At 36.6% G+C, this 72,089-nt stretch overlaps 3 protein-coding genes across 5 annotated transcripts; 2 read left to right on the forward strand and 1 right to left on the reverse strand.

The window, feature by feature from the left end:
• Positions 1 to 274: 274 nt before the first annotated feature.
• LOC147077528 (uncharacterized) lies at positions 275 to 4,323 on the forward strand. Its single transcript, XM_085940861.1, has 3 exons — positions 275 to 400; positions 1,529 to 1,693; positions 2,782 to 4,323. The coding sequence occupies exons 1-3, from the start codon at positions 335 to 337 to the stop codon at positions 3,742 to 3,744; spliced, it is 1,194 nt and encodes a 397-aa protein (XP_085796987.1). The 5' UTR covers positions 275 to 334; the 3' UTR covers positions 3,745 to 4,323.
• On the reverse strand, positions 4,241 to 41,622 carry LOC147077529 (uncharacterized). Of its 3 annotated transcripts, none has more exons than XM_085940857.1 (4): positions 41,471 to 41,622; positions 38,311 to 38,412; positions 27,454 to 27,585; positions 4,241 to 5,013 (listed from the first exon to the last, which is right to left on the reverse strand). In XM_085940857.1, the coding sequence occupies exons 1-4, from the start codon at positions 41,534 to 41,536 to the stop codon at positions 4,960 to 4,962; spliced, it is 354 nt and encodes a 117-aa protein (XP_085796983.1). In that variant the 5' UTR covers positions 41,537 to 41,622; the 3' UTR covers positions 4,241 to 4,959. The 3 variants fall into 3 exon arrangements, with proteins under 3 accessions (XP_085796983.1, XP_085796980.1, XP_085796981.1); XM_085940854.1 differs by lacking the exon at positions 4,241 to 5,013 and adding an exon at positions 22,473 to 25,425; XM_085940855.1 differs by lacking the exons at positions 4,241 to 5,013; positions 27,454 to 27,585 and adding exons at positions 32,972 to 34,380; positions 36,605 to 36,751.
• Positions 41,623 to 56,026: 14,404 nt separating this feature from the next.
• On the forward strand, positions 56,027 to 67,171 carry LOC147077530 (uncharacterized). Its single transcript, XM_085940851.1, has 4 exons — positions 56,027 to 56,250; positions 61,183 to 61,335; positions 62,225 to 62,377; positions 63,735 to 67,171. Exons 1-4 carry the CDS (start codon positions 56,101 to 56,103, stop codon positions 65,730 to 65,732), a joined length of 2,454 nt encoding a protein of 817 aa, XP_085796977.1. The 5' UTR covers positions 56,027 to 56,100; the 3' UTR covers positions 65,733 to 67,171.
• Positions 67,172 to 72,089: the final 4,918 nt, after the last annotated feature.

Genomic DNA, 72,089 nt, shown 5'->3' on the forward strand with positions numbered 1-72,089 from the left:
ATTCGATTATTTGAATATAAAAATGTTGCTAGTTAAAATAATATATTTAATTTAAATTGATAATTTTACCTCTGTTAAAAATTACATTATTATTAAATACCTAAAATACAAGAATTTAAATAAGTATTGTATTAATTTCAACGTTGAGGCGAAAAATAGCATTTTTTACATACCTATTTACATCATAAAGGATCGGCAAAAATTTTGTACATTATCTTGTTACTTGCAACATTTTTTTATAACCTAAAAAATCTAATATTGATTTATTGTTTTGTTGTCAAACAATTCACACAAACATTCTATTGTTTTATTTGTAAATGCCGTAAAGTTTAAAATGGACATTAAAATTGAACTTAGAGAAGATAAATCTGATAGGGACATAATTCCTTTACATACAAATGTAAGTATTTACCGGTAAACCCAGTATATTAATTGAAAACCATTATTAAATTTGACATTTGAAATTTGAGGTTGTCATATGCCTATTTATACGATAAATAAATCTGCATATTTACACAGAATAATGCCATCATCATCTACAGCCAGGGTCGATCCACTGCTGGTTGAAGGCTTACCTACCTTAGCTCTTCGCTGCGACGTACATTCATTGAACTTTACGGGGTACTGTTCGGTTACCAGGAATACAGCGGAAAACACATTTTGAAAATAGCCGATAAACTGGATTATTTGTTAGGTTAACCTAACCTAACCCAAACTAACAAATAATCCAGTTTATCGGCTATTTTCAAAATGTGTTTTCCGCTGTATTCCTGATAACCGAACAGTACCCTTTACGGCTATCGCTATCTATTCACAGACGAGTTCAGATGCGCCATACAACTCAAGCACCTTTTCTACCATACATTCACGGTTGGGGTTGGAAAATAGGGATATGGGTAACATCTGCTTCGCTTAGGGGAGGAAAATGAATAACTCAATCACGCAATTAAATTAATTAATTTATGCCAGTTCAAAAAACACGTTTATTGGAGCACCAATCTACAATAGTCAGAAATAATCTCTTGGACGAGAAGGTGATCGCTGTCGTGGATGGTGCTACAGCTGCCGGAAAGTCTCATTTGGTTAAGATAACTCTGGACCACAGTTGTTGGATGTGATTAGAGAGAGAGAGAGCTGTTCCTGAGAGCAGCAGAGATTTCTTCAAATTTGAATCAGTTATTCGCGACCTTGTTTTGCTTCTAATCAATTTCATGGATGAAAATGCTTGTTCACATCTGTATGTCGATCCAAAGCGACATATTCTATAACTTTTTGCAAATTTTCTTAGCTCTGGAAAATGTTCACAGGGTAATGAACGCCAGAAATTACTTAATGCAAAGATGCAATGCGCCACGGTTTGGCCACCACTGACTAGGGCATCTCTGTGGGCGTTTAGTGTCCCTCGGGTGCCGCTGTATGACACCATTTGTCCAACGGTTGTCCACTCGCCGAGCAACATGTTCAGCCCATTGCCATTCGATAAAAATGTTAAATCAAATAATTACTTATGTTTTGTTTATGTTTTCAGGCAGAACCTGTTTTACACCCAGAGACAATAAAAGAAGAGACCGCAACGGAGTGGCTTGAATACAAAGCGAGTTTCTACGATAGCCACTCACAAGTTATTACGCCTGTAGATGGAGTTTCTAAAGAAAGTCCGACAGATGTTATTAACAATCAAAAATATGCCATGGTAAATGAACTATTAATTGTATGATTCTCCTTCCTTCTTATCCATTGACTCACAGATGGCTAGTGAAATTATATCTTGGCTATATTATATTACATCATAACGATGATACGGGGAACTATGAACCCCCCGCACTTTCAGGTATAATTCTACTCCCCCCAATGGCGAAGGGTGGAGGTAGGCTGTGAAGATGCAATGTGCACACTACACTTCAGTCATACTTATTTGCAGCGCTCGAAATGGACTGGAACGTTCCGGAGCGCAGCTTCTGCTCATAAAATCCCGGAGATTATCACTCCGTCTGGTGGAATAATTAAATATTGCATTATGGTTTGTGGATCTTTAAAAGTAGATACTAAAATACGAAACTTAGTAAAATGGAACTATAGAAAAAAATATATAATGTAAATATAACGTGACGTAGGTACCTCGTCTCGATTTTCGTCAGCGTCACCGACAATATTATGCCGCATACCACAAGTTTAAAGACAGTTACTTCATTTGACGGTCTGAGCTTGGCATTTCTATATAATAGCTACATACTTAAATATGTAAATAATTTCGGAAAATAATTGTCGAGCGTTCCGGTTCGTAACATCTTCCATTTCGAGCACTTCTTATTTGTTTGCATTGAACTAACAATACAAATTGCAGATGGTGGTAGTTAGTTTTTAAAAATCAATTTATGTCTTGCCTAAACCAATACATAATAGATAAAAAATATTCTTTTATCAAAATATTTTCCCTTTGACAGTGCGTTGACTATTTCCATGATACAAATTTCTGTTTATTTTGTTGACCACTTGACCAATATTGATAAAACTTGCATGGTTTGTAGAGTACATAACTGGTACCAATTAAGTAGAGTTTCATCTTAATATCACCAATGGTTCTTAAGTTTCATGATGGAACCTTTCGAAAACAACGGATTTAAGTGGTCGGATTGCAGCGGTGTTGTAGTAAAAGCTGGGGTAGGTAGGGTAGAGGAGCGGACACCGTATCCAACTGTTGTCGATTCCTTGGGAATTTGACGCGGATGAAGTCGCATACTGTCGTTAGTTGTTGGTAAATGTTATTTTTTTATTTTACAGGCTGCCAATATAGAAGATAATGAAGAATTCGATGTCTCGTCGCAGAGATATAGCCAATATAATAATGTTTCAAATAATGAACACACAACGGAAAGCGACCAAGACGTATTGCAAGTAGTCAATGAAAAAATAGGTAATCGGAAACTGACAGCGACCTGTAAAAAATGCGAAGGCATTTGCCAATGTGAAAAAAAACATAAATGTCTTTTATGTTCTTCCGAATTCAAGCAGAGAAGCGACCTGAAAAAGCACGCAATCGTACACAGCGGTGAAAAGCCTTACAAATGCGTCATTTGCTCGTACAGATTCGGCCGATTCAACGATTTAAAACGTCACAAAATGACGCACAGTGATCATAAACCTTTTAAATGCCACCTATGTCATTACTCCTGTAAGACATTGAGAGACTTAACGCGGCACGGTATCAATCATAGCGATGTGAAACCTTTTAAATGCCAGGTTTGCTCTTATGAATGCACGCAAAAGAGTATTTTGGTCAAACACGAAACGTTGCATTCTCAGGTGAAACAACTTAAGTGTGACGAATGCAGCTTCGAATGCAGGCAGATGAACAGTTTGAGGGTTCATAAAATGATACATGCCAATGTTAAACCTTTTATGTGCGATATTTGCGATTTTCGCTGCAGGCACAAAGGCTATTTGAAACAACACCGGATGATACATTTACAGGAGAAACCGTTTAAGTGCGAGTCATGTCTTTTTGAGTGTCGACAGAAGAGCGATTTGAAAAAACACGAGATGATTCATAACGGTGAAAAACCTTTTAACTGTAGTATATGTTCTTTTCGGTTTCGAAGGCTAAATGATCTCAGAAGACATGTTCGGACACACAGTGATGAAAAACCTTTAAAGTGTGAGTTGTGTTCATATTCATGTAAACAGTCCAGGGACCTCAAAAGGCATCAGATTCATCACGCCGTTAAGCCTTGTTTGGCGGAGTAGATTAATTTCGAAACATTCTATGAATAAATAATATAGAAACTGGCCAAATGGAAAGACAATAAAAATATCTGACTTTTGGTTTGAAAAGATACGATTATTCAAGTGGAGGTCTGAAACCCTGATTCCATTTATTCCCGTCATTGTTGGAAGTATTTCTGGAACACCTCTTTGGTAATTAAGCACAGTTTGTGACTCAAATCGTATCTCTTTCAGCGGTATCCTTAGCTTGGATACCAGTCACAAATTATCAGGAGCACATCGAGACAGTAGTGAGCCTGATGAACTATAGGAGTGCTATGTTTGGCCAAGAAAGTCTGAATGAGTTGGTGCATTGCCTAGTTTCAACATAGCGTCATGGAAGGTGGCCGTGCACAAACCGCGGCTGCATATACATGGTGGGTGGAGATGGGGTAATTCAAATCATGCCCATTCATCTGATCTCTCGAGCTGCACGAAAAAGACTTTCATGATGGTTCTGCGTGATTAAATTCACATGGTCATTGACGACTATAATTTTTTATTCAATATTAAATACATAAACACATGATTCAAGAATTATTTTAAATATATAATTTTGAAACACGTCATTTGTATATTTTTTGAGTCTGCAATGTTCTGTCTCAGTACCGTCAGCATTTAATTTTACAGCCAAGGGGTTCTGTCTCAGTACCGTCAGCATTTAATTTTACAGCCAAGGGTCCCAGACTTTCCGCATTGCGTAGAATGTTTTGAATGCAGAATTCTCCTGATTAGCCACGAGTAAACCATTGAGTGTCGACAGCTTCAAATGCTCGGGGATGCACATTACGGGAGACGGCATTTCGGCTGACAGCTCACTATCCAAATGGGCTTGATTGGAGCTACGTTCAACTCGATGCGGAATGTCTGTGACTCAATTATAAGCTCTCTCGCTTGTATTCTGACGGTGCTGCTTTACCGAGCTTAAAAAACATACTGAGGATGCTATATTTTTATGGGTTATTTAATTATAATAAAACAAACCATGGACCTTCGTATCACATTGAAAGTGAAGAAGTGACAATGAATTTGGCTCAGCAAAAGCAACTGGTAAGTGCCAGCGCTTAATCTCCAGGATGGAGGAAGTTCTTGAAGGAGGCTAAACCCGTTGACGGTTGTATTGCCATAATTGATAATAATTTGACAAGTTTCGGTAGTATTTTAGTCTGGTCGCACATTGAAAATCGCAGTCATAAATCAAACATGGACGCAATATTGCAACTCTCTTCCTTGTGCACAGGCGAGGCGACGCTGAAACAAATAAAAAAGCAGCTCATGCACATGCTACGATGCATCATTTTGCTGTTACATGTTGAGTGAAATCTCTAACAGATGTTTTTTTCTACCAAAAATGACGCGGTAGTACAGTAAAAATAAAACAATGATTCAGTTGTGCGATGGTGTTCGTGCGGATGTTTACCCCTACTAGTGCTACTAATTCCTGGCAGCCGATGTACTCGTAGCGCTGACGACGGTATACGTATTCGTACGAATACAATCCACGAACCGAATCATTGTTTTGTTTTTACTGTACATTAAGTTACATGTGTTTTGTGAATGACAATAAAATCACATTGACAAATTGACGTGTCGCAGGGAGTTTCCATGTGCGGCCCGGGCTTAATTTCACATTTCATATTTCTGGCGCCTGAGACAAGTTAAGGGCCTAATGACGGTAGTGTTTAATGATTGAAGTGAAATACGGTCGAACTCGGTTATTACGATCACGGACATAGCGAGATCTTGGATGTAATGAGTAAAGATTTCGTTGACATTTTAGTTTATGATTTTCTCCTCACTTTTATAACGAGCTACTTATCGGATATACCGAGCAAAAATATCGTCAAAAATTTTCTGAAAACTGTTAATGTGTCGATCGTTCAAAAACATTTTCGACCCTAAGCAATGAAATCCGACCGTAGACCGATGCCGCCGGGATCGGATTACGCTTATGATGCTAGTTAAGTGTTTAAGTACCTAATTGGTGTTTTCGCCGACAACATTTAAAAAGTATCCACGCATATGGTTGAAATTTCATGTAAAAAATCCAAGCTTAAGTCAGTAGGTACCTACCAGCGTTCATTACAATAAACAACTTCTTTTGTAGTTTATGAATGCCATGCTTGTCTTGGCTATGCAGATGATCTGGTGATCCTGGGCGATGATCAGGCACATATAGTTGATATTTTCACTGCATTGGAGGTCACGGCAAAGAAAATTAATCTTCAGGTTAACGCAGAGAAGACCAAGTACCTAAGAGTGTCGAGAAAAAACGGAAACTCAGGAAATATTGTAATTGGCAATTCCATATTTGAAAAAGTAGCACAATTTAGGTACTTAGGAATTGGGATCTCTGAAAAAAAAATGATCTTGACACAGAGCTTGCCTGCCGACTGAAGAGTGGAAATAGAGCGTTCTTTGCATTGAAGAGCATATTTGGGTCCAAACTGCTGTCCAGAAAAACGAAATTTCGGATATACGACGTGATCGTAAAACCTATAGTTCTCTACGGATGCGAAACCTGGAGCATTACGGAGAAACAAGAAAAGGCTATCCAAGTATTTGAAAACAAAATTCTCCGAAGAATACTTGGACCAATTAAAAAGGACCAAGGGTGGCGCATTCGTAAGAATGCCGAACTTTACGAGTCTTTCAAGCCGAAGATCAGAAATATTCTGAGGGCAAGAAGGCTGAGATGGGCCGGTCACGTTGTAAGGTGCGAAGAAAGCAGAGCTCTCTACAGGGTCTACAAGGGAGTACCAGTGGGTATCCGGCCTCTAGTCCGACCTCGGAAGAGATGGTCGGACGCTGTCAGCAGGGATGCAGCGAAGCTGGGTGTGACCGACTGGAAAAGAGAAGCTCTGGACAGAGAAACCTGGAGGATGGTTGTGCAGTCGGCCATGGATCTAAATGGTCCTTAGCGCCAGTTTAATCATCAATCATTTAATCATGCTTGTTTCGGGGAAAAATTATAATTTATGATATAACGAGTAACGCTTACAACGAGCGAATTCAGTCGGTCTCATCTTCCTCGTAATAACCAAGTTCGACTGTAATCAAACACCCAGGTTTTGAAAAAATCACATTATAAGTCATGGATGTCTCAAAGAGTATACCGTATATTTGATTTTATATGGTAACAGTACAATAATTTAATATGCGCGAGTATAATAAATTCGAGGTAATTTATACTCGAACTACGGCATAGTCAGACTATATTGTACCTAGCCACCGCCATCTTTAAATTTCAAATTTATTTATTTCACATATCGAGGGTATACTGACAGAAAGCATTAACTCATTAAAACAAGTTCTGAGATAATCGCAAAAAGGACTTTAATTTTTTTATTCAAAGCGTTCTCCCACATAGATTTTTTTATGATTTAAAAACATTTTTTCTACATTATAAAGACTAACCTTTATGGCAAACACAATATACAACATGTTAGAAGTCCTGTATTTTGTATACGCAGAACGCATTAGGTCATTATCATGCTTTCTATCAGAATAAAAAAAATAGCAATATGATTTAATAATATTTCTATTTTCTCACCATTATATCCTATGCCTTTGTGCGTTTTACCAGGACGTAGAGCGTAAAATTGTATACATTTTGGCATTTAAAACAGAAAAACAGCAAAAACTGAAATAATTTGTTTTGTCAGTATACCCTCGATATAATGAACAAATTATAAATTCAAAACGTTCACGACATGACATAAAATAAGTGTTAATAATTTAAAAAAATTTAAATACCGAGAAGACAGTTCAGAAGACAGTTCGAAACGCTGAGCGAGTAGGACGTACATTGTGTTGTACCGCGCCTCGTTAGTGAACCATTATCATTACCAATTTTAATAGTGCCAATATAACTGTTAACAACTAATGACAATTGAATAAATTCAAAGCTAAAATTTATATCGCAGTGCAAACATCAAGCAAAACTACTTACGTGATAGTGTAATTAAGCAATCAGTGTTAATCTGCAATTAAGAGTTAGTGCTGTTGTGAATGTTGGTTCATTAAATGTCAATAATTTAATACTTAATGAGCAGTAGCAGTCGAACAACAGGGGTTATCAACTTCACTGAGAAAGGTCTCACACTCGAATACGCATAAAAAAAAAAAAAAAATGAGTGACACCGAACTGAAGAAGCGGCGTTCTCCACGACGCCGACTCATAAATAGCGACACCCGGGATGACTCTTCTTCATCGAGGGAAGACTCACCATTCACCCCCAGTACGCTTCTTAAGAGAACACCAACTTATTCAGAACCAAACAATACCAAGATATGCTCAAAAATAAATTCCACTGAACTGCTGAATCAAGCAAATGGGCTGTTTATTTCCATCAAGGAAGCACTGGCTGCTCTGTCGGCTAAAAACCTAAAGGAACAAAAAACAATAATCCTTGACAAGATGGATACACTGATGCATTTGTTTGCCGCAACAGTTGCCGAATCAGCAGAAAATTCAGCATCTGCTAGAATTCTAGCACAACAAATTTCCACCAATGAAGGAACTGTTCGACAAGCAATGGAACTCATAAAAATGAAAGCCTTTAAAAGTTCCACTTCATCATATGCAGGTGCTGTAAAACAAACAATTCCACCACCTATATCCCGTCTAGGCGCTGCAGTACGTCCGACCAAGCCTGCAGTACTGGTTTTCCCGACAAATGACAAAATAAAAGATTCCGCATCAACAAAGGCCATCATACAAGAAGCGATAAATCCCAAAGAGTTAGGAGTGAAAATTACCGGCGTACGATTGGTAAAGAATCGTGGGGTCGTAATAAATACTGCCACAGAGTCCGACTCAGAACGCGTAGCAGCCGCACCAGGCTTCACATCAAACAAACTGGAAGCAAAAATCCCACCCAAAAGACTGCCACGTATAATCATTTATGATGTACCCCGGGAAGTTGAGGACGTAGACTTCCTACAAGGCATTCATCAATCAATCCGCGAAATACAATTACCTGCCGAAGTGTTCACAAAAACAACCATCCGCAGTCATCTTGCAGGACCTCGAGAAGGCCCTACATGTCACCGAGTATTTTATGTCCAACCAGCAGTAAGGCACCATTTAATAGAACAAGGTCGGTGCTATTTTGAATGGTCGTCACACAGAGTGCGTGACTTTACTGGTATAACATTGTGCACACAATGTTGCATGTATGGACATCCGAGCAAATTTTGTAAAGAGCCTCAAGTCTGTTCCCACTGTGCATCACAGGGTCACATATCTACCGAGTGTCCACAGTCTAATAAAACACCAATATGTGCAACTTGTACACGCTACGGGAAGCCCGCTAATCACAAAACAGGGGAAAAACTATGCCCTGCACAAGAAGCATATTTAAAAAAGTCTCTCAACTCAATTGATTATGGCTGCTAAAATAAAATTAGTACACGCCAATATCGGTCATAGCCAGATAGCAACAGTCGACCAATGGACATCAGACCAAAAGAAAAATCAAACTTCTAAGAATAAGGCAGTCAAAAAAATTATTTTTCTTCAACAAAATCTTCAGCGATGCCGCTCAGCAATGGATCACATAATAGCTCAGGCCAAATACTATGATATATTACTTCTTCAAGAGCCTTACGTCGGAAATACGGGCAGAGTAACATCTCCCCATAATCTAACAATATATCAGGCCGACGGAACATCGGAAAACCCCTGCAAAGCCGTAATAATCATCTCCAATCCTAACCTCCGCCTTCTTTGGAGAAGCGACATATCTGACCAGTGCAATGCATTTGCAACCTTGAAATCTGGAACCTTGCAGCTAACGATTGGATCAATTTATATACCACCACCATCCTCAACATTGGTAACACTCCAAAAAATTGAAAAATTAGGAAAAGATAAAGGCGAATATATAATAGGAGGAGATTTCAATGCAAAAAGCAGCTGGTGGGGGAGCCCGAAAAATGACAAAAGAGGCGATGAGATCATCAGTTGCCTAGCCAGCATTGGGTGGCACGTATGTAATGAAGGATCAGTTCCAACTTACAGCACCTGGCGGAACGGGAAACATTTAAAATCTCATATCGATATCACTATCTCTTCACCAAACACAACACACAAAATTGCTAACTGGACAGTAGAAGACCAACACAACCCCATCTCAGACCACAACCCAATCACCTTTACTTGGAACAATACAATTAGCGTACTCTCACCCATGACCGACTCAACACGCATTTTTATAACAAATGAAAAAACCGACTGGAGAAAAATAAATGAATTGACAAGGGAAAACATGGCCGAGCTTAACATAGATAAACAGTTCCTCGAAAACATACATACCACTCCTGAACTCGACACTGCAGTGGAAACGGTCACCTCGGCAATCTCTATCGCATGCCATAAAATACTCCCACAAAAAACGCAACATGATATCAGGAAAAATCCAATCTGGTGGAACGCTGAATTAACAAAAATGAAAAGAATAACTCTCAGATCAAAACGGAAATTACAGAACTCAAGTGACATCATGCGACCACAAAAACTCACTGACTATATCGACAAAAGAGAAGCATACAAAACAGCCATTGAGGAAGCAAAAATTAAAAGCGCTAAATTATTTTATGAATCTCAGACGCCAATGACAGCATGGTCTTCGCTATACAAAATAACAAAAAAAACTAATGCCAGCAATATTCAATCGACACTTACTACAGAGGGAGTAAAGCACTCATCCGCAAAAGACTCTGCAAAAGCCCTAATGGAAAAATTCTTTCCATACGATGATCCAACAACAGATACTCCGATTCAACACTACATCAGACACACATCAGACAACCATATTCCGGGCGGAGAGGATGATATCCAATTCACACTTACTGAGATCCTATCCGCCTTACAGAATATGACTCCAAAAAAGGCACCTGGACACGACAACCTCACATTAGATATCTGCCAAAATTTCGCAAAAAACTTCCCTGAAGAAATTCTACTACTATACAATAAATGTCTGACACTCGTTCACTTCCCGAAATCCTGGAAAATAGCGATCATTAAGGCCGTTCCTAAGCCTGGGAAAGATGCTATGGACACAAAATCGTACAGGCCTATCGGCCTCCTTCCCGTTTTCGGAAAAGTGCTAGAAAAACTAGCAATTCAGAGAGTGCACTGGCATCTTACAAAAAACAACAAATTGAGCACTAAACAGTTTGGCTTTACCCCTTAAACATCAACAGAACACGCACTAAACAAAGCCGTACACATAATCTCAACGCATCTCGAATTGAAAGAATCACTCATAGCAATTTCCCTAGACATTCAAGGTGCATTTGATAACGCATGGTGGCCACACATAAAAAACGCCCTTGCAATCAAGTCAACACCGCCTAACTTGTACAAACTGTTCTGCAGTTATCTACAAGATAGGGAAGTAAAACTAAAGTATGCAGACGAAGAAATAAAACAAGACCAAACCCAAGGTTGCATCCAAGGCTCAACTTGTGGCCCAACACTATGGAATATCGCCTTAGACAGTCTATTAACAATACTCTTACCCCACAATACACACATACAAGCCTTTGCTGACGATGTGTTAATATTGATAGCAGCAAAAGACACCGACGAACTGGAATTAAAAACCAATAGCGTGCTTCAAAAAGTAAACTCATGGGGTGAAGACGTAAAACTAACCTTTTCAGATATTAAGACAAATATAATGTTTATCAACAAAAGGAAAATACGAACACCAGAAATCCAGTGGAAAGGAAAACCGAAAGAGTTGGTCGATTCCTTTAAAATTCTTGGCATAATACTAGACAGGCACATCAATTGGGCGAAACACGTCGACTACATATGTAAGAAAGCAGCTCAAATGGGAAAATTCTTTTTAAAAACAGCAAGAGCCACTTGGGGGGCGTCTCCTGAAGTTTTAAAAATTATATATCATGGAGCTGTGGAGCCAACCTTAACTTACGCGGCATCGGTCTGGAATAAAGCAACTTACAGAAAGTCGATCCAAAAAAGACTGAATTCCGCGCAAAGACCTTTCGCAATATCAATTTGCAAGGGATATCGCACAATATCGCTAACGTCAGCACAAGCCCTGGCAGGAATAGCTCCAATAGATATAAAAATACAAGAACTTACAGGAATATACCAAGTTAAAACAAGCCACATACTTCCCCGACACTTACCTACAGACAGAACATACGAAAACAAAATACACTACACACAACTTCCACATCCTGGCAACAGACATCTAGAAAATATAGAACACATAGGAACAGTTGACGAAGACACTAAAACAAAATACCACATCACAGGATTGGAGATCTACACAGATGGCAGTCTAATCGATAACAAAGTAGGGGCAGCTTTTGTAGCCTACGAAAATGGAACATTAATAACACCCCGAAAATTTAAGCTCGAAAGCTACTGCACTGTTTTCCAAGCAGAAATATTTGCTATCAGAGAATCTCTCGAGTGGACACTCAAAAGATTAAAGTTCCACAGACACGACTATGTAAACATATTCTCAGATAGCCAATCCAGTCTGGTAGCTCTCCAAAACCCATCATCGACACACCCACTTGTAAGAGACATTTTAACACTGTCAACACAGCTTCGAATGATAGGAACAAACCCCAGATTCTTCTGGATAAGAAGTCACACAGGGATAGCCGAAAACGAGGAAGCTGATAAATACGCTAAACAAGCCACAACAGACAAAAGACCTTTAACCTATACACACTTCCCTCTGAGTTACGCAAAACAAAAACTAAATGAAGATACCATAGAGCTATGGAACCACAGATACACAACATCCGCCACAGGATCAATAACGCAGAAATTTATTCCAAACATAAACTGTGCCATCACTCTTTCCAGGAACTTAAAAATATCACACGAACTCACACAGATACTAACAGGCCACGGATCGGTGCGAGCTTATCTAAAAAGATTTAAATTGAGGGATGACGACTGTTGTCCATGTGACGGCAACACATCTCAAACTGTGTGGCATGTCATCAACGACTGCCCTATACTAGAAAGGGAGCGATGGACTCTCAGGACTCGATGTAGACAACATAATCACGAAATTGACCTCCAAAAGCCTCACGAAGCACTAAGCAATAGAACAACACAAGAACACTACACAAAATATTTAATCCTGGCCATAAAGAAAATTAAAGATATAAATGGAGGCACCTAATTAGCCCCACATCAATGCAACTAACCCACCCAACCACCTTGTACGAAAAAGCAAGGGTATGGTTATTATTAAAAAAAAAAAAAAAAAAAAAATACCGAGAAGTGTGACTTAATAATACAATAGGTACTTAATAAAATAACAAATAAAATAAGAAATAAAATAAAATAACAAAGTAAAAGTAGATGGAAGCACACAGAGTGAATTTTGATAGACCCTATCTTAAAAAATAAAACAACGTCCACCTAAATTCACCTCACATAAGTGGAATATATCAATATCCGAAGCGATTTCATTAAACATGGTTATTGCCCTCCCAATTGGCATTACTAATGGCAGTTTAGTTCTGCACTGTGGGCGAACAAACAACGGATGCCCTTGATTCCTATCGTAATTATCAGAGACACACAAGCCAACACCACCAAGAAAGGCAGAGTTCACATTTACGCCGCGTATAAGTCTGAAAAAATATGTAGCTAAATAAAGATCCCTTCTAAATTTTAAGCTACAGTATGTTAGCATCCCTAAGAGAAAATCAGTCGGATAGAGCCACGGGTAATATCCATACAGCCGAAAGTAAAGGAGTTTCAAAAATTTCTTTTGGACTCTCCACCATAAGGCCGTACTTCAACTGATACAGGGCCCAAACGATAGACCCACTCTCAAGTCTGCTTCTAACAAATGAGTTATAGAGAATTTTTAGTACCGTAATATCCGAAAAGACCCGAGAAGTACGCGAGACAAAACCCAACATCTTTAGCGCCTTTTTACAAATTTAGATTAATAAAGCCTGAGCATAACTTTTTGCGCAAGCAATGAGTGGTCCACTGCCATACTATTTATTGATAGCGTACTTGCAAGCAGAGTTTGATATTCTATAATGACTGAAGAGTATAATTAATAAGTTATTAGTTATTGTCGTTTAGAATTGACTGTCGCATTGACAAACGTCCTAGTGTATTATGATATTATTATACACAGAAGAAGTTTACTTACTTTGATCGTCACTTCCAATTATTAATAACAAATAACCACTAAATCAGATGAACTCCAAGGTCTCCAAGATACGTTAAAATAATCTGAAACTAAGAATACTCCGACAAGTGAACACGACAGACGCGTCAGTATGAGCACTCTATAGACAATGACAGGTCATCCATAGACAACGGGAGGGGCGAAAAGTAGGACCAGTCGTGTAATGTATCGGCTTCCTTCTTCAGTGGGCAATGACCTAGCTCAATCGAAGAGCTCACTTGACTCTGATAGGGCTTACGGCTAACCGCATTTATCCGTTTTCAGAGTGCAAGCAAGACTACTGTAGTGAAATTGGATGAATTAGATCTCTTGACGAAACCAAGCTCGACTCAATTCTATTGATAACTGAAGGCCAAACGTCGCCTTACATATTCAAATAGGCAACCCCTTCTCTAATGTCTATGTGATAACATCTGCGCACTATGGACGGTGCGGTATGCGATGTCCAATGAGTGAAAGAATTCGAAGGCCCCACGCTATAACATAAATTTAGTATATTGTGACCTCATCTGGATCGAACCCGGAGCTCCCGGATGAAAAGCCAACGCCTTACGCACGACATCACTAGAGTTGAAGAAAACCAGTACTCACCCACGGGTAATCGTGTCTATTGTGTATGATGATGGAGAAAAAAAAACAAATAGTAGATAGCTATTTCATTATATTTAAATGTCAACAAAAATCAGACTAAATACATTGTAATAATATATTATACAACATTAAAATTGAGAAAAAATAATATAATTTTCTATTCTTACAAAACAAAGATTTGATTTCAGTAAATAATATTTATTGTATACGTACGAGGAAAAGAACAAGAACAGAAAAGAACGCTATCACAGGTGTTTGAAATTCTTATCTTACCGCGGTATGCATATAACGTCAAATTACCTTCAAGGTAAAAACTGCCAATTTGCATACATGCACGCAAATGTAATCCGTTGTTTAGCGACGTCATATAATGGTGAACTTATAAAATTTGATTCCCCGATCATTAATTTAAATTGTAAATATGTGTGAAAGTTTGCGAACGGTACCATATAAATTGAATAATTGTTACGAATTTAAAAAAAATTATCAGTTGTATTATCAAATTTATTTTATAATTCTAATCACGGAAGGATAAAGTATTCCCAGTGATACACCCCTGTTACAGGCGGGCTTCTCCCGGTGTAAAATAATCATTTAGTAGTCATAAGTCGAAACGTAACCCTGACCTCTAGAAACGGCTTCATAAAACATCTAATCTGATTCCTTGCTCAACTACGTAATTTTATTTTTTTTATTCATGAGTAAAGGCCTTCGTCCGGTGCGTGAAAATCACTTACTGGGCGGAGGTGTAATTAAGATGGATTTTAAAGTATAAATGATGATGGATGAAAGAGATAATTTTAAGACTAAATATAAGTATTCATATATAATAAATTTTGCCGCGCTTGCCAGCAACGTTAAAATCTCGACGCGCCTGCGCCGGGGTGGTCCTCGTGATTCGTCAAATCAAAAGCATCACGCGATAAAATTCGGCCAATCACGAGAGTCCTTTTTGCTGGACGGCGTGGGTACGGGGAATTTGAAAAAGAAAGTTAGTAAGCGCCGTTTGTAAACCGTGTACGGATCTGCGTAACTAATTGTACAAACAAGATATGCAAAGGACTACAAAGTGACGTTGTCCAACCAAATATTAAAATATATAACGCTAAGACCGCACGAGAAAGACTTAGTGTTTCATTTAATTTTACCAACATATATAAATCCTTTTTTTTTTTTGTGAATCCGGGGTTCGATGGACACCTGAGCTAGCCGCTGGAACCCCGGGCATCTCACCAGTAAACATTTCCATAATATGACAACACTTTTTGCCGAAACGCATCTTGACGTTTCGTGTTCATATCGTAACATTGTTACTGATTTCTCGTTATCTGGAAAGTCGAATCAAAAAATGAATAAACGTATGGATTTTTCATATCTCTTTGGCAGTCGAGATCTTCCATCTATTTTTATCCGCAAAACTGCGGCATCCACGAAATCAACAATGCTCTGAACACTCATGGCAAAAAACATTAGCGAATCCATTTCAGCAATAATTGACAGGACTGACAAGCGGCCATTTTGAATTATGAATGATGTCACATAATCAGTTGATTAAGCTAATAAGCCGATCATCCATTGATTACATTCAACGGGGTTTTGAAAATATATGCATACAGCGGTTAGTAATGATATTAATATAAAAATAATGGGGTGTGGGTTACCTTCTGGGTGAGGCTGTAGCAAGGAATAATCTTGAGTTTTGAGAAATATGGGATAACACGCGTTCAATATTGGTAATATTTAAAGACTCTTTATGGCCTGACTTATACAGTAAGAAACCATATCTGACTTAACAGTTTTGGTCCATCATGACTGGCTTGCACAATTTCCATTGTATTAATCTGTTCTGTGGATATAACTAGCTTAATTGGTAAAACACATTTCTCCAGTGGTTACAGGTTCAAGTACCGTCGGGTTTGAACGAATGAACTATATTAGAAACAAAACAATGTTTCGATATTATTTGAACACAGAAAACCCAATTTACACATCAAAATATTGGCCAGCATGTGTTAAAATTACTGCAGAAAGTTACACCACGTTGACAATGTTTAATAGCACCTGTACACGGGCACGGAATTTGTGTAAATTAAACAGTCGCTATAATACTGTTAACATGCGAAAGTGTGTGACTTAATCGAATGATTTTTCAAGCATAAGTGAAACATGTTATTGTCATTGTATGTTGCTATTTGACAGGTTGTGAAAATTGTTAAACGTCAAAATGCTATGCGCGGTGTAGTTCGTCTTTTTTCCGGCAGGTTCAACATTCATTCTACTGCACACGCGCATACGGCATGCAAGTTGCAACTATCGCGTGAAAATTCAGAACCCGCAATTTTTTTTTGATCCATGTGTGCAGTCTTGCAACTCGCATGATAATACATGGTTACATTTGCATTTTATTGTCATAGAGAAGACAATATTTACTGCAACCAGTAAATCCATGCACGCTGTATGATCACAGAACAGATTAACCCATTCGCTGCGGACCTTTTAATTAATATTTAATTACCACATTTAAATAACATGCTAATTATATCTAATGGCTACCTGATGGGCAACGCACCAGTTGTGTTGGACGAAATAGAATTCCGATAGGCTATAACCCAATACATTACGTTTTGATACCGGGTTTTGAATGTGTGTCCTACTAAAATGTACACATTATAGTATCTGTTGCAACCTTCAAATACACCAATATTTAATGAGTATCAGTGCATAAACCAAGAGCAGTTATCAGAAAGAAGGCATGACGTATTCTCATTTATCCCATATTCTTCCACACTCAAGATCGGTTGCCTGTTACTCCACGCCCGTTAGGTATTTCAGTTCCCATTATTTCTGCGTTCCCTGTGTATGATCATGCGCCTAATATTATTTACAACCAGTGGCTCACGTTCACAAAATCAACGTTTTACTGCATGATAATTCAGCGACCGTAGTATAATATACACAAATGTAATTTTTACAGATTTTTGGTGATACATGATAGCCTCTATATAGGTAGGTGCTACACACCTGTAGCGAAGGGTGGAGGTAGGCTGTTAAGATCTGTCATAAATAGTGCACATTACACTTTATTTGTTTTTATTGAACTGAATAATTGAACTTTAATGAATGAAAAAGTGTGCACAATTTTGTTGTATCGCCCAAAATATACCGAAACTATTATGGTTTGGTTTAGGCAGGGTTTAATTGATTTAAAAAAATACCATCTGTAAATAAAATTGTAGCCTTAGGCCCGTTCCAGACGGGACACCGGTGTCGCGGTCGTATATAATAAGGAGGCTTTTGTATTATGTTTATGAACGCCCCATAGCTAATGAGTCAACGCGTGTCCGGTAGACTTTTCCGTCGGCCGCTACATTCACAAGCCGCCGATACACTTGTTTTTATTACCGCAGCCAGTTTTATGTTCTAATTTATAATCCGAAATTATGCGTTGACTCATTAGCTCTGGGGCGTTCATAAACATAATACAAAGGCATATTAATTCGAATACAAAGGCCTCCTATATTATATCGAACGCGACACCGGTGTCCCGTCTGAAACGGGCCTAAGGCTACAATTTTATTTATAAATGGTATTTTTTAAGATCAATTAAACCCTGCCTAAACCAAACCATAATAGTTTCAGTATATTTTGGGCAATACAACAAAATTGTGCACACTTTTTCATTCATACATATTGTTGGTTCATTTTTTTAAATTCATTAAGCCCTGCATGAACCAAACTATAAAACATATTATTCTATCTACAAAATATTTTAAGTTATGTATGATTTAATTGCATAATTTTAGATATTTTATAGATAGACGAGTATTTTTTGACTATTATCTATTATGTCTTGGTTTTCGCAGGGTAAATAATTGTGGTCTTATTTCAATGAAAACAAAAATACGTACGACTGAGAAAGTTTCGTGTGCACCATTTATGGCAGATCTTAACAGCCTACCTCCACCCTTCGCCACTGCTATACACGTATACCAAGTTATATGTATATAACCATTATATTTTAACATATATTCTAAAATTTATTGACTAATATATTATGTATTATATTTTTCTAATATGCACAGATATTTTTTACATAATATATAAAACACTAAATTATAGGAATAGTAGGTATATTTGGAATAAAAAAAAATATGGAATAGTTCATAATACAAAAATTACAATACATAATTGCTTTTACAGAGTTATATTATTTAGTCTGGGGACTGCATTTTGTACAAACATCATAGTGAAACAATGGTCCAGTGGCGAGGAGCGGAGGTAGGCTGTTAAGCTCCGACATAAATAGTGCACACTAAACTTAGTCATACATAATATTTATTGCCACAATTTTATTAGCACATATTCGTGTTTGTCCAAGATTTGTACTGGACGATTGAAGATTTTTAACTAACTTCTCGACTAGATAGACATTTGAAACTTTTAGAATATATCAGAACACGACGACAATGCATTCTTTCAATACTTTTAGCCATTTTTAAGCAGAATTGAATTCATTTTCAGTTAATTCTGTTTTGTATGGAAAGTTATTATTGTTGGTTGCTAAGGGGGTCCTAGCAACTAAATTATTAATATATACGTGCGTTACTATGGAAATCAATAAATGAAATGTCAAAATGACATTTCAGTATTCTATATTTATTCAGTATTTCTATCAAGTACAAAAAAAAGTATTTATTAAGGGCGGACATGATCAGCGTAGGTCAAAATGGAGCTTTTGTTCTATTTTCAAAGCATGATCCTGGACATACCTTAAACGTTGTAGATAATCTATTTATATAATTTTGAAGCCTTATTATCCGTTATATTTATTTTAAACATTTGATGACAGCATAAAGTATTTTTATTACATAAAATAGTATTCTTTTAAACCTCTCGATCTAATGTTTTAGAATATAGTCATTTTCCAGTACATCCATGTTAAGATTTTTTAGGTTTATTAATTTTTAAACGCATTTATAAAACCATCAGTACAATTTATGTCGACATTATTATAGTGAAATATTTACGATAAAAAATTATATTGATAATCTCTGTGATCCCAAATTTGACAAGAATTGGGCATTTTATTATTCAAAAAATGGACAAGATTAACACATTTGAAGATAATTCTAAAGATACTCATTATAAGCTATGTCTTTGACCATTCAAATGTGATAAACATCCTACGAATAATGATTGCTTTATAATAATTATTGACCTAAGAATAAGGTAGTGTTTTTTTGAAATACGCCATTTCTTTTGGCATTTCCCAGTAGTTAACCTACAACATACGGCCGTAGCCATAAATTGAAAAACTATAATTGAAAAATGATAAACGTAAAATGATATTAACGCGCGTGTTTGAACATGTACTGTTTAAAAAAATAAATTCGGTTAGGTTAGGTTAGACCCACGCTGAGCACGTCCACCCTTAATACCTACATATAATTGTCAAGTTTATATGATTCAACAGAAAATTTAAAAACGTGGTTAAAAAGTTCTTTTTATCTTGTAAATATTTTTATTGAAGAATACAAATTACAGATGGTGCTGGTAAGTTTTCAAAATTTAATTAAACCTTACCGAACCGAACCGTAATGGTTTGGGTATGCTATGGGCGATCGTCGAAATTACAGACATACTTATTCGTTTCCGTTGAATTAAAAATACAGATTATAAAACGGTGTTGGTTAGTTTTTAAAAATTATTAAGCCCTGCCTGAACCAAGCCGTAACCTATAAAAATATTCTGCTATCTATAAAATATCTAAAATTACGTATGATTTAATGGCAATTTAATGACTAGTATAGATTATGGCTTGGTTTACACAGGGTTAAATTTTATTTTATAAACTAACCAATATTTGCAAATTTTACATTTTTCTCAGCTCGTATTCTTGTTTGTCCGGTGGTTGTTTATCCACTACAAATCTTGCAATCGATTTTTAACTAACTTATCAGAACACGATGCCAATGCATTTTTTTTAATACTTTTAGCCATCTTTAAGTAGAATTGAATTCATTTTCAGTTAATTCTGTTTTGTATGAAAAGTTATTTCGACACCATTATTGGTTGCTAAGCGGATGGTCCTAGCAACTAAATTATTTATATATAAGTGCGTTACTATGGAAATCAAAATGACATTTCAGTATTATTTCTATCAAGTACATATTTTTTTGATCTGTCAAGTCAAGTTTACATGATTCAACAGAAAATTTAAAAACATTGTACGAGGGTGGGTCAATAAGTCCTTAGAAAAGCCAACAGGTGGCGCGACTAGTACTGTAAGCGGTTTGTTTTCATGCAGCGGCACTACCGATTCAGTATGCTGCGAAGTTTCAATCAGATTGGTCGGGTTGTTGTTTTTTATTTTCGTACATTTAAAAAAAAAATTTGCTTGTTTACAAAAATGGAGAAAATTGAGTTTAGAGCTGTTATTAAACATTTTAATATAAAAGGGTTAACAGCAAAGGAAATAAAAAATGAGTTGGATTTAGTTCACGGCACATCTGCTCCTTCACTTGCAACTATTTATAACTGGTTAAATGAATTTAAACGTGGTCGTACATCAACAAAGGATGAACCACGCTCAGGACGTCCTGTAGAGGTGACTACACCAGAAATGATCAATAAAATCCACGATATGGTGTTAAGTGACCGAAGATTAAAGTTGAGTGAGATAATTGAGGTTACAGGGATCTCAAAAGGTAGCGTCATTTCTATTTTACATGACAAATTGGGCATGAAAAAAGTTTCTGCAAGATGGGTGCCGCGTTTGCTCACAGTCGACAATAAACGCAATAGGGTGGTGGCCTCTAAAGCCCTGTTGTCGCTCATGCAACGCAATCCGGATGAATTTTTTCGTCGCTTTGTGACTGTAGATGAAACATGGATACACCACTATACTCCCGAGACGAAAGAACAGTCAAAGCAGTGGATTGCGAAAGGCGAACCATGTCCAAAGAAGGCGAAAACCGTAAAATCAGCTGGTAAGGTTATGGCTACTGTATTTTGGGATGCACGTGGAATTATTTTCGTTGACTATTTGGAAAAAGGAAAAACAATAACAGGGGATTATTATGCATCTTTATTGGACCAGCTAAAAAACAAATTTGAAGAAAAACGGCCTCATTTAAACAGGAAAAAAATCCTCTTTCATCAGGACAATGCCCGTGTTCACACATGTTTACGATCAATGGCTAAAATTGAAGAATTGAAGTTCGAATTGGTCGACCACCCACCGTATTCGCCAGATTTAGCCCCCAGTGACTTTTTCCTTTGTGGACAACGTTTTTTTTCAAATGAAGAAGTCATCGATCGGACAAATGCTTATTTTGAGGACCTTCCGAAAACTTATTTTTCTGACGGTTTAAAAAAAATTGAGAAACGTCTAACCAAGTGTATTGAGCTCCAAGGAGATTATGTTGAGAAATAAAAAAAAAAAATACAAAAATAAAAACTGTTTTAATGCTTTTTTCTAAGGAATTATTGACCCACCCTCGTATATAAAAAGTTCTTTTTATCTTGTAATTATTTAATATTAGTTACACTTAATTACAGTTAATTCACTGCTGACCTACTAATTACTAATTAATTACCACATTAAAATATCATGTTAATTATATCAAATGGCCAACTAATGCAAAGGCGACAGTCGCGTTGTCAGCACTAAATGAGTTAATGAAAACATATGACTGACAAAGTTTAGTGTGCACTATTTATGGTGGATCTTAACAAACTATCTCCACCCTACGTCTATCAATAAAATATATAATTTATGCAATTAAATCATACATAACTTTGGATATTTTACATATAGAATAATATTTTTTATCTCTTATAGTTTAGTTTGGTTTGGCAGGGCTTAATGAATTTAAAAAAAATGAACCAACAATATTTGTAATATGTATTTTTAATCTAACGAAAACAAATAAGTATGAATGTATATGCCCAATCGTATAATTATCCAGTTGCGAAGGGTGGAAGTGGGCTATTGAGATCCAACATAAATAGTACACACTAAGCTTTGATAGGCATACATATTAAACGAATATTTTTTCACTATTATCATATCACTATGGCTTGGATCAGGCAGGGTTTAATTGATTTATAAAAACTAACCAACACAATTTATAAATTGTAGCTTAGTTCAATAAAAACAAATACTTATGACTAACAAAGTTTAATGTGCGCTATTTATGGCGGATCTTAACAGCCTACCTCCACCCTTCGCCACTGATCTATAGCAAGTGGCCTTGTTACTTCAATCCATACCACTGCACACCGTTTAGTAAACGGTTAATCTGAGCCTTCGTAAGGTTCAATGAAAAGCAGCATTGTCAGAATACAAGCCCCGAATAGGCGGCCTGTTGGTTTTAACCAAGTACGGCCGTGAGTCCCAGACATTATGCATTGAATCGAATATTTCTCCAGCCATTTCCATTCGGATAGCGAGCAATCTCCACCTGTGATGTGCACTTCGAAATTTAAAGCTCTCGACGCTTGATGTTCTGCCCGTCACTAATTAGAAAGAACTCTGGATTGAGACAGGTAGCGAGTCACCAATATTAGCAAGCACTTCAGTCCATGACAATTAATTAATTACATCATAATTAGGTCGGGTGCAGGTGGCTAAATTGGTAAAGCACGTTGGCCAGAAACCGATGGATGCAGCTTTAAGTTTGTCCGGCATTATATTATTTTTAAGATCATTTTAAAGATTCTTTTCCACCAGTGAAGATACGAGGCAGCGAATGTATGTTTTCTTCAAAACGCAACATCAGAGATTCATTACATCCTGGATACGCATTCATTTTGAATTCAACAACCTTAATCTCTTTTTCGTCGGCACCTCATAACTGATGATAGTGACCCGGATGATTTGCTGTTCCAACAGCCATCTCCACGACTCTATCCTTCTCGACATTCAGCGGCATGCATAGCCTTTGTCAAGAGTGAAATTTATAGCGTACTTGATTGGTCTGTCCATCTGGAGGGAGCTCTTTCTCGTCCCCTTTGACCTTATCACTAATTTTACCAGGATGCCATCTTCTCTGTGGGCTATATAACCGAAGATCGCTGAGCCTCGCCGTCCACAAGACTCTCAGGATTCGCCTTCAGTACCACATTAAAAGGGTCTAAACTCTTCCTTTCTCATATATACAGATCGGAAAGACAGTTAATTTTACTAGACGCATTTTGGCGGTAGTTTTGCTCTTCCAAATTGGTTGTGGTTTCGATATAGCATTGTTTAACACAGCTATTCTCTTTTGATGTAAGGGTGGTTTGGATGTTCAAGGGTGTGTTACACGCACGAACTATGTATTACCGGAGTCACCGCCTGTCCACACCAATTCCACTCCAACTTCCACGAGCTGAGCCCAGATCGAATGACTTACGTCGAAACTGATCAGTTAGAATATATACTACGCAAACACATCCTAACCTAACCATAATGCACAGCCATATGCTTCTTCATATCCCGAAGCTGTCGACATTCAAAACTACAATTGTCACATTTACGAGGTTTTTCTCCCGTGTGCAGCATCTTGTGTTTCCGAAGATAACCGATTTGCCGACACTCAAAATCGCAGACGTCGCATTTGTATGGTTTTTCATTTGAATGCGTCATCTCGTGTAACTTTAGATTCGCTCTCTGTCGACAGACAAAGTCACAAGACTGACACTTCAACGGCTTTTCAGCGGTATGCGTTAATTTATGCTTACGCATGTTACCACGTTCGCGGCATTCGAAAGAACAGAGACCGCACTTGAAGGATTTTTCTCCGCTGTGCACCGATTTATGTTCATTTAAATAGCTGACTTTTTTAAACTCGGCAGGGCACTCGAGACATTTGAAAGGTTTATCTTCGCTGTGTATGACTTTGTGACGTTTTAAATCGCCGGTACGCCGGAATTCGAGAGAACATATGTCGCACATGAAAGGTTTTTCGCCGCTGTGAACCATTTGATGCGTTTTCAATTCGCTATTTCTTCGACACTCCAAACCGCAATCGTCACATTTGAATCTCTTCACCACAAAGTGCACTGTCGATCTGTGAGTCTTTAAATAACCTTTCTGCTTACATTCATACGGACATAAATCGCAACGGAACGGTCTATCATCACTATGAGTAGTGTGATGCGATTTTAAATATGCCATCCGTTTAAATTCCAGCGGGCAAAGCTTACATTTGAAAGGTTTTGCGTCACTGTGTATAATCGAATGCCGCTTTAAATCGCCGGGCAATCGAAACTCTGCCCCGCAAGCTTCGCATTTGTACGGTTTATGATTCGTGTGTGTCATTTTGTGTCGTGTCAAATCGCCGACCCGTCTAAAACCAGCCGGACAAATTACACACTTAAAAGGTCGCTCCCCCGTATGTATCATTCTATGTTTCGCGAGGTCACTACGTTGTTTACTCTCGTACGAGCAAAGGTCGCAAGCGAAAGGTCGGTCTGACTTAGTTACAGCGCATTTACACTTATTTACACATTTTTTACATTTGTTTTCATCGTCTGTCGATGTCGGTTCGTCTCCGACTATATCAGCCGGATCAATATTGTATTCAAACTCGGATATATCCTCGGCTGAATTGTTCTCTTGCCTCATTTCTTCATCAAAAGAAGACGTGTTAGGGTACATAATGTTATTATCATCGCCTACTATATCCGCTGGGTCTATATTGATTTCGAATTCGGAATCATCTTCTTTCTGTGTGTCATTTTCTTGAAAAGACGACGTATACGGATGGACAAGATGGCTGCCGTCGCTGTAGGGGCCGCTCTGTTTGAATTCGTTTTCATTTTGTGACTTTGCGGTAGCCATTGTGACATTCCTCACTGCAGCTTTCTGTAACGCATACAAAAACTTATTTTAAAATTAATTACACCTTATAAAAAAACGCATACATTCATTGTACGAGGGTAGCCGTTTATATTTCGGGAACGACAAATAAAAACGAATTTTTTATCAATGAAAACAGTTTTATTGTTTTTCAAAATATTCTCCACGATAATTGATACACTTTCCAATGCGTTTGAACCTAGGGGCGGCAGGTTATATGAAAGTATGATGAGGCGGGCTGGTAATTAAGTTGCGGCAAAATTTCCACATTAACGTTATATTATATGGGTACGTTACAATGACCAAAGTAAATCCTCCGCGATATTCCGTCGTGGGTCCCAGGTTCGAATTCTGGGTCTGACAAGTACACACATTGTTTTTCAATTTGTGTATGAGTCAGAGGATGGACCTAATAGGTTAATCAAGTGGCTGACATCCATTTCTCGTAAAAACAAAAATTTGACAATACAAACCTTTACTCTGTGGAGGCCCATATGATCCTATTGGAATCGGACAAGGTCGAAAAAAAATAAAATTCTCGTAAGTTATCGGCTATTGTTGGCCTGCTTCATTCAGTTGTATGAGAAAGCCGATTCCTTACCCCTCTTTTTATTTAATACCTCTATGGTTTGAACCAATCTGAAAAGCATTTTTGCCACCTTGCACGGTTTTTGAATGCATCAACCGCCTCTTTTGGCGTAGAAAATCGTTGACCACTCAATTTAATATAATATAAAATATAAAATAATCATTTGGTGCCAAATCGGGGCTGTACGGCGGATGACCCATCAATTTGATGTTTTGTGAGTGCTCAAATAGGCGCTTGTTTGAACCGATGTGTGAGAGCTCGCATTGTCTTGATGAAGTATGATTTATGCGGAAACCAACGCGAGCATATCTTCTTCACGTCTAAATGTCCATGCAAGATCGTGATTTCTTATCAGATTTAGGCGACGAATGTTTATTTCGAGTCCCATAAAATATTAAGGGGCCCGTAAACGAGCATCAAAAATTGCAGATTGCCGACATAATTGTCAAAAAAATGATGCAATTATTGCCCAGTTGCTGGGCAATGTATGACCCGTCATCAGTGTCGGGCAAGTGAGGCTGATGTATTCTGTGCGTACACGTGACAACAACGGCCGGCAATGAAGTTTCTGCACCATATAAAAAATAATCACATACCTAAACAAATTCATCCAAAATTAAAGAAGGATTTGATCGGGTCCTACTTTTAAACAAACGTGAAACAATAAGTAATATAAACCAGGAATTAGTTATTGATAATTATGTATTTAAAAACTTTAAAAGAATATCAAAATTTGACGTTTAGTGAAATCTGACGTTTGCGCAGCTTTGTAGTTGGCCTTTTCATATTAGGATCAATATAGTTTGGATTCGATGTTCCATAGCTCCGGACGTAAATAAACCACATTAATAAGCTGCAGTACCCTGTCGTTTGTCCATTTATTCATTGTACGTAGTGTGAATTGACGATTAGTAATAACACCATTATAATATTAATAACGACACGGCGAAACATTATACCAATGTATTGTCGTCGAATCGGCTGTCACAAATGTTTTTATTGTTGCTAGGGGTGAGGTCAAACAGAGACGCACATATGGAGCAGAGCGAGAATGAAATAGATTTAATTAGCAATTATTGCCGTATATTCGATTGAGTTCGATATTCGATATATCGAACAACCATGCTGCCAGAAAGCAAAGGCAATAGATGGAAAATTTCGGCAATGTAGACAACTATTTTCGTATTTTGGGGAACTTTTAACAGCAACACAATTGCCGTATCAAATTGCCATCAAAAGTTGCTGTTTACGAGCCCCTTTAGGTTCGGTCATAATCATTTTAGAACTTGACTACGATTTTTTACGACTCTATTTGTGTATGTTTGACTGACATTAATTACGATTTATTGATGCTTGAAATCACAACGCGTTCTGTTGTATTTAGCCGGGATTCGTAACGCTTTGAAAGGGTTAAGAGCGTATTTTACCAATGAGTCGCATCTCACCTGTGGATCGCATCCAGAACCTGACGATTCTCCATAAACAACTGTCGCATAGTGGGAGAGGTTTTCGAAGGTGTTCATTTCGTAAGAATAATCGTCCTCCGTTTTCATTTCAGCTTTTGGCTTCACATTGTTCTAGAAAAAGAGGAAAAATAAATGATGACTTTGTACAATACACAAAAGAAAATCTGAAAAATATTGGTAAGGTCTTTTCTGGAGCCCGAAGTACACCTTGGCCATCTCATGCAGACTCTTCCACTCATCTTCTCGAGTAGTACGTCTTTCATCAAGTCATTAAGTCGTGGTATTACGACACTCTGTTTTCGGTCTGGTCCAACTTTGTCAATGTTTATTCATCCATACATATCACATCGCAAACGTTGGCTTTTCATAAATTTGACAATGAAGGTGTCATCAAGAGTCAATAGGAGTGGCGAAGGGTGGAGGTAGGGTGAAGATCCGACATAAATAATGCACACTAAGCTATGTCAGTCATACTTATTTGTTTTAATTAAACTAAGAATACAAATTGCAGATGGTGCTGGTTAGTTTTTAAAGTTCAGTTAAACACTGGACTTGATCCCGTAACCATTGGATTCTTATAAATTACACTACGGGCGTACTACATAATTACGATGAAATTAAGCAGTAGTTCTTATATGAAATGCTTATCAAATTGCGTTAACGTTGGCTATCGGTTTTTGTGTTTTAAAATATCAAGGTATCAGCAAGTGCAATTACAGTACACTTTCAGTAATCCGCCGCTCGATTATCCGACAACTACTATAATCCGCCGTTATTTTTACTAGTTGAAAGCACAAAATCAAGCTCTATAATTCGCCGGTATTCGATTGTCAAATTCAGTAGTCCGCCGCGTACAAGTATACAACGCAGATGAGACGGCTTTATTTTGGAAACTTCTCCTTCGTAAAATGTACGTTCATCGCGAAGAAAGTAATGTACCAGGGAGGAAAGTGCCCAAGGACCGCATCACAATTATGACGTACTCCAATGCAACAGGGACACACAAAATGAAGCCTTTGATCATAGGGAAAGCCAGAAATCCTAAGCCATTCAAGTTAATAAATATGTATAATTTAGTAAATAAGTACTTGATTTTGATTATAAACATTGTTTCTAAATATAAACCCATAAAATTATTAATGCAACAAAAGCACAAATTGAAGACTTTACGTTTATGTTATATTGATGACACCATAAATAAAACGATAATTTGCTAGTACGAATTTCTCAAAAAAACAATTTTTACGAAATACCTGTTTTAATTTTTACCATATTTTTTATGTATGCACTATAATCCGCCGCTTTCACTAATTGGACACTTGTCTGGTTTTTGGGGTGGTGGATTACTGAGAGAGTATTGTACAAAGAATAAATATTATACTTGCTGTAGCTTGTACAGGCGCAAGTATAAGTTTAAGTCAAAATAACAAGAAATGAAAAGTCTGGGTTAAAGACTATAGACGGTGTTTTGGTCACCTACCCTTAATTCGTGAATTACGTCAAAACTAGAGATGAGAAAACTGGTCGATTTTGAAGACTAAGTATACTTACTACCAGTATAAAAAAATACTTAGTATATAAACTTGTTCCAAAATACTTACTAGTATTTGGAATACTATATAGATCGTTTGGCGTGTGTATGCGACAAAAGTTTCATACTCAACTGAAACTAAAACCATTTCCATATTATTTGTATTTTGAAATGCGTATCGGCTCAGGGAACTCAGACTATGTATCGGCTTCAATATAATCGCTAAAAATACGCTGAGCTCCGCTTCTCGAAAAGTCTCATTTATTATAAAATTTTTAAATTTATGATTTGTTTTTTTGTTAGGTTACAATATTATTGTTAACAAAAATGAATAAAAGTGATTTTTTTTAAATTTTAAACATGTTGTGAGCGGTATATATCAAGCCTAAGCCTGTGCGTCATCTCACCACTGTGCTGCGACACAAAATTTATGACCTATTATTATTCATACATTCGAATGCAATAGACTAATAAATTAAAATATACCTATATTCAAGTGCTATTTCGTTCGTGCGCATTTAATGTCAATAGTGTTGAAAGTCTACCAACTGGCGAATGCACAGAACAGCGACTCGCGATGATATCATCACAAGTTTTTTGAAATAAGTTTATTGGGCCACAAATACTTAGTATGGGTAGTTCCATCCAAAACTTGAGTACACAAACTGGTGACAGTATTTCCAACTCACCTCTAGTCAAAACTATGCCAATGATCTAGGGCTCTCCGCATTATATGCTCTCCATATATATTGAATAACTGGGGAGATAAAACACATCCCTGACAAACTCCCTTCTCGGTTCGGAAACTCTCAGAAAACGCACTATTTACTCTTACCTTTGTGTGCCTATTGTTATATAAGTTTTTGATGAGACAGGTAAGGTGTGATGGAACTCCCATTTCCAGAAGTACCTTCCATTAAAATTAAAAAAGAAATAATATTATACGAGGAGAGTTCCATATGTTCGTGAAATGGGTCAGAAAAAAAAGAATATTTGTATGTTTTATATTTTTATTTTTCAATAAAATCTCCTCGGACATGAATCCACTTCTTAGATCTATCAATCAATTTTTCTAAACCTTGATAATAATAATTTTCCGATTTGCCTTCAAAATACTCGTTTACGGCTACCTGTAGAGACTCATCGGGGTATCTAACGGGGTAGTGCATGCATACCGCACGACACTGTATCCTGATAGTGTCGCATAACCTCTCCTACTCAATTCCTATCTCCACCTCCACGTGGTGAACCCTGGAACCCTGAGCAACTACACCTAAGATCAGGTAGTCAACCCTGGTGAAAGGTGTGGTCAGGACTAACGAAGAAGGAAGAAATGGCCCTCCGAAAAGGGGGTTGAGCGTGGGGTTAACCCCATCTTGTAAAAACCCAACTGTTACGAATCCTCGAGGAGGCCAGGGCTCGACTTGAGCTGTAGCGCCATCGAAGAAGAAGAAGTAGGGACTCATCATCATCAAAATGTTTTCCACGTAAGTCTTTCTTCAAATTTGAAAACAGGTAATAATCACTAGGTGCCAGATCAGGACTGCAAGTCGAATGACGCAATTCCTGGAAGCCGCATTTTTTCATAGCAGCCATTGCAATTTGAGCTTTATGAACAGGTGCGTTGTAATGAAGTAAGAACATGCCTTTTGTTTTTTTACCCCTCCTTTTTACTTTAATTGATTCTTTTAAGGCTATACTTCAGCTGGGGCACGGTCTAAAAACGATCGTGACTATGCGAAACGTGCAGAACAAAACATAATTTGTCATAAAAATTCAACATGCGTCCATTTAATGTTATGTTTATTGTTCTATTAGTAATAATAATAATATATTCATTGACATGTTTTCTTTTTCAAGTAAATGGGTAATGTTTTTCAGTCATCTTTACACGATTTAAGAATTAATTACCCCGACGCCATCACAAAACAAATTGATGTGTTCACAGCTCGACTATCGCTCTCCGATTGGCAGCGAGTCCGAAATTTCGTCGCACCTTTAGTTGAAAATTATTTGCCGTTTCACTGAAGTATGCTCTTAAGTGACTTAGAATAATAGCGTAGTACTAACGCGTAATGTTGGTGCCTTTTTATTTATAATCTATTATTAGGATTCCTTGTGAATCCCAAAACACTGTTGGTATCACCTTTCCAGCCGATGGTATGACTTTAAACTTCTTGGGGGCTAAACCACCCTTTTTATGTCACTGCATAGACTCAGGGTTATAATGATGAACCCACGTTTCATCTCCTGTAACAATTTGGTTGATTAGTTCTTCTTGATTGACGCCAGTTTTAAAAACTGCTCAGAACATTCCACACAACAACTTTTTTGATGAGGCAAAAGCATTCGCGGCACCCATCATACGCTTACCATTGACATCCCAAGATTTTCGTGTATAATTCTGGAAATTGTTGTTTTGGATAGATTAAACCTTTCTGCGACTTTGATTAGTTTTAACTGACCGTTTTCCAAAAGGGCATCTTCGATTTTAATACATTTCTTGTACAGTGACGTCATTTGGCCTTTCGCAACAGTCATCATCTTCTAATGACTCTCCGACCATGTCCGATCCTAAGCCTCCACGGAGTAGAGGTTTGTATTAACAGATTTTGTTTTTACGAGAAATGGATGTCAGCCACTTGCTCAACCTATTAGGTCCATCCCGACTCACACACAAATTGGAAAACAATATGTGTACTTGTCAGACCCAGGATTCCAACCTGGGACCCACGGCGTGATAGTCCAATGGATAAGCCGCGCAGCCACGGTGGGCGTCAATGACACTCCACCTTGCTTAAATACCTTAAGACCATTTGTAAATCATGGTGCTACTACAATAAAGAGTGCCATAAACCAATTTCTTTTCATTTTGAATGGTTTCCACACTTATCCCGTTTTGTGGCGAATTTAATTACTGCATGGAGCTCAATATTTGATGTTATTTACCACGTTTTTCTTAGCTCGTATTCTTGTTTGTCCGGTGATTGTTTATCCAGTACAAATCTTGCAATTGATTTTAACTTCTACTTCCCGACTAGCTAGACATTTGAAACTTTTCGAATGTATCAGAACACGATGCCAATGCATTCTTTTAAAACTTTTAGCCTTCTTTAAGTAGAATTGAATTCATTTTCAGTTAATTCTGTTTTGCATGAAAAGTTATTTCGGAATAAATCCGTAATCCAACCCACTATTATTGGTTGCTAGGGGTCCTAACAATTAAATTATTAATATATACATGTGTTACTATGGAAATCAAAATGACATTTCAGTATTCTATATTTGTTTGTTGCAAAATAGCAAAAAAATGATTTGTTGACAATTTATTATCTTATTTGTCCTATATAAAATATATATATTATTAATACATAGAATTGGTTTATATGATTCAACAGAAAATTTAAAAACGTGGTATATAAAAAGTTCTTTTTATCTTGTAATTGTTTCCGCGAATTTATGGAACTCCCCTCGTACCAATTTTGGTATGAAAATATGATTTTTCACCGAATCTACTGATATAGGTACCACTGTTTTACGGTGATTAGAAATTTGAGAGACCGCGCGACTAGCATGTCACGTCTCTTCACGACCGTTTTGAAACTGAGAGATTCCAGTCTCGCTGTCAGCGAGCCACCATTTAAATACATTAGCTAGATACTGGTTGGAATTTTAGTTTCAGTTGCTCCGTGGGAAGAGGGCATAACTCACATGTTTCAGGGCTGTACATATTAAATTGCTGTTTATTGAATTTTTACATAGTTTTACTAGAGAACAAATGCCAAACGATTGTGTTGACAAATTGGAAAAATAAAAAATATTTCCTATTTTTCAATATTTCTAGCTACTTGGTAACCTCAATATATAGATTAACGATTTTGCAGACTCTAATTTGAAAAAATTGTATCAGAAATTTGGTAGGGACATCTATGACCAGGAAACGAAATTAATGAAAATCGAAAAAATAAAAAAAACAAAATTTTAATATTTTCCCCCATACATTTCATATTTTAAAATTCGGATTTTTTTCGATTTTCGGTCCCATGGAATTTGTATTAACAAGGTTTAACTGGGCGTCTTACGTGGGCAAAGTCAATGCAAATGCAACGCGGCGCGGCACGAAAACATCAAACAGTCAAGGCCACCTGTAGTGGCCTACGTGCAGATAATACCTGGTGAGCGTTGCGAAGCAGGGCGGGGCTTCAGCGACGGGATCAGTTGGCTTGATATTTTTGCGCGAAGTGGACGCGGCGAAAGTGACGTTTATCACACATTCATCATGTCAGATGTAGAAATTTTAATCAGTTCCATTCAAGAACGTCCTGCATTGTGGGACAAAAGAAACAAAAGATATCATATTTGTCTGTTATCTCACCGTGAATGGGAGACAGTTGCGGAAATAAGTGGTTCTACAAGTAATTACTTTTATTATTTAATTTACATTTCGTTGTATAGGATGTTGTCAAAATTTTCCCTCGCTGCGCGGCTGTCATGAAGCTTTATATCTATAGATACATAATTAATGCATATTATATCGAAAACATTTAAAACATAATAATTTAATTGTATTTAATATAATGAGTTTTCAAATAAAAAGCCCTTGCGTCCGTTCAGGACAATGGCATTAATATGGACGAAGCATCTGGAAAAAAAATGACACTCACTTTTTTGTCGGGTCTGCCGAATGGCATAATCTGTTCAAACGCCATTACAATAAAGGTGATATTGCTATAAATTCCCGATGCTTTTTGTTGGTCGAACGGGTTCGCTCAAATGAACATTGACACTAGAAACACTGTTCTAATGCCATTACAATAAAGGTGATATTGCTATAAATTCCCGATGCGTGATATCGCATAATGGAAATTGCGTGACATCTACCTATACATGTGCAAACATCGCTATGCGCGAATTTACTTGCTAGCTACTGTATTGAGTGCGTTGTCCATTAATAATGTCATTGGTTCAGGATGAATGTGCGATGCCGACCGGCCGACTGGTGACAGGTACTGGCAACGTTGCCGCTTTGCATCGTATTGCTTTATATCGCTTCAAACCACGTCGCGATTGCGTTCGCATTGACTTCGCCCACGTAAGACGCCGCATTACTGTATCTCAGTTTCATCGTTCAGTTTTTTTAATAGACCCATTCTTAAAACTATATTTATAAGTGATTCCGCATAAATGGCTTGCACAGAATCCATTCTTTGTAGTTTCTTAGCAACGGTTATTCCAGTAGCATCATATTCGCCGATTTGTCTGGTGTTTTCCGTTAATGTTGCAGCGCAAACATTAAAGAACGTAGCCTGGTAATTATTCGCCTTCCTTTTTCTAGTTTGTATGGTTGGGTTAGGAGTGGTCTCATTGGCGTCAACCTGGAATAAATATAATTATTCACGTTACAAAAATATTTTATTTTCAGTTTCCAAGTATAAAAGAAGAATGGACCAAGAAACAATGTTCCCTGTAAGGTGTATGCGCGCACACCTACCGAAATGTGTCCGCACACATGTTTTCATCCCCCGCACAGTCCTCACACAAAAATATTGAAAAAGAAAGTTTCCTTTGCTAGATTTTAGTAATAACTACAGGTGTGTTCAGTGTATGTAACAAACAATTATTCAAGTGAACAATACGATTGCTTGCATTGTTACATGTATAGTACAATACAATTATACTTATTAATTATAGAAAACGTATCCCCTAAAAATGTCAAAAAGGAGTGGATGTGATATTTCAAATGCGATCATTAAGAAGAAATCCAGCGATCAATTTAAATTGGAATGGCTTTATGAAATCGACGAAAGAGATTTGTCGTAATCAGTACGTCACCTCGTAGCACAGTGGATAATGCGCGGACGGGGCGTAAACCCAAGAGATGCAGGTTCGATTCTGCCGGGTGTCTTACTTTTTTCAAAAAAGATTTTTTCAATTGGTTATAATATATTTTCTCAGAAGTGTTTTTCAAAATTATATAAGTATGTTCAATAATTAGAATGGTGCATTCTTAAATCTTGTGAATTATTCGTTGAATAAAAGAAATAGTTAATTAAAAGTTACACAAAATCGAGGTAAATTATAAAATATATTTTAATTCAGATGTTAGAGTAGAATGACAAGATCTCATGGTAGCATCTGGAAGAGCTTGAAGTTTAATTTTGTGACCATAATCTTAATACAGTACACTCTCAGTAATCCGTCGCTCGATTATCCGACAACTACTATAATCCGCCGTTATTTTTACTAGTTGAAAGCACAAAATGAAGCTCTATGATTCGCCGGTATTCGATTGTCACATTCAGTAGTCCGCCGCGTACAAGTATACAACGCAGATGAGACGGGTTTATTTTGGAAACTTCTCCTTCGTAAAACGTACGTTCATCGCGAAGAAAGTAATGTACCAGGGAGGAAAGTGCCCAAGGACCGCATCACAATTATGCCGTGCGCCAATGCAACCGAGACACAAAATGAAGCTTTTGGTCATAGGGAAAGCCAGGAATCCTAAGCCATTCAAGAGTATCAGCCTTACTGAACAACTGGTTGTGTCAAGTGATTTACTGTTTAATATGTAGTTGATACTTGATTTTAATTATAAATAAAACTGTCATTACGCTAGTACAATTTTCACATTGTAATATTTCTCAAACCTGTTTTAATTTTTACCATATTTTGTATGTATGTATTACGCCGAATGTGCGAAATTGATTATTACATGAAATGGGAAAAATTTTGCCTAAATCATGAAAAATGCAAGCCCGTTGCCTTATTCATGAATTAGGCAAAATATCTGCCAAGTGCGTGAATTCGGCAGTAATTTTTCTGCCTAGTTCATGCATTGGGCAAATTAGATAGTAGCGTTACGGTGGTGTTTTTTGCAACTAAACCAAATGTGTCAAATGCTCATGCATTGGTCAAAATAGATGGTCGCGCTCCGGTGGTGGTTTTTGCAACTAATCAAACTAACCAAATGTGTCAAATGTCATTGATTATATAAAAATATACCAATCAATAACTATAACTACAATGACGTTCATATCCATTTACTATGCCCAAAAAAAATCTAGAACTATAATATAACGGAAGAAATTAAAAGGTATTTTCGCGATTTGATTCGTGCTTGGGTATCAATCGTGCAATGGTCGATTGTTTGTTTGTGATAGTATGATTTGATAGTTTGTTGACACTTGTAAGCTAACCTCAAAATGGACATTCAGTTGAATTCAGAATTAAAAAACCTAACCTAACCTAATAATAATAATATTATATTATGTTCAATTATAACTAATAAAACCGTCCGTATTAAATTTACTTTTTCTACTGTCATGTTGACAGTTTAAGAATTCCATAGCATGGCGAATTTACGCACTAGGCAGATAATTTACCTAATTCATGAATAAGGCAACGGGCTTGGACTATTACATGAATTAGGCTAAATTTTGCCCATTTCATGTAATAGTCAATTTCGCACATTCGGCGTAACATATGCACTATAATCCGTCGGGACACTTGTCTGGTTTTTGGGGTGGTTGATTACTGAGAGAGTACTGTATAACTTTACATATTAATACTATTATAGTAATAAAATTAATTATAACTCACTTTTGCTGTGTTTATTTCTTGGCTCTCAGTCGGAAAATCCTGGATTACAGATTTATCCTCAATATCCTCGATCTCCTCACTCACGTCAATATTTTCATTTATCACTGGATCCATATTTGACATGCTTGCCGTTGGATGCTCTTGATCCTTCGTGAAAAGCAACAGATCGTAATACCACAATGATGGCTCAAATAGTTTCATCTCTTTCGCTACCGTTACGTCGACTTTCCTCTACTTTTTCCGAAAAGAACCCCTAAAGCTTTGAATTTGTGAAGTTATACTTCTTTTGACTCGTTTGGGAAATCAGATCAGAGTGTATTTTTGGCGTGTGACATGTAACATATAATTTATTTTATCACACAAAAAAACGCACTCGATTGGATTCGAACCACCGATTGTTCGGTTATCAGCCGAACGCACTACCGTTACGCCCAATATGGTACTGCAATCGTGACGATTATACAGTATAATATTATAGTTTAGAATTGCTCCGTTGCCTAGGCAGCGAATTTATTATTGTCAGCCATTTGCAATTCTTTACGTAGACAAACGATTAAACGTCAGTTAGTAATATAAGTTAAAGTGTATAAAAATAAACCGAAGGCGTTCCAATAAGCGGTCCTTTTTCTTGAGTGTGTAATTTAACAAGATAATTAAGAACTAGTCAAAGAATCTAGTTTATCACAAGTTTTGTTACGCCAAAGAAGTATAACTTCTAACGCGCGTACATAAGTACACACACCGTTTTTTTTCACTACAAAGTCTCTATTAGTCTCGGGAAATCGTCTCTCCTTGCAGAAATTAATTATTTTTGCATACGCCACATTGCGTAAATATCTATTTTTATAATATTGCCGCCGATTTGATTATCCACAAACATGGGAATGTTTTATACAATAAGTATGTCCATAAGAATTTGAATTTCCATGCGCCTGTCAATTACCTAAGTGGTCGCAGTCATGATTTATTCTGGATTGCAACCGTTTCCTCGTGTCAAGCCTATCAGGCACCATTAGCGAGGGGTGCAAGATTAGTAAATGCGCTCCCTAAAGACATAGACATTTTCAATGATGTACTTTGCATTTTATTTTTGAAACTGTATTTTTCTGTATAAAATTGTATATTTTCCGTTCTCAAAAATTATATTTTTCTGTATTAAATTATGTATTTTAAATTATGTAAATTAAGTATGTTTTAATTTTTGTTTTTTTTTTTGTTATTATTATTGTTATTATATATATATTTCTTTTTCTATATTCTCTTCTCTCTTGTGAGGGTAATGTTTGACTTATAAAGTAAATCTCATGTTGTGTACGTCTCGAATTTAGATTTGTTATGTCCACAATGTTTTGTATTCTTAAATAAATAAATAAATAAATAAATAAATAAGGTCCGTAATAAATTGGCAAGACAAATTGCGAACGTCCATTGTGACGGAACATGGTAAAAAACGATTTGACGTATGGCACGTGTGAAAGATTGGACGCAATTAACCTCACTCTTTCCGCTCTTCGCTACACGACTTTAGACACACGGTCATTCCCGCGCGACATCGGGCACACTACGCTTTCACGCATGAAAGACTGTGCGTCTGCAGGCCGCTATTGGCGGGAATCCAGTGCATACATTCACACCGTAGTTTTACAAAAAAACATTTTTTCAATTATGAATATTCCATATTATTATGGTTAAGTTTAATAGATTACCATCTGTGAAGTATCGCCGTCGGTTGTCTCCACATTTGGCTGATCGTCGATATCCAAGGGGTCCACTTCTACTTTTATTCTGATATGAGCATCATCGGAAACCTGAAAAGTTAAGTTTAATAGAAACAATCAGATGAATGACATGAAAGAAAACCTTCTCTGGAAGACGGAGCAATAAAACATGAAAGTGAAGCATTTCGCTTTGCAGATTCATTTGTAGCAAACTTCACCTCGCACGTATTGCATTTTGCTGTATCATAAGGTCGCACCACTTGTCTCGGTCCATTGCCACATCTCACAGCTTCCACCATGTGAGACATAAACGTGAATAATATTATGGTTTATGTCGCTGACTATCACGTGACGTGTAAGACTGATGCTCCCATTCCGTAGCACATTTTGAACCTTTAAACTAACATTGTCAGTTGGCAAAATCTGCCGAAATCACCAGAACAATGAGGTCACCTCACGTTAAACTGCACTGCATCGACACCTGCATGACTCAATGAACGTTTTTATCATCTTCTACAAGTACACTTTTCGACTGTCATGTGAAAATCACGTTTTTTTGTTTTTAGCGGTTGGCACTATGTATTTTCTATAAGAATGTTGTCTATTATCTATGGTCTGCAGGTTGGGTTCTGTTCAAAATATTATCTATGGATGTCATGTCGCAAGTAATTTTAACGTACGCACACGAAGAACCTGTTAAAATTAATTGAAATTAGCATGAATAATTAATAATAATTCAAATTATTAATACATTATAGTGCTTAGGCACTCTTCATCAGTGTCATTCTTCAGTGAATCTACAAAGATGGTGATCATTCAAAATATTCTGCAAAATGACAAAACCATAGACTAATTTTATTGCCGCGACGCGTGACAGTAGGCGATATGCATCTCAATTTGATTCGCGCTTTGATTGCTTTGTGCCACCACTGCAGGGTGGGGGGAGGTAGCCACAGTGATGGAATCCTTGAAGCTGTGCCACAAGAGTACAGAGTGTTGCACTCTCTGGCGGAATACGGAAAACATGTACAGGACACGTGAAGCGCTGACATGTCAGCACTTCAACTCGAATGTTTGTAACGAGGTAGTGTCCCTAATAGATTACTTTTCTATATTATTTTGTTCAAGTCCATGGCTCCCACAAGGGGGGAGCTGACAGGGTTCTAGCCTGGGGGCCCGACGTGGCGAGTCGACCAGATATGTCGCTCCCTCGCAACTAATTTGCCACAATCTAAAAAACGTCAAACAGAGAAAATCTGCTTTGATGTTTTTACCTTTCGCATTTTTGAACTGTGTTTTTGAAATATGTTTAGATATGGAATGAAGTATTGACTTGTATTTGATGACTTAGAGATATGAAATTTTTGGTACATATACTATGAACGATAGACAATGAAAAGCAGTAATTAACTCAAAACACGTAAATTTGGACTTGTGGCGGTTTAGTTGGGAGGGTGCGATGTGAGATAAACACACAACACAAATTTGCTTTAATTGTAAAAAAATTTAAGTAAAAAAGGCACTATATTACTTCAATTGTGTTATTATATTAAAATATATGGTTGTGTGATACAATTTTTTATTGTGTGTTGATACTTGGCAAACTCCATAGATGTATTAATAATACACCTTAATTTTACTGAATACACCATTTAAAAAACACCACTGTAAAGCGTCACACCGACATTACCCTTAGCGATAGATAGGGGGGCCCGCCAAAGATCGTAGCCTAGGGGCCCGCTTCAGGATGTGGGGGCCATGTTCAAGTCTGTCATTGCTCTATTTACGATGAATATTCAGCAAAATTTCTTTTTGAATCCTCCACAGTAATACGAGAGTCAACATAAATAAAATCACCAACCGGGCGCACACACAAAGGGGGATATTAATTGTTCTTCTTCTTCTTTGTCAGAACTTCATGACTGAGGATCGTGATCCAGACAATCTGGCTGTCAACCAACCATCTCAACGAGTTGGCCCCTCTTTTCGGCATTCTACGACACGCAAGGCCAGTGTCAGTGGAACTCACGAATTTGTGAAACTATCTGAGGCATCAAATGGTTACTCTAATATTCTGATGCGGCATAAAGACTAGGCAGCGTGGATGACACAAACGGACACTAACGTTCCTAAAAATTATGACGTTTAAGCCACGCGGATGTGACAGCTCGCGATAACTCATAGACACCCTTAGGTTAATTTGCAAGCCAAATGTTTATTGCTAGACTCAAAGTGCGGAGTGTTTGGGTATGGGCATTGCCCACTGAAGAAGGAAGCTGATACATTACATGACTGGACTTACTTTTCACCCCCCCCCCCCCCCCGTTATCTATATTCCATCTGATTTTTAGTGGTTAGTAGTGGACGATCAAAGTAAGTAAACTTCTTCTGTGTATAATAATATCATAATACACTAGGACGTTTGTCAATGCGACAGTCGATTCTAAACGACAATAACTAATAACTTATTTATACTCTTCAGTCATTATAGAATACCAAACTCTGCTTGCAAGTATGTTATCAATAAATAGTATGGCAGTGGACCACTCGTTGCTTGTGCATAAAGTTATGCTCAGGCTTTATTAATCTAAAGATGGCGGTGGTATGGGGTATGCACGTGGTAAATGTAGAAATGATGAACTCAATAAAAAAATATGGATAATTTTTTAATGTCCATATGTCCCCCCCCCCCAAACAATTTATCTGTGAGCGCACCGTCGTCATCTCCAGTCCTTGAAGTGCGTCGAAATAAAATAAAAATACTTAATTGATTGTAACAAAATACAAATGAATTTTAATTGGCTACCTGGATTCGAACCCGTAACCCGCTGATAATGGTTTTAAGCTCAACTCTACGACGGGCATTTGATGGATTATCACAATACTTCAATTTCATATAATTTTCTATTAAAATATGTCTCAAAAGTTAAATTTATTATAGCATAAATACACAGTTATTAAATAGATTAATACGCATCTGAGTTGTACTAGTTAGATCATTCAAGCAATTATATCGGTGTAAACTGTGAATTATTACTTTCGGCAAAGATAACCTCAAAATTCATTGTTTTGTAAATTGTCACTGGGAAATATCGAATTGAATTCGTAATTATATTGTATATATTCACTTTAAATGTGAAATACTCACACTTGCATGCGTGGGAGACATTCCTCGATCAGATTCCGTGTCGCCTGCCTCCGTTTTGATGTCCATTTTCGGTTTTCAAAGCATTTATATGGGAAAATTGGGAGGACCTGTTTGACAACAAACAACTGACGCTACAAATCAATAATAAGTCCAACACTTTTTTGAGGTTAGAAAAGTATTGCCACTGTCAATAATAATAAACATTTGAAATTGCTAGTCGGGTATTATTTTCCCCTATAAATTAAATAGGTAGGTAATTTATTATTAATTAAAACAATAAATTTTCGAGGGGTGTCAAAAAGTCAATTTTCGAGGAGAGCAATATTATGATTTGGAATTATACATAATTCATTTCAACATTAGTACCATTTTTGTTTTTTCAATATAACCGAAGTTGGTGTCTCGTTATATAAACGTTTTGCAGTTGTCATAGCAATATTTTGGCATATAATAGTAAAAAAAATTAAAGCTATACTTCAGCTGGGGCACGGTCTAAAACGATCGCGACTACGCGACGATTGTGCAAATGACGCGTGCAGAACAAAACATAATTTGTCATAAAAAGTCAATATGCGTCCATTTAATATTTTGTTTTTAGTTCTATTAGGTACTAATTATAATAATATATTCATTGACACGTTTTCTTTTTCAAGTAAATGGGTAACGTTTTTTAGTCATCTTTACACGATTTAAGAATTAATTCCCCCGTCGCCATCACGAAACAAATTGACGTATTCACAGCTCGACTTTCGCTCTCCGATTGCTAGCCAGTCCAAAATTTCGTCGCACCTATAGTTGAAAATTATTTGCCGTTTCACTTAAGTACCGTCTTAGGCTGATCAAAACTCATTATCTTTTGATCGATTATGTATGTGTCACTATTGTACAGAGAACACTCGATTAAATTTAATAACAATATTACGAGGGGCATACATCAAAAGTAATAAGAATGTAGCTGTAAAAATTGTTAACCTTACCTACTTAGAATGCTATATTGTCCAACTGTACAACCACACTTAGGATCTCAATCCTGAGCGCTCTCCCCAAACGGTCACACAACATAACCTTTCTGACGTTATTTGTCCATCTATTGGCCAAGAGGCTGATTGCTTACTGGGGTTCCACCATAAAACTAATGGTAAAATCTAAATTTATCACATCAGTATTAAAATGACCGGCCCATCTACGCCTATATCATTATTAATTATAATAAACTAAAAGTGCTCTCGAAGTACCACGTATAATATTATGCGATGTACCCAGCACTCAAAATGGACAGGGACGCACCGAAACTCAGTTCCGGTTCGTGAAAACCTCGAGACTAGCACTTCGTCTCGTGAAAAAATTAAAAATGGCTCTCCGGTTCACGAAGTATTATAAAAATCGTTACATAAATTAAATTTTTCAAACAAAAATAAAATAAGATTTTTTATTTTGTTATGGTTTTAGCTGATCTATAGCATCAATTTTGGTTATTGAAAGTTTTGTATTATTCCATAGGATTTGGGTTAAGAATTTCAAAATTCACCTCCCACATCTTCAATGTCTGTAGATATTGATATTACTAATTGTTCTTATTAAAATATCGTAAACAATAAATTATATTTTACGAGTACAATACAGTGACGTCCTGCAGGGGGTAAACAGACAATGCACTGCTTAGGTATATATTATGATGGATAAAGGAAGAAGAGATAATACTATTATTTCGCCTGCGGCGCTTAAAACCATTACCTACCCAAGTTTTTAGAATTAGTGCGTATCAGATGTTTAAAGATTGTTATTGCATTTGTCCGTCCAAAGTAGATTGGTAGGTATAAAACTCAAAAATTAACTAGCGTTCCGGTTCAAAAACTTTTCTATCTCGAGCGCTGGATTTACCTATTTAATAGTGCAAAAATATATCAAATGAAGATCAGCTGGACACCAGTGGCGAGGGGTCGAAGTAGGTGACATAAATAGTGCATTTCGCTGTTATTCTTAATAGAAAATTAAACAAGTTACTAAGTATAAATATAATACTATTTTTATTAATAATAAACCCTTTTTGTCAAGATGGTACAAAATATATCTAAGTACACATTTTTTGATCATTAAGGATCATTGAGACCAATTAATACAGGTATTCATAATAAAAAATTCAACATGTTAATTTTTTGATGAGTTAGTGCATGGCCAGAGTGAACACGCGGGCACCGGCTCGTGAAACTCAAACGTATAACCGTGTGTGAAATGCACAAAAAAAGACATTGTCTACGAACATTTCACATACGGTTATGCGTTTAAATTGTGCACGCCGCTCGCCCACTCTATCCTAGCACACGACAATAAAGTGGGTGTTGTTTTTAGACACGTCTTAGGGGCGCATGCATAGAAGTACCTACCTAGCAGTAGCGAAGGGTGGGGATAGGCTGTTAAGATCCGCCATAAATAGTACACATTACACTTCGTTAGTAATACGTCTTTGTTTTTATTAAACTAAGAGCGGAATGCACAATCTAAGATTTCGTTCCTAAGGATAAGTCGCCGAAAAGCATGACTTAACTATAGACAATCCTGAGTATAGAGTTAAGGAATCCTTAACCATAGACTACTTTTGTTATGAACACGCCCCCTTCTGTATTACCATTTACCACTGACAGCTGCTGTCAAAATAAATTCGCATGTCTATAACACAGTCCATACACTCAAATTCATTTAACAATGTATCTCAATATGGATATTGATAGTGTTAATTTGTTTGGCATGTACTTGCAGACTATTATTTTATTTTTATACGCCAGCCCGCAGAAATACAAAATACCAGATGAAGAATGACACTTGATGCTAGTGTTACCATGTTAAAAAAAAAATCTTGTGGTGCCTGTGGAATCACGTATAATGACTTATAACGGAAACATAAGAGTATTATAATTTAATATTAATATGTATTTATAGTTATTGCATTTATAAAATGCAGTTGTCATATTTTTGTCATCGTTTAACAATTATAAAATAATTTACCTAATTTACCTAACGAGAATTTTTAAATATGGTATTATTTTCAATAAAAATGATCTTAACTAAGGATAGTGTTTCTGCATAGTGTTTTCTGCTAAGGAAATTTTAGTTATGACAAATGTTTCTGCATTCCGCTCTAAGACTACAATTTACACAGGGTTAGCTTTTAAAAATCAATTAAACCCTGCCTAAACCAAACCAAAATAGTTCCAGTATATTTTGGGCACTACAACTGTGCACACTATTTTTTCCTTCATACTTATTTGTTTTTATTGGATTAATAATACATAATATTATTACACATATCTTTGGTTTATTTTTTTAAATTCATTAAGCCCTGCCTAAGCAAACTATACCCAACAGATAAAAAATATTATTCTATCTATAAAATATTTAGTTATATACAGGGCTCGAAATGGAACGGAACGCACCCGAGCGCCGTTCCGGCTCGTGAAATTTGTAAAATTATCGCTCCGTCTCGTGGAAAAAATATGTTGACCGTCTGAGCTAGATAGGCCATAGAATACAAAATCTGACACACTTGTTTTTATAAAATACACATTCGATTTGATGATTATGTAAATATCTTCGGAAAATTTGTCGAGCGCTCCGGTTCGTAAACTTTTCCATTTCGAGCACTGGTTATGTATGATTTAATTGCATAATTTCAGATATTTTATAGATAGATGAGTATTTTTTGACTATTATGGCATGGTTTTCGCAAGGTTTAATTGAATTTTAAAAACTAACCAACACCATATTCTGTAAATTATTGTAGGTAGTCTTATTTCAATGAAAACATATTATACGTATGACTGACAAAGTGTAGTATGCACTATTTGTGGCGGATCTTAACAGCCAACCTCCACCCATCGCCACTGCTACCTAGTACTTATTATACATCGGATTATTCCAAAGATGTTGAAAAAAATATTCTTCTATAGAGATGGAGCTTAAATGTATGAAATTGAAGCAAAAAAGAACAACTTCACACTACTGCTATAAGATTTATTTGCCAATTTACAGGGAGTTTAAACAGACATGATGAGTAGATAAGTAGCCAGTAATACTACACTTCGGCATTATTAATTAGTTGAAAAATCATGCAAAACATGTGTAAAACCATTTATTACTGCAGTAAAGTAATCACAATGAACATAAAAATGGTAGGTAGCCTATGCGTGTGTCAGAAAATCGGAATGCCAACTTAAGACCGGTTCGGATTAGTAAAGTGGTGAGTAATTTAGTAACTAAACGTGTACGAACATACAAATTTAGTAAAATCATTTAGTAGAGTCAATCCATTTTGTTCTAACTTTTCGGTCAAGTAGTAAACAAGCCACAAGACAAGTATGAACTCGTCGTTATCTTTAATCAAGTTCGTTAGTTGTCGCAGAATTTCTCCCTCCAATTATTCTAATATAGCCATTACAAATGAAGTTATTAACTTATTTTTTTTTAACATTAATTATTTGAAAACACTTGGAATCAGGTCATCACGCAGGTTCGAATCTCGCTGGGTGTCGTATTTTTATAAAAAAAAATATTGGTTATATACCTGTTTCTGAGAAGTGTTTTTTTATATTATTTAAGTTCATTAAAAAGAATGTTACATTCTTAAATCTTGTGAATTATTCGTTTAATAAAAAAATATTTAATTATTTATTTTTGTTTTGTTACGTTGCAGTCTGCTCATTTTGACACGTCACTCAGTAATATACTGTATTCGGACACTTTTGAGCTATGCGTCAATTACATTGAGCTAATTTACGAGCTGTTTGTTGGCGAATTTACAATCTGCCTGTAAAGTCGCCCAGTGTAATCATTGAACAACCTAACAAGCAGATTGTAAACAATCTACAGAGAAAAGTTGAAAGCCGGTCAACTTTACTCGCTACACACCGGCGTGTGGGCCTACTACGTCTGCGCAGTAGCAACCTCCCGGTAAAAAAACGAACTACGTTCTGTCAAAATAGTCGCTAGCTTGTGGCTTCTCAGCGAATGGAAAGTTTTGTGTGTCATCATCACAATCGCAGTAGCTGAATCGCCCGCTTTTAAATTCGCCAACAAACATCTCGTAAAGAAGCTCAATGTAATTGACGCATTAGGAACCTACTAAATCATTTAGTGGTAGGTAACTAAATCACTCGCCACTCGACAAAACTACTCGACTAATCCAAACCAGCCTTAAGCGATGGTAACATTTGTGAAGTTTACCAACTTAAATACTTTCAAATGTCACAATATATATAACATACAAGTCTCTTTTATTTATAGTCCAAATTATTTGGCTTATTCACTAATCAGCGGATTTTCAGATACCTACATAGTGACTATATGCTGACAATGAAAAATTGAAAAAAAAAAATGGCAGCCGACAAATAATTTTGTTTTATAAACGGAAATAGTAATTAAAATACAGTTCGGGTAAAGGAATGTTGTATTGAGTACTTATCGATTATTTACAGAAACATCAACAAAGAAGGAATGAATAACTTTGAAGCATTTAAAAATTGTCATATCAATGGAGTGATCACTGGTTTATAAAAACCAGCTCAGTGGTGGAGAGCAAGGCAACACATTAAGCCAGGTACTCATTAGCGAGCCGTAACTGTAACCATTGCAGACAATGTAACCAACTCTTCTTCCACCCTGTCACGTCCCAACATTGGGGCATAGGGCAAGCACAAGTTGACGCCATGTCAGACCTACAATACGTAGGTCGCTTTTGTAGCACCGCTGCAGGGTGAGGGGGGCCAGCCACGGCGACGGAACCCTTGAGGCTGTGCCACAAGGGTACGAAGTGCCGCACTATTTTGCGGCATCCGAAATACGTTTCCCAGCCACGTAAAGCATCTCTTCGTGATAACTTCAATCACCGAAGGCTGTTGTGTCTGCTCACGAGCTCGGGTGTTTGTAACGCGGTCGTACCAATGTACCCCTAAGATGAGCTCAAAACCTCTTGAAGCTTAGTAAGATGCCATGTCTCACAGCCATACAGGAGCACAGGTAGCACGCACGCGTTAAACAAACGACATTTGGTCCTCAACCTCAACCAACTCTAGATGCATAATAAGTATTTATTATTTGAACTAATTATTTGGCGTCCATACTGGTTATGAATCTGCAGCGATCACAGTTACGGCTCGCTAATGAGAACCCGGCATTAAATGACCAGATTCATAATAAATTGTTCTGTTACAATTTCGGATTCATACGCGCACGGAATGTGTCATACTTTCTGAAATCAGTTTGTGATTTGATCTTATGTTGATAAACACTAAAATCTTTAGTATTTTTCACCAGTCGACTACTAACAGTCCTTGGGTAAACAAACTAGTTATATAGATTGTGAATCTCCTTATAAGTGCTCAAATCCCTATTTTGTACCTAAGCACATTCTTGACCGCTCCAACCACGATCTTGTAGAGATGCTTTTGAACAACTTTAATATACGTCTAACGTTCATTACGCAGCAGTATATGGTCGTAAAATATTTGAGTAAACGTGGTAGATGGTGGTAGAAGAACATGTACTGATCCATGTAGTGTTCAAATCTCCATTCCGTAAGCAATCGAGCATATTCTTGACCATGTCAGTCAGGATCCTGTGAGGGTCCTCCTTGAAAATTCTCGTCACAACTTTAATATACGTATAAATTTCGTTACGCCACGGTATACGGCATAAAATAGATGTGAAAACGTGGTGGATGGTGGAGGAAGAAGCAATTTTGGATTCGAGTAGTGTGTAGATCCCCATTTAAGCACACACTTGGCCATGTCAGGCACGATCTTTGAGGGTACCCTTGGACATTTTCGCCACCACTTTAATATAGTCTAACGTTTATTATGCCAAGGTATACGGCGTATATTATATGTGAAAAGATGGTGGATGAAAGAAGGAAAAGCAGACGTAAAGTCGAGATTTGAAGATACCATCTGAAGTCACCCCAATCACTGCAATTCTGATAAACACTTACGAGTTAAAAACACTTTTGATCGCCAGTAGATCACATTCATTAGTTACACAAATTCACTGCATAGATTTTGTACGGTTGTGTATGTTCTTATGCCTATTGAGATCTCGATTTCGTATACATTTGTAGTCGCACAAATCGCATTTGAAGGGCTTTTCGCCACTATGTATCAACTGATGGCGTTTCAATTTCGTAGACTCCGTGCATCTATAATCGCATTCACTACACATAAACGGTTTCAACCCCGAGTGGATCATTTTGTGTCTGTTTAGATGAGACACGCGCGTGCACGTATACTCGCAAACGTCACATTTGAACGGTTTCTCCCCGCTATGTGTCATTCTGTGCGTCTTTAGGTCATCCAAACGCTTCGATTTGTAACAACACTCGCCACAGTGAAACGGCTTGTCATCGTTGTGGACAATCCTGTGCTTTTTCAACTGCTTGGGTCCGCTGCATTTATAGTCACAATCATCGCATTTGTAACACTTTCTACTGTCTTCAATAATAGCTATATTTTTATATCTCTCCAAGGGTAGTTGCCCGGTGTCAGTATTATTTTCATATTGCGGTGTTTCGAAATGGGTTTCGACGAATAGTATAGCATTGTCTTTGATGGTGTGGATATTATCTATGGGCAGCTTTGGTGAGTTTTGTCGATCGATTAGGCAAGCGTCTCTAATATCAGACTGCAACCAAAAAAGTACATATTAAGAAAATACACACTAAAATGCAAGGTTTTTAGACATTGTCTATAGCGGGGTTTCCAAAACTTTTTCTGCAATGGAACAATTAGCAAACCCGGAAATTTTAACGGAACAATTAGTTTATTTTGTAGGTTATTTATTAGCGCAGCTAACCGTTCTGCCAATTTTGGCAACTGTCGTTAAACTGACAAGACTTGTCAGCCGGTTAGTTAAAAACAATATAGCTACTCCATCTTTTTCATGCGAACGGTGTGAGAAAAGATGGTCCTCCGTCTGTACCTAGATCATGGCCCCCACATCCCGAAGCGGGCCCCCTACTTATCGCTAAGGTTAACGGCAATGTGACGATCTACAGTTGCATATTCCAAATGGTGTTCGAGGTAAAATCAAGGGTATTTTTAGCGATTTTTTTGTATTTTTAATACATCCACTTGTTTACATTATGTTGATATGCACAATAATTATGGACATGTCAAATATCGACAATAATCAAAAATTGTAAGTATAGCAAAACCACATATTATTAAATGTTAGTACCTATGTCTGAAGTGAAAGTAAAATTTTTTTTACTATTAGCACATGTTTGTGATGTGTTTATCTCTCTTGGCTGGTCGATCTCTCACGCCGGGCCCCCGTAAGCCCAGAACCCCAGGCTAGAGGCCTGTCAGCCCCCCCTTGTGGGAGCCATGACCTATCTAGATACTTGACGTCATATACATCAGTGGATATTGATTATCACTCGCCTTTCAATATGAAGTAGATTCTTTAATTATTTTAGTTTTACTTATTTTACTTCTACTTAGTAGAAGATCTTTAAATGTGTTGCAGTCAATGACACTATTAATGGACAATGCACTCAATACAGTAGCTAGCAAGTAAATCGCGCATAGCGACATTCGCACATGCATAGGTAGACGTCACGCAATTTCAATTATGCGATATCACGCATCGGGAATTTATAGTAATATCACCTTTATTGTAATGGCGTTAGAACAGTGTTCCTAGTGTCAATGTTCATTTGAGCGAACCCGTTCGAACCGAACCATTCGGCAGACCCGACAAAAAGCATTAGGAATTTATAGCAATATCACCTTTATTGTAATGGCGTTAGAACAGATTATGCCATTCGGCAGACCCGACATAAAAGTGAGTGTCATTTTTTTTCCAGATGCTTCGTCCATATTAGTTGCAGTGTATAAAACCTTTCCAAATGGTTGCGGAACACCTATTCAGGTTCTCTGGAACTCAGGAACTCTGGTGTTCCGCGGAACATAGTTTGGGAAACCCTGGTCTATAGAAATAAAAGCGATAATCGTCTGTTTTATACACCTACAATTTCGTATAGCTATTTTGTTTTTATGCATTCCGAAATTAAAATAAGAATTATATTTAATGTGTAATAGAAAATAGTGAATCCATTTACCTGATTACTTGAATTGTCTTGCGAGTGTGAGCATTCGCCATGAGTATTTTCATACTTAATGGGGTACGTAGAGTTTTCAGCCAATTCGTCACCGCATGTTATATGTTGGAAGTCTGGTTCGCATTTAATGTTGGTCACGGGTGAAAACGTCACGGGTGACTGCAAAAAAAAAACCATCAACCATGGTTAATTAGCAAGCGTGCAATCAGTGACGTCCCGTGGGGGTAGGCAGATTGAGCGTCGTTTGGGGACGGCAATTATTCGAAGGGCGGCAAATCTTCAATCGGCAATTCATATATGTAGAAATAACTACATAAACTTTGTAGGTGATAAAGGAAATATCTTCCATGAAAAATGTCAGCTCACTGGTTGGAAACAAAATGTATTTAACATAAAATGTTTAACAGAAATGTAATTATTTTGTCGGGTTCGCGATGTCTAGTTTACTTTCGTTGTCTTTTGACGTTATATTCTTGATGACCAGCAATGACACGTGCAGATTTACGAAGTATATTTGAATTATAGGTAGGTACATACTTACCTAATTTAAAAATTATCCAAAAATATTTTTGCCAGTCACTCACGAATTTTGGAAGTTGTCAGATGTATTTTTAAATGTATCTGAAACCGTGGACTCGCAATATTGAAGCAGAGATGGCATTTAATGGTATATAATATATTGTTAGTAATGTATCCATACAATACATTTCTTAGATATTAGAGTCATGAAAGGATGATAAAAAATGCTGTATAAAAAAACGGGGCGGGATTTTGGCCCTGCCTAGGGGGCAGTTTTGTCTAGGGACGTCACTGCGTGCAATGATTGCAGCCGGGTCTATATCGGAAAAACCTAACGTGCCTTCAACAGTAGAGTCAATGTACCAGTGGCGAACAACTGAAAATAAATCTTTACGACAGCCTTATTTACAGTACTTGAATTTGATTTTTTTCATCTTCTGTATTAATAGTTACAGGCACTAAAATATAATATATTATAAGAGAAAAATATTACCTAACCGCGATTCTAACTCGGGCTAGAAAATTGTGCTAATAGAGCAGTTTGTTGTTTGTTTAGACCGCGAGACTCTCGGTATCGACCCGACGCGCCGAAATGAATGTATATTAAAAAAAACTATATCTTTGTATGGACTGGAGGGCTCAAAAGGCTTAAATACTTATACTAGTTTTGACCCCTCCATAAACTTGTATGTATGCAGTTCGTCGTATCATACTTCACGGTGAAATGTTCTATCGGAAATATATGGTCTTATATTAAAGACCGTCCAACCTCTTTCGGTCATATAGTACTGACATAAAATTCATATCTAAATAAAACACGGTTTTTTCCGGTTTACAAGTTGCTTGCTATGTTGTATTATTTGTTGGGTTAGGTTAGGTTTTCATTCTTGAATTCATAAATTTTGCCAAAATTGGCAAACATTATTGTCTACAATGCTTCACGAACAACGCGTATTTTTTTCATCTCTTTCAGATAAGAAAGCTCACGGTGAACTGTGCTACGGTGAAATGTAATTCGTACAATTTACATGTAACCAAATCATCCGGGTCACGATCTTCAGGTATGAGGTCCGGACAGAGAATAAGAAGTAATATTTTATTTACTCTAATAATTTGTATTTTTTACATTTGTAGTTATTTTGTTCTATACACAAGACTGCTATCGGTGGCTATCGACGGTAGTTTATCATATTTTTGTATTGAGGTTTCATAATTGTTACAATAAGTGTAATGTTTTAACGGCACCTCTCTTGGCTGTGCTAACTTTTAGAGCGAGATAGACAGTTTTGACTGTTTAGAGAAGACGGCTAACTTATAGTAAGACCTCAATACAAACATAATATGATAAACTACCCTCGACAACCGTCGATAGCGGATGATAGCAGTCTTGTGTATAGACTCGATATGCAGGACCCTAAAACCCTCCCCCTTGTGTGCGCGCCTTGATATTATAATATAATACAATTATAATAATAATACGGTTAAGAGCATACTTCAGTGAAACGGCAAATAATTTTCAACAATAGTCGGCACATAATCGGAGAGCGATAGTCGACCTGTAAGCACGTCAATTTGTTTTGTGAAGGCGTCGGAGGAATTAATTCTTAAATCGTGTAAAGATGACTAAAAAAACGTTACGTATTTACTCTAAAAACAAAACATATCATTGAATATAGTATTATTATTACTTAAATAACAATAAACATAACATTAAACGGACGCATGTTGAATTTTTATTACAAATTATGTTTTGTTAGTTACGCGTTGTTTGCACAATCTGCGCGTCGCGTAGTCACGATATTTTTAGACAACGCCTCAGCTGAAGTATAGCTTTAAGACGTTGGAAAATGGATGACAGACGTATTTACGATGCAATATTGTGAAGTAAATAATTTATGTAACAGAATATTCTGATACTGTCTTTGTAATTGTATGTAGTCATCGCCATCTTTAGATTAATAAAGCCTGAGCATAACTTTTTGCACAAGCAACGAGTGGTCCACTGCCATACTATTTATTTATTGATAACGTACTTCGTACTTGCAAGCAGAGTTTGGTATTCTATAATGACTGAAGAGTATAATTAATAAGTTATTAGTTATTGTCGTTTAGAATCGACTGTCACATTGACAAACGTCCTAGTGTATTATGATATTATTATACACAGAAGAAGTTTACTTACTTTGATCGTCACTTCCAATTATTATTAACACATAACCACTAAATCAGATGAACTCCAAGGTCTCAAAGGTACGTTAAAATAATCTGAAAAAAATCTGAAACTAAGAATACTCCGACAAGTGAATACGACAGACGCGCCAGTATGAGCACTCTATAGACAATGACAGAACATCCATAGACAACGGGAGGGGCGAAAGGTAGGACCAATCATGTAATGTATCGGCTTCCTTCTTCAGTGGGTTATGATGTAGTAAACAAAACTCTTGTAGAAAAACTAACCTCAAACCTGTCACCGGCATGTTTATTTCTCGTAATGTGGTCTTCTGGGGTGTTTGGGCACTTAATTGAGATGCCAGACCAAATCGGACGGTGTTGCTTATCATCCATTTCTGAATCGTTTCCATCTGGTTCATGTTTGATGTCCATTTTCCGTTTTATTTAATACTTCACGCAGGCGAGCTTGTCAAAACGTCAAAATTGAAAACAGCATTTATTCATAGACTTTAGTAGTTTTTGTATGTATGAGTTGCCATTTATAAAATACAAATATAACAGAATTATTTACAAGTAGGCGTACACACAGAAAACTGATGCGGGGTGGTCCATTTTGAAAAAAAATATCCATAATATTTTTTAATGATTTCTAAGGTGGCGAGTGACGGCGGCGTTACGAAAATCAGGTGCCGACTACTGTCCAACAAGATATTCTTGTCTACGTGTTAAAACTGTGAACTAACAAGCTCCTCCCATTTTCGATTATAGCGCCTTCCGGTTAGCGACGAGTTATCCACGTGTTAAAATTGTGAACTAAACGAGCTCCTCATATTAATTATCGACGACAGCGACTTTCGGCTTGTGCCTAAATCTTCTTGTTGGACAGTAGTACTCATAGCTTTTCTTCGCTACAACCGCAAAATAAATAGGTAACTTTTCCAAGTACATTTCCCATACCCAGATACTCCGCACTTTGAGTCTACCTCTAAACACCTGGCCTACTGTTATAGCTAAGGTTCACCTACCTACTAGTTATTATGAGCTGTCATATCTGCAAGTTGTTATTGAATGCACGTGCCTTAACTAATAATTATTAAGATCATGTCTATTTGTGTCATCCGCGCTGTCTTGTCTTTCAGAGATGCCGCATTGAAATATTAAAGCCAACATTGGATGACATTGATGGTTGTAACATTTTATGAGCGCCACGGGTCTTACCTGACATGAAAATGCCGAGAAGAGTGTGGTCAACCCGTTTAGATGTTCGACAATTAAATCATCCGGCGCTCGATCTTCTGTCATGATGTCTTGACGAAGTATAACCAAATTAGTAATAGGTATTCCATTTCCCTAAATAAATTGTATTTTTCCGTTTCTGGGTGTTTCTTTCCGAATTTCTCATATTCCCAGTTACTTTTTGTGACAATTATAGTTTTTCAACCGAAGACAATTAATAGTATTTCTCCCAAGGAGCAGAACTAACCTGCCATTGGCGATGCCAATTGGGAGGGCTATAACTCTGTTCAACCAAATCGCTTCAGATGTTGATATATTCCATCTACGTGAGGTGACTATAGGTGGACATGGTTTGGAAAAGGTTTCCGCCTCTGCTTCCGTTATGTATATGCAGACACGTCGATGCGCGACCGTCTATCATAACCCTTAAGTGTGCCAGTTCAAAGAATTTAAGCCCTCATTTTTGTCCCGAGCGGAGCCGCATGGGACTGGTGATGCAACCTTGCACCGAAGTGCAAAAATAAATGGATTTTATTTATTTATCGGCAACTTTCAAAGTGTCTTTAGTTTGACGAGTCGCAAGGGGAGTCGGGGTTGTCCCGCTCTCCGTACGCTCTGGTGAATTTAGTAAAGGCGTCAAAATTGGCCTCGGTTGCCACCATATCCGCGTGTTCTATTGGGCCCGAATGGGGTCGGACCCGGGCAAACAACTCCGCTGGTTCGAGGCCCATAAGTGGACAGTCCCACAGTACGTGCTCTACGTCCTGCTGGTCATGGTTTTATAAATTATTCTTAAAATAGGGTCCACTTAGCTCATTTGATGAGTGCTTCCATCATTTATAATTTGTAATTTTTATACGCTTTCACTTTTCATATTTTTGTCATAGGTACTGCGTACCTATATGTATTATTTTCTTCTTTACGCTGTTTAATACTATCAAATTTCTTTGTTTTAAAGGTCATGTCGTCGCTATAGGAATGGTTTGTCGAATATCCGTTTTTGTCGAAATCGACCTTTTAATGCAGAATGATTTAAATCTAAATGGACCAGAACTATCCTTATCCTTAAATTGCTTTGTAATGAATAATATATCATTCATATGCCGTAAAAACAACAATTTAAACACCTCCATGTATTTAAATATAGGATAATGCAATTATTTGTTTTTCGTTTCCTGAACATTTGAAATTTGGTCTATTCGACAAACCAATCTACGGCGACGATGTTGTGAACGCCTTAAATTTATAATTTGTAATGTTCACCATAATAGGTATGTCAAAATAAATTAATATGAATTGAATTTCAATAATATGCTTATAAATCGTCAATATTTAGGATTTAATGATGTGTTAACTAATGAGAAATGTCAGAAAATACCTACCGACTGACAAACATTTTTATTAATTTATCAATAGGTAGGTACTACCATATCAATTTCGTTTAATTCTTAAAAAAAGTACTAAAAATTGGTGACAATTAAAAGATGGCAACACTGCTTGTATACGTCATCACTTTCTATGCGTCTGACGTCTGTGAACACGGGACCGGCTTGGACGAGTCTGATATGTTTACACTTTTCATTTAATCCGAAAAATGGATATAAAATGCGAACCAGAAGAATGTAATTCCGATGGAGAAGACCACCATTGGTTTGATGTACCAATTAGGCCTCCAAACAGCCCGGATACCGTGACGTATATCAAACAAGAGACGACACACGGCACTGACAGATGCCATTTTGAGGTTAGTTTTTAAAACTATATTCCACAGAACAGATAATAAATAGAATACCGATAGGCTATATTCAATACGCCGGATATTGGTGCAGGGTTTTGAATGTGTGAGTGTAACAATGACATTATTAATGGACAACGCACTCAGTACAGTAGCTAGCAAGTAAATTCGCGCATAGCATAGGTAGACGTCACGCTATTTACATTATGCAATATCATGCATCGGGAATTTATAGCAATATCACGTTTATTGTAATGGCGTTAGAACAGTGTTTCTAGTGTCAATGTTCATTTGGGCGAACCCGTTCGAACCGAACCATTCGGTTGACCGACAAAAAGCATCGGGAATTTATAGCAATATCACCTTTATTGTAAATGGCGTTAGAACAGATTATGCCATTCGGCAGACGCGACAAAAAAGTGTCATTTTTTTTTCCAGATGCTTCGTCCATATTAATGTCATTGCCTACGAAAATGAAGCACGCATTATGCACGTGCAATAGTGTGTGTAATACACCAACATTAAATGAGCGTAAATGCATAAACCGAGAGCAGTTTTCATATTCGACGTACAACGTATTCTTGACACGTGTGTCAGTTTAACCCGGATTCTTCCTTATTCGAGTCGGTTACCTGCTATCGCCTTACCCGTTGTGTATTTCAGTTCCCATTATTTCTGAGTTCCCTGTTATATTCAGATAAACGGGTCTTGTGACTAGTTGTCCGCCGTCGCGCGCTGCCATCTGTCAGTGAACGCAGTGTTGCCAACCGAACTATAATTATAGTACATTGTGGTAGGCGTACTATTAAAAAAAGTATAGTACCTCAAAAATACCACAATTTTGAAAAATGGAATTAATAATTGAAGATCTTGGCATAAAAACAGCAAATGTCACAAAACACTTTTTTTTCAGGAGAGGGTAAAAACATAATATCTTGGTTGTGAAATTTTTTTTTATTAATTTGACAATTAGAAATTATAGAGAAATTGTATATGCACTATATGAATGTAAAAAAAATATTAAATTTATTTTGGGTAAATAGATATTTAAAAAAGAATGAGTGTGACATTTGCTGTTTTTACACAATTTTTGGACATTTGTTGTTTTTATTGCAAAATTGAAAAGATCGAAATGTAAATAGTACGACTAAAACTATAATTTTATTAAATAAAATAAAGAATATATATTTCTGTTATTTTTAAATCATAATACAACTTTTAATAAGGTTTGGACATATTATTTATCTATTAACAAACGACTTCAATGTTTCTAAAAAATCAAGAATTAAATATTTGAAAAAATGTTTTAATCATGTGCGGGTTAATACTGATTAGCTTCATATTATTATTATTGATTTAATTTAATAAAACACATTTTTTAGAACCTACTTATTCCACTTTTAATAAATAAATCTGGACCGGCTTTGTCCGCCTCTGTTTTTCTGCCAACTGTTTTCAACAGTTGAAAATGTCTCTCTAAGGCGGGCGAAACCTATCCAGATTTCTTTATGAAAAGTGGAAAAAGTACTAAAAAAATGTGTTTTATTAAATTAAATCAATAAAACAATGGATTTCCACCATGGATTGATAGTTAACACGAAAAATGAAAACCAATTAGCCTCGTCTGACACCTTCACTGCAAATTAAACGATACATTTATTGGGTTTTGTAAATATTTAGCTAATTTTAAAATATTTTTTTATTTAGCTCCTTTCAATGGAACTAATCCACCATTATGTTGTTTTAAATGCAATCGTGACTTGCATTTGATTTTTATTCACTACATTGAATCTATCCCACAGCCTAGAGAGAAACTGAAATGTTCGCAAGGCACTTCTCCCTTACTAGCCTGGTCTATTTTGTACATTATTACTAGCCTGAAATGCCAAAGTTTTAACCTATATTTCATATTAAAAAAATCTTTTTCTCCGGTCTCTTTAGATTTTATAATGAAGGGCCCAGAATTTTCCTTATTGCATCCAACTGAACAATAATGAAAGTCACCGTTATTTGGTAAAAACGTTGCATGGTTTTGTTCATTTTTCTCTTTCAAGACGTTTCAGATGTCTATGCTAGTAATATCCATGATAAAATATAAAAACAATCATAAGAAAACGTTATAAAAAGCAATAATTAAACGAATCAAGGATAATTTGACAGCTCAGACACTAAATTGTATGGAATGTATACTAACATTACTAACGCCGCCTGGTGATAAAAGTGTAGAACTACTGGACCTTTGCTGTTTTCACACAAAAATGCCTGGACTATTGCTGTTTTTAGAAAAGTGGCATATTTTTGAGAGCAGATTTGAGGGTCTTATGATTTTTTTAAAAAATATATCTTTGCACAGTTGTATGTAATCATACACAGGGAATATAGAAATGCAATAAAACGAAAATGGAAAAAAGTGGACATTTGATGTTTTTATGCCAAGATCTTCAATTGAATTCGCCGGTTATGCGTCATGCGTCAATTACACTGAGCTACTTTACGAGCTGTTTCTTGGCGAATTTACAATCTGCCTGTAAAGTCGCCCAGTGTCATCATTGAACAAGCTAACAAGCAGATTGTAAACAATCTACCGAGAAAAGTTGAAAGCCGGTCAACTTTACACGCTACACGTCGGCGTGTGGGCCTACTTCGTCTGCGCAGTAGAGCGTAGTAGCAACCTCCCGGTAAAAAAACGAACTACGTTCTGTCATAATAGTCGCTGGCTTGTGGCTTCTCAGCGAATGGAAAGTTTTGTGTGTTATCATCACAATCGCAGTAGCTGAATCGCCCGCTTTTAAATTCGCCAACAAACAGCTCGTAAAGTAGCTCAATGTAATTGACGCTTCAATTACAACTCTATTACATGGCAAACCCTTGTCTGTCGCCTTATCCACTTGTGGGGTTCGATGTGTGTTACCACTGTGGGAGTCGTACAGTGATGCCAACCGTACTATAATTATAGTACAATACTTTAATTTAAATTCCGTGGAAAATGTAAAATACTATAATTTCACGCAAAATATACCAAAATACTATAATTTTAAAGGATGCAAGACAAATAATGTTCCTGTACTATATATTTTTCAGAAATAATATAATTTTTACGCCTTTGTACTATAATCAGCATAGAAAAATATGGCAACACTGAAGTCGTAGGTCATGGTGTTGAGGATGATGATGAGAGGTCGAAAATGGATGCAGGAGCGAGCTTTATTTGCAGCGTAAACAGTCGGTACAAGAGTATGTTACAGTAGTTATGCTACGAGGGTGGGTCAATAAGTCCTTAGAAAAGCCGACAAGTGGCGCGACTAGTACTGTAAGCGGTTTGTTTTCATGCAGCGGCACTACCGATTCAGTATGCTGCGAAGTTTCAATCAGATTGGTCGGGTTGTTGTGTGTTTTTCGTACATTTAAAAAAAAAATTTGCTTGTGGAAAATGGAAAAATGGAAAATGGAGAAAATTGAGCTTAGAGCTGTTATTAAACATTTTAATATAAAAGGGTTAACAGCAAAGGAAATAAAAAATGAGTTGGATTTAGTTCACGGCATATCTGCTCCTTCACTTGCAACTATTTATAACTGGTTAAATGAATTTAAACGTGGTCGTACATCAACAAAGGATGAACCACGCTCAGGACGTCCTGTAGAGGTGACTACACCAGATATGATCAATAAAATTCACGATATGGTGTTAAGTGACCGAAGATTAAAGTTGAGTGAGATAATTGAGGTTACAGGGATCTCAAAAGGTAGCGTCATTTCTATTTTACATGACAAATTGGGCATGAAAAATATTTCTGCAAGATGGGTGCCGCGTTTGCTCACAGTCGACAATAAACGCAATAGGGTGGTGGCCTCTAAAGCCCTGTTGTCGCTCATGCAACGCAATCCGGATGAATTTTTTCGTCGCTTTGTGACTGTAGATGAAACATGGATACACCACTATACTCCCGAGACGAAAGAACAGTCAAAGCAGTGGATTGCGAAGACAAACCATGTCCAAAGAAGGCGAAAACCGTAAAATCAGCTGGTAAGGTTATGGCTACTGTATTTTGGGATGCACGTGAAATTATTTTCGTTGACTATTTGGAAAAAGGAAAAACAATAACAGGGGATTATTATGCATCTTTATTGGACCAGCTAAAAAACGAAATTGAAGAAAAATGGCCTCATTTAAACAGGAAAAAAATCCTCTTTCATCAGAACAATGCCCGTGTTCACACATGTTTACGATCAATGGCTAAAATTGAAGAATTAAAGTTCGAATTGGTCGACCACCCACCGTATTCGCCAGATTTAGCCCCCAGTGACTTTTTCCTTTTCCCAAACTTAAAAAAATGGCTAAGTGGACAAGGTTTTTTTGCAAATGAAGAAGTCATCGATCGGACAAATGCTTATTTTGAGGACCTTCCGAAAACTTATTTTTCTGACGGTTTAAAAAAAATTGAGAAACGTCTAACCAAGTGTATTGAGCTCCAAGGAGATTATGTTGAGAAATAAAAAAAAAATACAAAAATAAAAACTGTTTTAATGCTTTTTTCTAAGGAATTATTGACCCACCCTCGTACAATACTTATGATAATGTTCCGAGGTCCGAATCTCGGTACAATGAGATGTTGTGCGAAGCGATATAGAGACAGATTCTAACAGGCCGGGAACTTAAATTCGAGTGATATTTTTGATGAATTATTATTCGGTATTTATACAATCAAAATAATATCTAAACATTGTAATTTATTAAATAATGACACTTGCGTCAATGGAATTATAATTGATGTAATATAATTTGACACTACGAAAAATAGATATTTAATTTGTAATTATATATCTCTACACACTCATTCCTATTTTTGTTCTGCTTTTATACTGAACTACAAATGACTAGGGACCGAAAAAGTGGACCAGTCTCAGCTGATGACGCAATAAATGCTGTATCATTTATTTCAGAACTCTGCAACAGATTCATCCAAGATAAAACATGAGGCCGATTTTGAGAGAGACTACGTCAAATGTGAGTTTGCTGAGGACGAAATCCGCCCATTTGACTGTGAAGAACCTCAGGCTGGATGTTCCTATTCGAGTTACAGGCCGGTCGAGCAGGTAAATGCTATTGGATTTTATTTATCATAATAATAACGTCTCTTTATTGGGTTGTCTTAAGGGCGGATATGCTCAGCGTAGGTCAAAATGGAGCTTTTATTGCATTTTCAAAGCATGATCCTGGACATTCCTTAAACGTTGTAGATAATCTATTTATATAATTTTGAAGCCTTATTATCCTTTATATTTATTTTAAACGTTTGATGACTGCATAAAGTATTTTTATTGCATAAAATAGTATTCTTTTATACCTCTCGCTCTAATGTTTTAGAATATAGTCATATTTCAGTACATGCATGTGCAGTGGTGTTAAGATTTTTTACATTTATTAATTTTTAAACGCATTTATAAAACCATCAGTATAATTTATGTCGACATTATTATAGTGAAATATTTACGATAAAAAAATATATTGATAATCTCTGTGATCCCAAATTTTACAAGAATTAGGCATTTATTATTCAAAAAATGGGCAAGATTAACACATTTGAAAATAATTCTAAAGATACTAATTATAAGCTATGTTTTTGATCATTCAAGTGTGATAAACATCTTACGAATAATGATTGCTTTATAATAAATATTGACCTAAGAATAAGGTAGTGTTTTTTTTAAATACGCCATTTTTTTTTTGGCATTCCCCAGTAGTTAAGCTACAACATACAGCCATAGCCATAAATTGACAAACTATAATTGAAGTACAGAAAGTTAACAGAAAATTTAAAAACGTTGTATATAAAAAGTTCTTTTTATCTTGTAATTATTCGAACTTGCTTTATATACTATCGAAAATCTTCATATACTGTGCACTGCACTACCACCGTAATTCGTAATTCAGTGGCCCAACCTGTCTATAGTCGGCCTTGATACACACCTGTTACTTTTTCAGAAAACTGCAGCGGATCTCATCAATATAAAATCTGAAACTGATTTTCACCGAGTCGATTTGAAACAGGAATTTGTTGAGGACACGTTACTGCCATTCAATTATGAAGATGCACAGCCTGGATGTTCATATTCGGGATACAGTCCAATTAATCAGGTATTTCTACGTTTCTGTTCTCGCATTTTAGTAGTATGGACCAGTGTTTCCGCCTCTGAAGTCATGAATACGCGTTCCATTCCCGGATATGGCAAAAACACAGTTTTTTAATTCAATCTCTATTAGATGCAAAATATGCGTTAGACCATTGTCCACTGAAGAAGGAAGCCGATACATTAAACGAGTAGTCCTACTTTTCGCCCCACCCGTTGTCTATGGATGACCTGTCATTGCCCGTCATTGTCTATAGAGTGCTCATACTGACGCGTCTTTCGTGTTCACTTGTCGGAGTATTCTTAGTTTCAGATTTCTTTCAGATTATTTTAACGTAACTTAGAGACCTTATATGTTAAGTGTATCAAACTCTGCTTGTAAGTATGGAATATTGAACGAACCGGAGCCTAGTTCAACCTAGTTAACTAATAGTATGTGTATTTTATAAAAATTAGTGTGTTACATTTTTTATTATATGGCATATCTAGCTTAGACGGTTAGATTAATATGTCCACAAGACGGATCGATAATTTAGGGATTTTATGAACCGGAACGTCGCTCCGGTGCGCTCCAGTCCATTTCTAACCCTGAAAACTCCATATTATTTGTTATTATCTGTTAAATCTACTTGGTCATTTTTTCGTGAGATTTGAACCATATTATTTATGTTGTTTTTACGAATAAATTAATTCTATCTCTCACGCTTGAAGACGTTACATATCCTATCATCCGGGGGCTCCGGGTGCGATCCCAGTGAGGTCACAATATATAAGTATATGATTTTCTCAAGCCTGAGCGTGTGATTGTTTCACTTGTATCACTTACTACACTACTGTAAAAAAATAAACATGTATATATATTATATTCCTACAGTGTCGTGGACCCCGGGTTCAATTTCGGGATTTGGCAAAAAAAAATCAGGTTTATTAGGTTGATCAAGTGGCTAACATACATTTCTTGTAAAAACAAAATTATAAAAAAATAAAAAACACATTAATATCTTGGTTCTATCCTAGTTTTTACTTTCTTTTCTTCTTTCGACCATGTCCGATCCTAATAGGATCATATGGGCCTCCACAGAGTAGAGGTTTGTATTAACAGGTTTTGTTTTTTACGAGAAATGGATGTCAGCCACTTGCTCAACCTATTAGGTCCATACCCTGACTCACACACAAATTGAAAAATAATATATGTACTTGCCAGACCCAGGATTCGTACCTGGGACCCACGGCGTGATAGTCCAACGCTTAAGCCGCGCGGCCACAGTGGGTGTCAAGTTGTCAGTTTTAACAGTTATTATAAATACCTGTTTTACATATATTTACAATTGTATTAAATATCATTTGTATTAATTTCTTTACAGATCTCATTTCAAAAATGCAATATCACTTCTAATGTGACAGATGCTCCGTCAATGTTGCCTGGCTACAATTTTGGAAATACAAGACATGAAATAGAATTTCACGAAAATGACTTAAAAAAAGAAACGTGTTTAGCATCTGAGAAAGAAATTTGTTTAAAAGTGAATAAAACACCATTCTTTGACAGGAATTTTATATGCGATGTCTGCTTCTCTATTTTTCCAGCTGAAGCTATTTTAAACGATCACAAACTTTTACATGAAATTTCTTTCTCTGGTGATGTTAAAAATGGTGGTAAAAAGGTCTTTAAGTGCACTTTATGCCCACTCGAATGTACCAGTCGAGGAAACTTGGAAAAGCACTTAATGGTCCATACTGGCATTAAACCTTTCCAGTGCGACGAATGCGACTATCGCTGTATATCGACCACTAACTTAAAGAGACATAAAATGACTCACAGTGGTGAGAAACCATATAAATGCACAATATGTGATTACAAATGCCAACAAGCAAACGCTTTGAAGTTACACACCATGTCTCACACGGGTGAAAAACCATTTAAGTGCAACGTATGTGACTATAGATGTATAGATGCTAGTTCCTTGAAGAAACATTCACGTTCGCACACGGGAGAAAAACCCTTCATGTGCAAGTTATGTGATTATAGATGCATACAGTCCGGTACTCTAAAGAGACATCAAATGGTTCATAGTGACGAAAAACACTTTAAGTGTGGCCAGTGTGAATATAAATGTAAAAGCGGCAGTAATTTAAAAGAGCATAAATTGTCACATCTCGGCGAAAAACCTTTTAAATGCGATCTGTGTGAGTACAGGTGCACGAATCAAGGCACTTTGAAAAAACATGAAATGATTCATACTGGCGAAAAACCTTTCGTTTGTAATTTATGCGACTATAAATGCATACATGCCAGTACTCTGCGAAGGCACAAAATGGTCCATATCGAAGGAAAAGCATATGAATGCACGTTATGTGATTACAAATGTAATGAATATAGCACGTTAAAGAGGCATCAGTTGGTTCACAGTGGTGAAAGGCCGTATAAGTGTGATTTGTGCGACTACAAATGTACACGACCGATTTCTTTGAGGAAACACAAGATTATTCATAGTGGAGAAGAAGAACCGTTTAAGTGTGGGTTTTGTGATTTTAAATGTAAAAATCCAAACGCGTTGAGAGCACATAAGACTATACACAGTGAAATGAAACCGTTTAAATGTGATGAATGTAAATTTAGTAGTTTTTATGCGGATAATTTGAAGAAACATAAAAAGATTCATACGGGAGAAAAAATGTTTGAATGTAACTTATGCGATTATAAATGTTCTGTGTCCAGTTCTTTAAAGAGACATATTATGGTTCACAACCAAGAAAAACCTTTAAAATGTAATCTATGTGATTACAGATGCTTAGAGTACGGTAGTTTAAAGAGACATACATTAGTGCATAGCGAAGAAAGACCGTTTCAATGCAATATATGCGATCACAAATTTAAAAGTCAGTGCGCTTTGAAGAAGCATATAACTGTTCACAGTGATGAGAAACCCTACGAATGTAGTTTGTGTGACTATAAAAGTATACGGCCAAGCGATTTGAGGCTGCACCAGGCTGTTCATAATGATATTAGACCCTTCGCGTGCAGTTTGTGTGATTTTAAATGCAAACAGTCATCTACTCTGAAAAGACATAAACAGGTGCACAGTAAAGATAGACCATACACGTGCACACTGTGTGATTACAGTTGCAAAGAGCCAAGAACACTGCGAATGCACAACTCTGTTCACACAGGGGAAAAACCTTACAAGTGTGATTTGTGCGACTACAGTTGTATACAGCTAACTCATATGAAGCGACACAAGATGGGTCATAGCGGAGAAAAGCCGTTTGAGTGTAGTTTTTGCGATTATAAATGCACATTTTCTAGTGATTTGAAAAAACATGCGCGTACACACAGTGGGGAAAAGGTATTACAAATTTAAGAACGTACTTCAGCGAAAGGAATTTTGAGGATGCGTCTGCCACATCTGAAAAGCTTCAAGTCTCGTGACATCTCTTGGTTTAGCGTCCATACTTCCATACCATAGAAAAGAATTGAGAGAACATAACGTACCATACGCAGTCTCAGACCTAGGTTAAGGTCTCGATTGCTAAGGAGGCGTCTCATTTTGAGAAAGGCGCTCCTTGCGATCTCAATTCTAGTTTTTACTTTTTCTGTTTTAAAATTAGTTTCTGAATTAGTACAAACATATTCTTCTTTTTCTATTCTATATTCTTCTATTCGCATGCGTTCCTATTCCATTCATCCGATTGCAATAAAACTTTCGTCAGTAATTATGCCCACACCCGCGAAGGTTTCTGAATTAGTACAACAATATTCTTCTTCTATTCGTATGCGTTACTATTCCATTCATCCGATTCGATTTTAATTTAGTGTTCTTTTATTAGACCTTTACTCCTATTAGAATTACTTTCATTTTGCCATATTGTATTACACAGATATTTTAATATTAAAAAGATAATTACTTATTATCAAAAACTAAATACATGCCTGTATATGTCACACCACGAGAAATCGCACCAAAGTTAGATATTGGTGCATACAAGTTTGATACGGTCGACAGTTTCATATACCTTGGATCTCTTGTAACTCGACATAATGATATTACAGAAGAAATCAACAAAAGAATCATGTCTGCGAATAAATGCTACTTTCGTCTGTTAAGACATTTTAAGTCCCGCTTACTATCTCGCCGAACTAAAAGCACTCTTTACAAGACTCTTGTAAAGCCAGTGCTCACCTACGCATCGGAAACCTGGACATTAACTCTGCGAAATGAACGAGCCCTGAACATCTTTGAAAGAAAAATTCTCCGCCGTATATATGGACCGATCAGGGATGGCACCAATTGAAGGAGGAGATATAATGCTGAGCTCTACGGGCTGTACGAAGATTGCAGCGCAGTTCAATCAATCAAGATTGGTAGACTGCGATGGCTAGGTCATGTGCACCGTATGAATGTCAATGAACCGGCAAAGAGAGTGATGTCCAGCAATCCAATAAGACGTAGAAGAAGAGGGAGGCCAAAAATTCGCTGGTTAGATGGAGCTGCCAGTGACTGCCGTATTCTGGGGGTACCAAATTGGAAAGCGGCCACACTGGATAGGGACAGGTGGAAGGAGCTGTTGCCAGGACCCACACCGGGTTGTCGCGCCCCTGATGATGATGATAATTACTTATTATTATTTCTTAAATATCTAAGATAAATGTATCCACGAAGCGACCCTGTGCGAAGCCGGGTACTTCAGCTTGTATTATATAATATAGCTCTACCAGTAAATTATACCTATTTAATCTAGACAATTAAATAAACACGTCATGACGAGGTTCGTCTGCTTAGATAGCCATTGTCAATAATTGATTTATACTATACTCTAATTGATTTAAGTTTTGTACTATTCCATTTGAGTCGTTTTCTGCGAAAAAAACTTAGCATGTATGTACGTAGGTATGCCTAAATAATATAGGTATTTTCCTAAAACCTGAAATTTTGATGTCATAATAATTAATGCTTTCAATTTACCGATTATGAATTATACCTTAGTGCAGCGATTTCCAAACTGGGAGGCGCGGAGTGTTGCAAAGGGAGGTGTGAAAAGTTTAACGCAAATGTAGCCACAGGTTTGCAGTTTGTAAATGCATAGTTTATAAAGAGCCTGGGTCCCGGGCATAACAGATACCACGAATTTAATCTTCTTCTTCTTCTTCTTGTGCCATCCCCTAGCGGAGGTCGGCCACCATCAAGGCGATCTTATCTTTGTCGTCTGCTACCCGGAACAGTTCAGTGGAGCTGCACTCGTACCAATCACAGAGGTTCTTAAGCCACGAAATGCGGCGCCGTCCTCTGCTACGCTTCCCGTTGATCTTTCCTTGAATGACGAGTTGGGGAATGCTGTATTTTTGTCCTATCATAATGTGGCCGAGGTACTGTAGTTTCCTGGTTTTGATACCACGCAGAACTTCTCGGTCATTCCCCATTCGATTGATAACTTCAACATTTGTCACCCGGTCAGTCCAATGAATTTTGAGGAAGCGTCTATACAGCCACATCTCGAAAGCTTCAAGTCTCCGTGACATCTCTTGGTTTAGCGTCCATACTTCCATACCATAGAAAAGAATTGAGAGAACATAACAATGCACCATACGCAGTCTCAGACCCAAGTCAAGATCTCGATTGCTAAGGAGGCGTCTCATTTTGAGAAAGGCGCTCCTTGCGATCTCAATTCTAGTTTTTATTTCCTGAGACTGGTCCCATTTCTCATTGACCCATGTCCCTAAATATTTAATATAATAGTTTAAAAAAAGTCGCCTGAGTTTACTTCTTTGTTTCAAGGCTATTGAATATTTTAAATATGTAGTTGAGCATTGCAAATTGATGTGATACCTATATGATGATTGCTATAGGTACTTAAATGATAACTCCCGTCTATAATTTAGGAAACACTACTTTAGAGCACCACACTGCCCTTAAACTCAGCGATAGGTAGGTAGGTCCGCCAAAGATTTTGGCCTCGGGGCCCGCTTCAGGATGTGGGGCCCATGATAGAATCCATTTGAGGTGTCTAATTACAAAAAGCGACAAATCCACAATTCAATATTTTCGGGAAACAACGTTTTTATGTTTCAAGCTTCAATTATTTGTTTTATCGTGAGATTATTTTCTCCGTTATATTCTATGTCGAAATTAAAACCAAATGGCAATTTGTTTCAGCCGATAAACTTTTAAATGTAATAATTATAGGCAAAATAAAATTGGACGTAGCGCTATTTGTAGTTCACTTTTAAATTTACTCCGCATAAGGCACATATTTCCGTGGCACTGTCATGAGTTTACCAGATGCTACTGCATGGGAGACGCCCTTTTCAATATTGAACGTTTCCTTATTGGTTGACTTAAACACGCGCAAAATCAACCAAGCTTTAAATAATATGAAACACGGACTTGGCGCTTTTTGTAATAAATCGAGACATAAAATATTTTTTTTCTTAGGGTTATGTCGCGTTTTGGAATTTATAGATCAATACATATTGTGTAAAATTATACAAAGAATACGTGCGTATTTTTTTCTCGATTTTGACCAAATGTGGACTTATCGCTTTTTGGAATTAGACGCCTCATTTGTCAATGAACGATGATGGATATGGATTGACTACTATTGAAAAGGGAAAAAATGATAGAATTATCATGCGATAATTATTATTTTACCTCGTTTTTATTAGCTCGTATTCTTGTTTGTCCGGTACAGATTTTTTCTTGTGTGTCCAGTATAAATTTTTTCTTGTTTGTCCAAGATTTGTATTGGATGATTGATGATTTTTAACTAACTTCCCGACTAGCTAGACATTTGAAACTTTTAGAATATATCAGAACACGACGACAATGCATTCTTTTAATACTTTTATCCATTTTTAAGCAGAATTGAATTCATTTTCAGTTAATTCTGTTTAGTATGAAATGTTATTTCGACACCATTATTGGTTGCTAGGGGTCTGGGGTCCTAGCAACTAAATTATTAATATATACGTGCGTTACTATGGAAATCAATATGACATGTCAAAATGATATTTCAGAATTCTATATTTATTCAGTATTTCTATCAAGTACAATAAAAAGTTTTTATTTATACGTATGATTGTCAAGTTTATATGATTCAACAGAAAATTTAAAAACGTGGTATATAAAAAGTTGGTACTGTTCGGTTAAAGCGGATACAGCGGAAAACGCATTTTGAAAATAGCCGATAAATTGGATTATTTGTTAGTTTTGGTTAGTTTAGGTTAGGTTAGGTTTGGTTAGGTCAACCTAACAAATAATCCAGTTTATCGGCTATTTTCAAAATGCGTTTTCCGCTTTAACCGAACAGTACCAAAAAGTTCTTTTTATCTTGTAATTATTTATACTTTATTAAGTTTTTTTCTTTGTTGTATTAAGTAGTACATTTTTGGCTATTTAAAAAGGTGTCTGTGTTATATAATGAACTAAAAGGGGGAGGCGCCAAGATTAGATTGTTTTTTAAAAGGAGGCGCAGTTACATAAAGTTTGGAAACCACTGCTTTAGGGAGTAAGGGGAGGCCTTCATTTAGCATGATCGGTCCGATTGTAAGCTTTTCTTTCAGTTTTCCTTGACTGAAGTCTTGTTTGTAACTTGTAGTAGAATTCTTATTCACCATAATTACTAAAATATTGTACGTAGTTTGCCTTTCATAGTAATATAATTATCGCATTAAACCATTTACTTACCTATACTTTTTATATTAATTACATCTTTGTAAGGCCATCTATGCTCTAGGTATATTTAGAATATAAATATGTAATTCTAGCAATTAATAAAAATGTACTTTCTTTCAACACTTTTTTATTTCTTTTATCCAATGACATTATTAATGGACGACGCACTCAATACAGTAGCTAGCAAGTAAATTCACGCATTCGCATGTATAGGTAGACGTCACGCAATTTCCATTATGCGATATCACGCATCGGGAATTTATAGCAATATGACCTTTATTGTGATGGCGTTAGAGCAGTGTTTCTAATGTCAATGTTCATTTGAGCGAACTCGTTCGAACCCAAGTTCGGCAGACCCAACAAAAAGCATCGGGAATTTATAGCAATATCACTTTTATTGTAATGGCGTTAGAACAGATTATGCCATTCGGCAGACCCGACAATAAAGTGAGTGTCATTTTCTTTTCCAGATGATTCGTCCATATTAATGTCATTGCTTTTATCCAACAAATTATTCACATGATATGATTATAATATAACATTTTTTGAATACTGAATATATTAAAAACAATTCAGATATCCACTAAAAAATACGACGCCCGACAGGACTTGATCATGTAACCACTGGTTTCGCTCCAATATGCTTTACCAATTAAACTACGGGCATTACTAAATATTAACTATTACTAATAATAATAATATATTCATTGACATGTTTTATTTTTAAAGTAAATGGATAACGTTTTTAGTAATCTTTACACGATTTAAGAATTAATACCCCCGTCGCCATCACGAAACAAATTTACGCATTCACATCTCGCGTTCGGTCTCCGAGTGCCAGCGAGTCCAAAGTTTCGTCGCGCCTATAGTTGAAAATAATTTGCCGTTTCACTGAAGTATCGCCTTAAGAGATTTTGTTTTTACGAGAAATAGATGTCAGCCACTTGCGCAACCTATTAGGTCCATAGGTACTCTGAATCATACACAAATACTTGCCAGACCCAAGATTTGAACCTGGGATCCACGGCGCTTAAGCCGCGCACCATACTTAATTAAAACGAATTTAACTAGTGTTCCTTACATGACATGCCACCCAAAAACTGTATAAGTACAAGCAAATTTTTCAATATCAGAATAAATGCTAATATATCAATCCTAATTGAACGTAGTTATGCAGAATGTAGCCAGTCCACAATAATATTATCAAGCTGAGATAATGGTACTTTAACAATAACATGATAATATTAAAAATGTATGTAAAACGGAAAATGTATAATTTTAAATAGTATTTTATTTCAAGAATAATTTGTTTGCGGCTTGGCTATTTTCAGCAGAACGTAGAGAAAACCTTCTCGCACCTGATCTATATCATATCTCATTTTTTTATTTTTTGTGGACTGGCTACTTTATCTATAACTATGTCCAATTAATAATCTGTTCTGTGGTACCCACATAATATATACTTTTTGTAATGAAATCAAAATCAATACGTGTTCAAGTCGTGATGAGTTAATTTAATGGCGATTGTAATTAGTAGGTACTTATGTAGTTAGGTAAATACTTACAACATTTTATTTGCTTACAATCAAAATATTAATAGGTAGGTATTATTTTAATTTCATTATTTATATGGGTACCTAGCTGATACCTACCTACAAATACATCTTTATAATATTAAGTACCTACCTACATTGTTTTGAGAGAGAGAGAGAATACAATACAGATGTAGGTAGCATAAATAAATATATTTATTGTCTATTACAGTGTTGCCAACCGTACTATAATTATATTATTATTGTACTATAAATTTCGTCTGCGTACTATATTATGATAATTAGAATAAGCAATTATATTGACAAATATTTTTATTTACGTCAAATTTTAAGTTGAACATGTTCGTATCAGCCGGCTTTATGTGCAACTACATAATTTGTATGGTACAACAAGCACGTACTATATTGATTATCAAATACTTGCGAATATGTTTTAAATAAGATAATTTAGATTTTTTGACAGAAAAAATTACGTCTTCCACACCTATACTCTCGG

The sequence above is a fragment of the Rhyacophila brunnea genome, unplaced genomic scaffold (genome assembly GCF_057557595.1).
Source record: "Rhyacophila brunnea isolate RB1 unplaced genomic scaffold, BYU_Rbru_1.0 scaffold_13, whole genome shotgun sequence".
Lineage (NCBI taxonomy): Eukaryota > Metazoa > Arthropoda > Insecta > Trichoptera > Rhyacophilidae > Rhyacophila > Rhyacophila brunnea.

What these genes read in the sequence shown, in the direction of transcription:
- LOC147077529 (XM_085940854.1), bottom strand. Translation starts at nt 41,536, where the DNA reads ATGGACATCAAAACGGAGGCAGGCGACACGGAATCTGATCGAGGAATG. An exon ending in TGTCTCCCACGCATGCAAGT is followed by an intron (nt 38,413 to 41,470) that starts GTGAGTATTTCA and finishes TTAACTTTTCAG; the next exon opens with GTTTCCGATGATGCTCATAT. An exon ending in ACGGCGATACTTCACAGATG is followed by an intron (nt 27,586 to 38,310) that starts GTAATCTATTAA and finishes CTCTTTTTCTAG; the next exon opens with AACAATGTGAAGCCAAAAGC.
- LOC147077528 (XM_085940861.1), top strand. Translation starts at nt 335, where the DNA reads ATGGACATTAAAATTGAACTTAGAGAAGATAAATCTGATAGGGACATA. An exon ending in TAATTCCTTTACATACAAAT is followed by an intron (nt 401 to 1,528) that starts GTAAGTATTTAC and finishes TTATGTTTTCAG; the next exon opens with GCAGAACCTGTTTTACACCC. An exon ending in ACAATCAAAAATATGCCATG is followed by an intron (nt 1,694 to 2,781) that starts GTAAATGAACTA and finishes TTTATTTTACAG; the next exon opens with GCTGCCAATATAGAAGATAA.
- LOC147077530 (XM_085940851.1), top strand. Translation starts at nt 56,101, where the DNA reads ATGGATATAAAATGCGAACCAGAAGAATGTAATTCCGATGGAGAAGAC. An exon ending in CTGACAGATGCCATTTTGAG is followed by an intron (nt 56,251 to 61,182) that starts GTTAGTTTTTAA and finishes CATTTATTTCAG; the next exon opens with AACTCTGCAACAGATTCATC. An exon ending in GATACAGTCCAATTAATCAG is followed by an intron (nt 62,378 to 63,734) that starts GTATTTCTACGT and finishes ATTTCTTTACAG; the next exon opens with ATCTCATTTCAAAAATGCAA.